The sequence below is a fragment of the Hibiscus syriacus genome, unplaced genomic scaffold (genome assembly GCF_006381635.1).
Source record: "Hibiscus syriacus cultivar Baekdansim isolate YM2019G1 unplaced genomic scaffold, ASM638163v2 tig00004035_pilon, whole genome shotgun sequence".
In the NCBI taxonomy this organism is placed as follows: Eukaryota; Viridiplantae; Streptophyta; class Magnoliopsida; order Malvales; family Malvaceae; genus Hibiscus; species Hibiscus syriacus.
The window spans coordinates 824403-885350 of NW_024061993.1; the positions used below are offsets into that span (position 1 = coordinate 824403).

General features: G+C 34.0%; 1 protein-coding gene and 1 pseudogene across 1 annotated transcript; both read left to right on the forward strand.

Annotated features, from left to right (window-relative positions):
* Positions 1-1119: 1119 nt before the first annotated feature.
* LOC120187219 (elongation factor Ts, mitochondrial-like) lies at positions 1120-4957 on the forward strand. The gene is made up of 8 exons (XM_039190990.1): positions 1120-1435; positions 1548-1720; positions 1911-2000; positions 2563-2737; positions 2922-3106; positions 4148-4273; positions 4662-4750; positions 4923-4957. Exons 1-8 carry the CDS (start codon positions 1141-1143, stop codon positions 4924-4926), a joined length of 1137 nt encoding a protein of 378 aa, XP_039046921.1. The 5' UTR covers positions 1120-1140; the 3' UTR covers positions 4927-4957.
* A 42385-nt stretch (positions 4958-47342) lies between these two features.
* Positions 47343-58723, forward strand: LOC120187079 (annotated as a pseudogene).
* The last annotated feature ends 2225 nt before the right edge of the window (positions 58724-60948 follow it).

A 60948-nucleotide genomic window follows, 5' to 3' on the forward strand; every position in this document is an offset into this window, starting at 1 on the left:
TTTCAAATCAATTTTAAAACTACGTTCGTGTGGGAAATAATCCGGTTTCCCCAATAGGGTGTGCTTGAACACTGATGCCACAATGGATGTAAACACTTGACTTAGTTGTGCAGGAGGAATTATCCGTAATAGGGAAGGTGATTAGCTAACCGGTTTCAATAAACAAATTGGCATTGCCTCACCCGTTCATGCTGAGCTTTGGGCAATCTATTATGGACTGTAAGTAGCCTGGAACCATGGGTTCCGAATTTCTTCAGATTCAGTTGGACAACCTTCAAGCAACTCGTCTCCTAAATAGTCCCGCTGCTGCAAATGCTGTTCTACCGTTCGTCCGAGCCATCTCTTCTATGTGAAACCGTTGTTGGATGACCGAGTTTATCTGGACTCTCTGTGAAGGCAACATGGTTGCTGACAGTATAGCCAATGAAACCGTTCGTCTCCTAAATACATGTGCATGCATGCTTTATAATTCTTTGTCGGTTCTCACAAATGATGTCAATTTTTCTAACACGTTGTTTGTGTTCTATTCCCGCTATCATACGAGTTTAGTATGTTTGTCGTGCTATTGCATATGTTTTAGAATAGTGCACTTTCGTTACACTTCGTTATTGTATTTTATCTATAATGGTCTTAACTTTATCTCGAACATTGTTCTTACTGAAATCATTATCGGTAATATAAGTTATTTAATTAAAAAAAGACTACGATAATAAGAGAGTAGTAGCTGAAATATTTAAAGAACAAAAGAAGCAAGGGCCAACATCCAATTCAGTTGGGTTTTAAGCCCATTTGGTGGAGTCTTTTCGCACCCACCCTTTTCAATTTGCTGAAACGGAGGTTAATACCTCATAGCTCAAAATTTTAGTGTTCTCCTGCATCTTTGCGACTGCACTCGTTTCATTATTCTTAGGTTCCTCTCTCTCCCTCTCTTCACTTCTTTTCTTTTCTATCTTAGCTATTTAGAAAACAGAATTGATTATTTTTTTCAATCATGTGCTTGACTTTCGATTATTCTCTCTAAAACCCTTAAATCTTGATTTTAACTGGAACTCTGGGTTTTTCTGTTCGCCTCTTTCTTTTTCTTGTTTGGGTTTCTTTTAAAATATCGTTATTTTGCAGCAAAAATATTAGATACAGAAAATGGCTTTCTTCAAAAATGCAAAGCAACCACTTGGGATCATATTATACAAGACCAGATTGAGTACTTATAGTCGGCATGGATACTCTACTTGGGTAACCAAAGAGGCCTCTCATGCTCGGTCTAAAGATGCCGAAGCCTCAAAAACTGCTTATTTGTATTGGATTTCGAGAAGATTCAATTCTAAGGCAGCTTCTTCTGCTGAGCAAATGGGCCTTATAAAGCAACTAAGGGAAAGAACAAGTGCTCCCATAAAGGATGTCAAGGCTACCCTTGTTGGTTGCAATTGGGATATTGGTAAACAATGGGCATCTGTTTTTCTTCTGACGTGGTTTTTTATATATATGTTTGCCTATTGGATTGGATTTATATTAAAATTGTTTTGGATTATTGTTTTGATTGAATCCAGAGGCTGCACAGAATGAATTGAGGAAAAGAGGAAAAGTTTTGGCCATGAAAAAGTCGTCAAGGACTGCTACTGAGGGTCTGCTTGCTCTGGCTCAAAATGAGGGCAAGGCTGCTGTGATTGAACTTAATTGCGAGACTGATTTTGTTGCAAGGAATGAAATTTTTGAGTACCTGGTTAGTATGGGGGTTAATAATTCCTTGTTAAATATAAATCTCTGTTGAAGTCTATTCTTGGAAGATTTTTCTTTTATTCGTTTAATGTGAATATTTGTGCTCTCTGGTGTTTCCTTTTTGTATTTATTGTTGTTAATATTATGGGTACATCATTATTGCTTGTAATTTACTGATATTGTCTTGCATTCAGGCTTTGGCGTTGGCAAAGCAAGCTTTGCTGGTTGAAAACTCTTCCCAACAGGTTCCTGGGGTTTTCTCATTTGGACCTGAGTCTTTAGAGGTGAGAAATTTCTATACAAAAGCTTGTTATTTTTTCCAGTTTTCCTATTGAACCAGCATGAGATATGTTGTTCATTCTTACCCTGGTCCATATTTGTAGGTCAGAATATTCTTTTACTGTTTCACTCTATCTTCAATCTTTGTGATTAATAAAAATCATCTTTATAGGACCTCATCTAAGCCTTCTGATGATACATGTCTGATATTCTTTTGGGGTATGAAAAATGAACTGTATTTATTCATAAATAGTTATTTTATTGTTTCTTCAATTTTTAAGAAATGACTGGTTTTGATTTCTATGTGCAATATCTTTTTATTGTTGTAAAATGTAATGATTTGTATTTTGAATTTTTATTATCAACTAGTTTTTGTTTACATATTTCATGAAGCACTAATTTCTTTCCCACCAAACCATTGAGTGAAAGATTTGGTAGGTTAGCACAAGTTATGTTGGTACTTAACTCGGAGCATATATCAAATACTTGTTCCAGTCTTGCACTCTTTTGCAACTATAATTCGAATTTCTATGTCTTGAAGTTCCTTGATTATTAAATTGCTACCAGGACTTAAACATAAATCTTGACCATCCAAAAATTAGTGGGGAAACAACCATTCAAAATGCAGTGACAGAAGTGGCTGCAATGATGGGAGAGAATATAAAACTCAGGAGGAGTTTTGTGATGTCAGCATCTTCACACAGAGTTGTTTCTGCTTACCTCCATAGATGTCCTCAACCAGGTTTGTTTTTGTGCTGTTATTGTATTGCTTGGTGGACAGCATGCTTGCATCCCTTCCGGCATCAACATAAAGTGCAGTTATTCCCTTTCTTTCAACATGTTATTTTAGTTTTGATGTTAATGCCTTGCAGGAAAAATAGGATTTGGCACGAAAAAAGATATAATAATTTTTTATGTGGATTTAGGTTTGGGTCGAATAGCTGGAATTTTATCTCTTGAAGTTGAGGATGAGATTTCTCAAGTGGATGCCCTCCAAAAGGTTGGCTCTGAACTGGCAATGCATATTGTGGCAGCAAAGCCATTATTCTTGACGAAGGAATTTGTGACCTCTGATGTGCTTATCAATGAACGTGAGATTCTAAAGTCTCAGGTATGTGTAATTCCATTCTTGGCTTCTACTATTGTTTGCAAATTTGAATCCCATTATTTCATGGATGCTGAAGCTTTGTTTTTCTTTTCTGAAAACAACCTTTGAGGCATTCTTTAGACACTAGCAAGGAGATGACAAGAAACTCATTGTTATTATGGTTGTTAAACTTGGACTAGCCACTGTGATTGGGCCACTGTTCTTAAGTCCCTGTCTGGAAAGGGTCTATACTTGATTGAAGTTTTTCTCAAAGATTTATAGGAAATCAGTTGACTCCTTTGCTAATTTGTGTCAAGTGAAGTCACATAAAGTGGGAATTGAATCTTGGTCATGTGTAATATAGGTTGAGACCCTTTAAGTCTAGGTCTTGTTATTGTAGTTTACAAGTTAAAAAATGGATATTTTATATCTAATTATGTTTTTAGTTGGTATCTATATATGGGAACATATATTCATTTATTGAAAGGTTTCACTTTCACCTATTGACCTATTGAGATGGTGTCTCACTCAACCCCACTAAAATCTTTTACTGGGTCAATAAAGGGAGCAGGTTACAATGACTGATTTCTATGCTATTGTTCATTCGATGATGTAAGTAATCCCAACTCTTGGCTGTAAATGAGCCACAAAGAAAGAAATAGATCTAAAATTTTCATCTATCTAGTTGTTTGGTTTAGTTCCAGAATTGTTTTGCAGTTGATGGACTATTGTATTGTGATCTGATTGTTGAGTTTACATATGTAAAATTATCTATTTCCCATTTCCTAGCGTGATTACTGTCATTTGGAATTAATAGCAACTTACATATATAAAACCTTAGAAAGAAAAAAATCAAAATACATGTCAATATGCAGTCTCTTGCAAAAGATTTGAATGTGTTTCTATCAGTTTAGTCCCTGGGTTTTATCTGATGATGAGCTTTCTACCAATAGAAAGATAAATTCTTCGGAAGTAGTTTTATTTTGATGAATCATGTACAATGTAATGCTGTGGCTAACCAATCTTAAACTTCTTTTGAAATGGATAACAATTTATTTATGTCAGGCTGAAAGTACTGGAAAGTCTCAGATGGCCATAGAGAAAATGGTTGAAGGTCGTCTGCGTAAATACTTTGAGGAGGTGGTTTTTATGGAGCAAAAGTATTTCTTAAATGATTCTTTAAGTATCAAGGTATCCATTCTGATGTATTTTAAACTTAAAAGTTGCTTTTACTGAGAAATTAAACTGATTGCTCTAGCTTATTTGCGTACGGGTTTGGGAGTTCAAAGGGCTAAAGAGGGATAAATTTAGAAGGCTGCGACTTTCAAAGTAGTCTGTTGGAAGGTAGTACTCATTAGTTGTTGGTCCACTCGGTTCAAGGCAGTGCCACTTTTACCGTCCTATGGAGTAGTGATGTTTCTTGCTTGGAACGTTCTGTTCAGATGGTCGCAGTTACGTTCATAGGCGTAAAATTTAAGTGCTTTAAAACACTTATGGACTAGAAGTCTAGAAATTCATGTGATACTGAATGTGCATATGATTTATAAAGTATAATAGTTTATTAAATACCTTGCACCAGACAATTTTGGACAATCTAACAAAGGAAGTTGGCTCACCGGTGAAGATTGGCAACTTTTTCAGAATGGAAGTTGGAGAAGGAATTCAAAGGTACATCGTTCCTTTAAAAATACTTTTATTACCCTCTTGTGAGAATCTTGTTTAATATTAAGGTTGTTTAGGCTGAGCCGCTCTTACTTGATGACACCTGCTATAACTCTTACTAATTCGGGTCATTTGGTTTATGCTTTCGTTATTTTCATGCTCGAATTGTCAAGTACAGATGAACCAGTTGCTCAAGCCGTTTTGCTCTAGACATAGTTCCAAGGTTGCTTGCCAAAACTGAGGGCAGTCATCATAGAGTTGAGATTCCAATTTATTCTATAATGATTATGGAGGCCTTTTCGTATATTATTTTATGCGTGACACAGAATGCTGTTTTGTTTTCCTTTTTGTCCCTTCCAATATATCTGGATCTGACTGTATAATTACCACTTTTGCTCCAAATGAATGGCAGAATAATCAGGGAAGTATCCTGTTTTCAGTACGCAAATAGGAAATGTTAACGTACGTTCTCATCTGCATGTTGAAAGTTTTACCTGATCTCCCAATCATAAAAATGTTGGCAAAAATGCTCAATCATGCATTGAATTTTTTTTCATTTTTATTTTTCCAATTAGGGTGATATCTGCAGTTCTTGGACATGGCGTGTTTCTAGAAGACGGCTGGATGATACGAATCTTCTAATCTTTGTGCTTTGTGCATTACATGTGTTATTTTTTGGTTTTAATTGATCGAACTGAATTACTTAGGTTAAAATGCTCTGTCACCGAATTAGTTCGGTTGAGGAATATTATTTTTTTTCAATATTTAGTTGATGGTTAGTTTTGTTCAGAATCGGCTAATTAATTGAATTAATAAAAAATATTAAATATGTTAAATAATTTTTTTAAGTTCAAATTTACTAAGAATTAAGATCCACAATAGACATATGGCTTAATACCAAAATAAGTGTTCAAATTATACTTAAATTCTTGAATAGGTGCCTAAACTACTTTTTTACTTATTCATGTGTCTAATGTTACAAACGTTATCTAATTAAGTGTTCGGATTGTTAACAGTGTTAATTTCCTCCATTAAGTAACATGTGTTACAATATGGTGATTTTGAAATTTAGTTTTTTAAGAAATATTATTATATTTATAAAAAAAAACCTTAATTTTTCTTAAACTATAGACAAGTCTCAAAATATCTAAAATCTTCAAATCCTATCATTAACCCGCTGTCGCCCCCTTTTGTGGCCAGAACCATCGTCGTCGACGTAGTCCTGACAATCCTCCTTGTTATACAACGTTGTAAATGTTGTCAATCAACCATTTAGATTGCGTGGGATCGCGATTTTCATCTCAGCGTTCGTGAGGTATAAAACGTTTAATAGCCGTCGATCAATCACAATTTCATGGGGGTTTTGGTCGCTACGGGGAGACAAAGTCGGGTGCAACTTCATCGACGGCAAAAGGTGATGACTGACATGGATTTAGGAGTTGAAATGAAGGTTTTCAAAGTTTTTTGGATTATTTCAAAATGTTTATGTTTTTCTTTAGAAATATATATAATTTTTATTTTTTTTAATTTTAAATAAATTTTTAAAATATCATATTGTGACATGTGTCATTTAACGGGGAAATTAACACTGTTGACGGTCGGGCTCCTAAATGGGTAACGTTTGTAACGTTAGGCACCTGAATGGGTCAAAAAATAGGTTAGGCACCTATTCGAGAATTTAGGTATAATTTGGGCACTTATTTTGGTATTAAGCCTATATATATTAAATTAGCAAGAGCTAATTAAATTTTAATAAAAAAATACTTATGTTAATTTTGAATTAATTTAATTACAAATTATATAAAAGAATTTTATTAATTCAATCACTAACTGAATTAATTAAACTTTGTTCGATTCCATGAATATTTAAAAATAGTTTGATTAACAATTAAAGAAAATTAAATTTAATTAGTATTGTTATTAAAATTTTGATTTGATCAGTAATTAAATTAACCGTTTGAACATCTCTACTGTGCATGACCCAACAAAAGCGTGAATAGAAATTATTAAAAGTTAGCTCGAGAACATATCATTGCGTAGAAGATACATGTCTTTTGATTGTCTTTCTCAAAGGCTCCGGACAATTTTGGTGTCTTTCATGATGTTTTTATTTAAAAAAAACTGTAAAAATTCATTTATTTGGAAAATAATCTCAAACAACATTAATTAAAAAAATACCCTCAATCTGTCAATGTAGGACTATCTCGTGTTATATAGAATGCATATAAAGATCTCGTGTTTTATAGGTCACGAGGCCCGTCCGACCTAGAAGCACTTTTCAAATAACCTTATTTAATTTTAGGTTAAAGGATCTCGCAGTCTGCAGAACGCAAGGTTCACGAGAAATTAAAATGTCTTAGCAACTTATCGTGGTCTTCAAAATTAAATTTAAAAATTCAAACTCGCGCCTTATGTAACGTGAGGTCCTATAAATCTCATTTCATTAGGGGTGTGAGGACTCCTATAAATAGGGAACCCGTCCACCCAAGTCCACCGAATTCACTCTCTGTTTCTTCCTTTAAGCTTTAAAATTTTGATTATCTGGTATTATGGTAGGATTACTAAGGTTTGATTAAAGGCATGTGTTCGATTATTGACGGATAAATTCAGAGGTAATTTTTTATTTTTTTATTTTTATTTGAAGAGGTATGAATGTGCATTTACGTGTTATATCAACCGTTTCACACAACCTCAAGACAATATACTTTCGTATTTGAATGACCGGTTTTGGCTACGTTAGCAGTATAATTGGTGGTACCAAGTTGCATCCTCCACTGATAAACGTATTGCTAGAAAGGTGGAGGCCGGAGACGCACACGTTTCATTTTACTTGTGGGGAAGCGACTATTCTCTTCAAGATGTTGTATTCCATCTTGGGTTGCTTATTGATGGAAATGCTATTATCAGTGTAACCCCCTCAAACCGATGCGGGTAACCCGATCCGATCCGAGGTGTCACATTAGGGCCATCGGAGCGACCCACCGAAAAATTACAGAAATTTAAAACTTTTATTAAAACATGTAAACTCATAAAATGATTTATCAGTATTCAGAAATAAAATAGATTTTCAGACTCATATATAAAATAAAATACAATTACATGCCCCCTAATCACATGTATCATACTCATCAAACAATGCCAGAATAACTCCCTTACTGAAATTGATAGTTGCACTGGTACAATTCTTTTAACCTGCAATGGTGAGTAATAGAGTGAGCTTTGGAAAGCTCAGTAATACAGAACTACCAGATGATACTGAAGAACGTGCAGATACAGATAAACATATATTTCCTTATCGGTTCAGACATCTACAAATCTTTATGTTGAGCAGAGATCCTACTGATATTTCAGGTAGTAACAGACAATGAGCTTTCAGTTTAGAGAAATATTTCGGATGACTGAGTTCAGGAGGTCAGAATAGGTTATCTAGTGTGTTCCCGCCAAAACCAGTAAAAAGATACAAATCTTTTTAAAATATATTTTTAAAAACATAACACTACCCCCATCTTTTCACAATCTGTTTGTGTAGGTTCCCCAGAACCATACACCCAACCCACACAACCTGTAAGACCCTGAGCAAAAAGCCGAGGAACCTGCGGAAATACTTCCTCCAACAATACCCCCCCCAAATAAAACATTTTTCCATCAGTAAACGAAGATATCATAAATCAAAACAGAATTCAGATCATATATCAGAATAGAATCCAGATCAGAAATCAGAATAAATTCAGATAAGAAATCAGAACAGAATTCAAATCGGAAATCACATAAAACATTCATGTAATTAGGGAACACACTAGTGTTTACAGATATTATTCAGAGATACTGGATAATCTTATCGGGCAGAGAAACACGGATCTTCAGTATGCCGATAGAATGTTAGAAGTTAGAATCACTATTAGAATAGTTCATTAACTGACGGAATCATCAGTTATTCAGAATATGATTTATCGGGATCATATCTTATTCGGACATTTTTATGAAACTCTACATAATCAGAAGGGTATTAAAAATCCTTTACATCCGAGTTACTTGTGTTTTCAAATATGACCATAATGATTTGAGCTGATAAGGGAGAACGAAGATTCAATCTATGTCGATTGATCATATTATCGAACAACTCTAGATGAATAGTTCCCAGAACTAATGCTTGTCGACTGGTCAATTCATTGTCCTTCCAGGGTATTTACTCTTTAATACCACAAATTCTTGTCCATAAATCATCTTCGGAATCATCGCTGAATAGATCTTCCAATGGTCTTTATTTCATTTTCACGCTTTCACAATATCATGAAATGCTGACGAGCTTGATTTGTAGTTCCTGACCCATAAGGACAGTACATCATGTAAGTTCATTTGCATTCCCAGACTCATCCAACTTACTTATTTAATCCTCAGTCATTGAGCTTACTTAGTTCACTTAGTAGTCAAGTCTATCCCGGTTACTTTAGAGTTTTTCAAAGTAATTCGGACGTTTATGAATTTCGATACATAATGTACTTTCGTTCAATTCAATTTGGTTTTCGTGGTTGATTTCCACTTCTTAGTACCGAATGTGATCTAGAGTTGAGATGAGCTGAGTACTTACAGAATTATCATCGGTCTAAACTTGAGAAGTTGAACACACATTCAAGTGATATCTATGTCATTCAGGTACTGACATATTATTAAGGTTGATTGACTTACTTAAGTTGTGTTCCATAACTTTTAATGGTAATACAACACTCTTGTTTATTTGGATTCCTTAATTAATCCAAAACATCTACTTAGTCTAGGCCATAAGGGTAATTTGGTCATTCTGGTGCTTAGTTTTATTCCATTAATTTCAGAGCTCAATGATATCTAATCATTCATGAGTTTGGTGATATTCTTGGTTATTTCTATTCCATGGATATTTTGGTCATTTTACAGATCTAATGTATTACAATAATTCATTTCGTCCGATCTTATTATTAAAATCAAACTTATCATTATGCCAGTCCCTCCGAACTATTCTAACAAAACTCACCCTCGATAAATTATTATTCATAACTCAGAGATTTTCGGGTCAAGTTCCTTCTTAGATGTTAACAGGTTACCAGGAATTTCTATACAAAGACAGGATCTTAATAATGAAATATGTAATTTATCGAGTTAAGTACGAATCCTCAAAGTACTTTCTTGTTCATGGTCAACTCGGACTATTTTTACCTCTCAAGGGCATTTTCATAATTTTCTAACCAGATAATTTCATTATTAAAACTCTTAACAAGGATAATTGTAATTTAGAGATTATAGGGTTAATTGCTTTCCCGAATCATCTCTAAACTTTAAATTATTCCTTAACAAAACTTCTATTATCTTGTACAAGCCATCTTGGATTTAGAAATCGGTTATCCAGATTTCCTAAGCAAAACCAATATTTTCTGTACACATTAGTAGTTTAATCATATCAATATGTCTTTAAAAATTCTTATCCAACTTCCAGAGTCAATTCTTATTCTTATTACAATATAAGGGTATTTTTGTAATTTTACCTAATCGAAGTGTTTTCATAATTTATCATCCAAGTACCTTTAATGAGATAAATTATAATCTACATATTCATGACTGATTCCTTTATCACTTAATAACAAGACCTGTAATTCAATAGAATCTTAACTAATTTATCACTTAAACCGTATTCGGTTCGAATCCATCCATAATCAAACAGACATAATAGACCAATCATATACATTCATGCATTTATCCATTATCAAGATGTTCCATAAAGCATAAAGAGGTAGTAATGTATTACCTCGATTTCTATGCCATACTGATCGACCATTTAAACTTTATTCAAACGCCCTTGATCTTGAAATCAACTTCCAATAATTCCTCGGATATATATCTACAAAATATCAACTTCCAATAATTCCTCGGATACATATCCTCAGAGCTTAATTATGAAAAATGGATCAAATCGGGTGATAAATCAGGGAAAAATAGCTTACCGGGTTTGAATTTGGCGAAACGGACTTCGGATTCGGATTCAGGATGTCGAAAAACATAAAATATTACTTTTCGAAAATTTTAACTTTTTGGTCAAAGTCAACGGTTTGACTGAAATTTTCGAGGCTTTCAGGTTCGAATTTTGAAAAACGGACTTCGGAATCGGACTCAGGACATTGAAAAACATAAAATATGACTTTTCAAAAATTATGACTTTTTCGGTCAAAGTGAACGGTCAACGGCAACGGCGGTCAACGTCAACAGTCAAAAGTCAACGGGTCAGGTCAACGGGTTTTGTCAACGGGTCGGGTTAAAACTGGGTCAAACTGCCCGAACAGTTTCTGAAGCTCCACCACTCGCAGGGGCAGAGCGTGGGGTGCATGAATAGTGCTATGGTGTCCGAAAAATTCCCGAAAAATTTCTAAAAATTATTTTAAGACATTTTGAGACACTAACCAAGCTCGATTCACAATTTTGAATGGTGGAGAGCTCGATTCTAAAATGTCAAAAACTTTAACTTTCTCACCCCTCCACGCGCCGGCGATGACGGAGACACAAAGGACACCAGTGGACTCGGAACAATGAAAGGAACAAGATGGTGCAGGAGTTGTCGAAAACGGGTGGCCGGATCGACGTGAATCGATCGAAAACCAACGGAAATTGAGTTAAAACCGACGATACTTTCGACTGAAATTAACAACAAACGACGCCAATTCACGACGAGAGGTTTGAGGGGTTTTGTTCATCGTTTGACAACGAACACGATGGTGGTTTCGATTCGTCGAACGGTGGCCGGAAGATGCATAGATCGGAGTTCAAAGAAAGGTTGAGGGGAAGAGGAAATGGGAACATTTTCTGGAAACTGATGGTGGGAGAGAGTTTATAATTCTCTCCTAAGGAAAAATGGTTAAACTATGAGTTTGGTCACTGAATTTCCTGCACTTCTTAAAATGGTATGCCAACTTTGAAATTTTCAATTTAATCCTCAATTTCTTCCAAAATACAATTAAATTCACCACTTTATAATTTCTAAAATTTAGCCCCTAAATTGGGGTGTTACATCGTTTTTGTCGAAGGTTACTGGAATGACTTTTGTGAGGAACTACTCGGAATTGCTCCAAACAATTTGGATGGAGGGAAGATCAAGACTAAATTTTTGGACGACAACTTTACGCAGCTTACCCCCAATGCAACTCGAGAAATTAAGGAGATAACTTTTGAAATTTACGATTATTTATTTTGATTTTTTATTTATAATTCTGAAATTTATTTTATGTTATTGTAATTTTTTTTGATAATTTTTTATTTATGATTATTTATTTTTTAATAATTTTTGAAGTAATTTGCTCGTGCTCATATTTTACAAGTTATTGGGAGATCTTGATACCAGACAAATTCCAAAACAAAGTGTATTTGATGTGGTTGTTTCATCTACGTTTTTTGCGGGATTTGAAAATTTTGAGTTGGGGATCGACAGTCTTAGCATTTTTGTTCGAGGAGTTTTGTAAAGCCGTCGATTCGAACTAACAAGTTATTGGAGGGTGTCTAATGTTGTTACAGTCGTAGATTTTGTTTCTGTACACACCATTTTTTACCTCGGGAATAAAAAATTAGGTTTCGTACTTAAAGAAATGTTGGGAGTCACCACCAATATATTTAAATGTGACAGGATCACCAAAAATGTTTAAGTATGCAAAAACCAAAGTTGAGTTCGAGAGCACAATTGCGTGTAAGGAAGGGTTAGCACCCTCACCAAGCCCGTAAAAACGATGCTCACTTGACCACGAATATTTTGTCTCGACTTATTAATACAGTTAATGTCTTTTTAGATTAATAAAGAATTTTTAATTTCTCAAGAATAATTTTGGATTCCCTAACTACTAAGAGAATCAAAATTATAATCGAAAACCCTAAAAATTCACAAATTAATCTATATAAAATATCAAGGGTGAAGTCTTTCATAGATAATTTCGTGCATTCTCCAACGTCTAGAAGAATACGGGACCCAATCCCATTCGAGAAGACACCTCGATTTTTATGAATCATGCTAAAACATTCGAGATTTTACAATTCTTTAGAACACCTCTAAATTTTCTAATATCTAAGAAAATTTTGAAATGTTCCAGTCGGAACTGTCCTTTATGCTTTTTAGGGCTATGGGGAGGAGCGATCCAACTTACTCTTAGGAAAAAGTTGGTTTTAAAATAAGGAACAAATAAATAGTTTCGAAGTCTCCATCGACCTTTGGGTTAAGTAGGTCGAATACCTAAAAATATCCTTTAAAATCCTTTAAAATAATTTTAAGAAAAATAATTTTAAAAGATAATAAAATGGTATGCGTTTAACCAAAAATTTGTTTTGAAAAGGGTTTGGGAGTCGATTACGTGTGGGGAAGGATTAACACCCCCACAACGCCTGAAATCTGTACCTGAATTATTATACGTCATCTAAGTATTGAAATTAGTAAATTCGAATATACATTTAAATTATGAACCTTTTAATATATATATATATATATAAAAGGGATATCATTTTTGTACGAACAATCCTCGAAAATACCTTCCTAATCAATTAAGGAGGCATTTCCATGGATTCATCATACAAAATAATATATCACTAATTTTTAGATAAAATGCATATATTAATTACATGAAAAAAAACAAATTCATTAAGATATAAAATATACTATTTTGTTCGAACAATTTTTGGAAGCACACTCATTGTCAGTTAAGACATGTTTTTATTATTCCTCGAGTAAAATAACATTTAAAAATATTACAAATACCAACAAGAAATAATAAAGATAGTGACTTTAGGGATTAAACTATACAACCAACAAGAAATAAAGGTAACCATTGTAAATATATTAAAACTGCAGTGTCTACATACATTTAAACTAAAGCATTATTTAATATCGTTCAAGTGTCTATATATATATATATTAACATAAATTAACATAGAAAAAAATGATAATAAATGGTAGGAGACACTTATATATTCTAAAGAGCACACACGAGACATAAAATGATTATATACATATATATTAAATATCCATTGGACTTATACAAACGAATAAATAACACAAATAGAAACCTCCTAAAAATGTAGTAAATGAGCATATGTACATAAATGAGAAAGAACTTTTCTTTTGCACAATGATCAAAATGAAAAGACAAGCAAATCCAATCTTATAATAGTAAATCTAAGGACTTAATCGACTGATTAAACAAACATGATTCATCCAGCATAAAAATTATATATTCCAGGGACCAAACTCGAAGCAAACCCATAAGATGCGTGGGATTAAAATAAAAGATTCAAAAATAGCATGTTAAATGTGCAAACAAGTAAGAAATTCAAAATAACTAAGCCTAGGGACTAAAATGAAAGAGCGCAAAATTTGTGACCAAAACAGAAAACCAAAAGTAACGAATCATGGACCAAAATGCAATAAAAATAAAAACAACAAGCAAATTATGACTAAAATAGTGACTTAAATAAGAATAATAAAAACCAGCAGAACAATTCGAAATAAATAAATAAATCACATTACAAGTGACCAAAATAAAATAAAATAAAACATGTAGCTTAAATCAAAACAAACGAATAAATGATGAAATTAGTTACCTAAATGTAAAAACACGACAATGATAGGAGGACCTAAACAGAGTTTCCCCTGAATTGACGGCTAAAACATAAAACATAAAAGGAACGAGAACTAAAAAGGAATAAAACCCTAATTTAATACCTAGGACTTAAAATACTACCTAAAGTCTAGGGACCTATGGGTAACTAACCCACGAGATGGTGACTGAAATGCAAAAACAAGCTAAAGGTCTAGGGACCTTAGCTTGATTTGCCCAAAAATAAGGGGATACATCGCTTCTCATTCAACCGAAAAAAATAGAAAACCAAACCTAAAAACTCAACTCAACTCCCCTCTCCCTCTTCTTCAACACATGAGGCAGTCGACCCTCCCCCAAAGAGCCAACTTCCGACGCCTCGGCCACCTTATATAGGTGGCCATTCCACCCCCGTCGGCATCATACAAGGCACGGGAAGCCCCTCACTAGCAGACCTGATAAAACAAAGCCCAAATCTCCTCTTACCCTTTTTGGACGAGAAAGCAACCCCCATGGTCGACCACCACAAATGGTGGTGCCACGAGCCAACACCAACCTAACACCCCTTAACCTCACTCCCCTATGACTCCCTTGTCCCGACGAAGCCCGACAATAGCAAGGTAAACTCTAAATCCCTATTTTTTGTTATATTTGAATGATAATACGCATGCCAAGAACGAAAAAAGAGAAAAAAATAATAGTTGAATACTCTAAACCCCCATGTTAGATTATTTTTCTTGGGTTATATACCCATTACAAATGTTAAAAATTGAAATTTTTTTTCTACTGATTTGGTGGATAGCCACTACTGTTGGTGGCAGGGTATGCTCGGTATGAGGTTGCTGGCAGCAGCTGGTGTGGAGGCATGGTCATGGGATGGATTCTACAGGCAATGGTAGGGCATGGGCTATGATCAAATTCTGGATTTGGGCTTGGTGTTGGGCCCATTGAGTCATTTATAATTGGGCTTCGATTTGGGTTTGTCGTAATTTCAAGCGGTCTCCAGACGAAAACGGGTGTCGACAGCTGCCCCTCTTTGCCCAGTCTTGGGTTAACAAGAATAGGGAAAAAATGAAGAACAATAAGTTTTCGTCTGGTCAACTCCATGCTTTGAAATCTGATAAGAGATATGCTCAACTGTTTCTCCAGGGTAGATCAGATCAAGAAACGTCGATTCATTCCACTGTTCCTCAGGGAAGCTTGAATCGAGTAGACTTGTTCCACTGTTACCCAAGGAATATCAAATCTTGAAAAAGAGGGATCTGTTCTGCTTCTTCTTAAGGGAAAATCAGATCTGGGGACTTTGATTCAACACACTGTTTGTTAGGGAGGATTGAACCGAATTCGATTTTCTTCTCTTGTCTTCAAGAATATCAAATCTGAAAATTAAACATTAACTCTTATTAGTATGTGTTTGAGAACTCGAAAACATCATACTTGAAAGTCTTGGGATGATAATCTTTGGAAAGTGATTTCTCTTGTGGGAGCTTGTCTTGCCACCACTAAACATGGAAATCTAAATTGATTATTTTTCAAAAGTTTCATTTTTCAAGAGAGACTTGAATGAGAAACTTTGGGAATTATTTTCTCATCATTTTTTTTGAAAAATTTCTATTTTCATATTTAAGTGAGAAACTTTTCTCATTTTTCGAAGGGAAAAAATATGTGAAAACATCCTACCTATAGGTCTTATAGATGACCCGAAAGATTTACGAAGGACTTATCATCTTGCTTGAAATACTTACAGATGACCCGAAAGATTTACTCATCATGCTCGAAAGACTTATTGTTGGCCCAAAGGACTTACCAATTTTGAAAATAGTTTACTGGGTTAGAAACATTGGAAATCTCTTTCTTACTTCTCAAAAATTTCATTTTCTGAAAAGATTTAAATGAGAAACTTTGGAAATTGCTTTCTCATTTTTCGAAAATCACGTGGAAACATCCTGGCCAGAGATCTTATAGATGGCCCAAAGGACTTATCATCTTGCTCGAAAGACTAGCAGATTACCCGAAGGATTTAATCATCATGCTTGAAAAACTTACTGATGGTCCGAAAGAGTTACTAATTTTGGAAATAATTTACTGGTAAGAAACTTTGGAAATCGTTTTCTTACTTTTCAAAATTTTGATTTTCAGAAAAGTTTTAAATAGGAAACTTTGGAAATCACTTTCTCATTTTTTGAAAATCATGTGAAAACATCCTACTCGAAGGTCTTACGGATGGCCTGAATGACTTATCATCTTGCTCGAAAGACTTACAAATAACCCTCAAGATTTAATCATCATGCTCGAAAGACTTACTGATGGCCTAAAAGACTTATCAATTTGGGAAATAGTTTACTGGGTAAAAAGCTTTGGAAATCATTTTTTCACTTTTCAAAAATTTCATTTTTAGAAAAGATTTAAATGAGAAACTTTGGAAATCGCTTTCTTATTTTTTGAAAATCATGGGAAAACATCCTGCCCAAAGGTCTTATAGATGACCCGAATGACTTATCTTATTTCTCGAAAGACTTACAGATAACCCGAAGGATTTAAACATCGTGCTCAAAAGACTTACTTATGGCCCGAAAGACTTACTAATTTTGGAAATAATTTACTGGGTAAGAAACTTTGGAAATCGTTTTCTTACTTTTCAAAATTTTGATTTTCAGAAAAGATTTAAATGAAAAACTTTGGAAATCGCTTTCTCATTTTTTCAAAATAACTTAATGGTTGGTTAACATGCCCTACTTCAAAGAAATGCTTTTTATGTGGATTAGCCCCTTGTTCTTCAGGTTTTTCCTCTCTAAACATGATTCCTTGTATTTAAGGTTTGAATTCTACCTTTCACTTGATAGGATTTTGACATCATGAATATTCATTTTTCACATGAAGATCTGTAACAACCATGAGTTTATGTGTGAAATACGAATGCAATTAAATGTATCAATGTAATGCCTTTTATTTTATGCAACTGATGTTCTCATGAATGCATAAATTTTGATTCAAAGTTCATTTGACTCCAAAGTGGAGAACTCGGTCTTCCTCCTCTTGATCACTCCTTTCCAGGTTTACTCAAATATTAGTGTAGCAACTTAAAATTTCAGGCTTGCATCTTTGAAGAGCCATCTGATCAATTTATATCTTTGTTTCTTCTTTTCCTCTCGTTTGCATTAAAGTCTCAGAAGAGATGTTTCATTTCTTGAATTCTTGCTGCAGTCAGAATTATGACCATGATGCCCTTTCTGTCCCTAACTCAATTATGCTATCAAAGTTATTTTTCCAGGACCTTACAGTTAATTGATGCTCGAATGGTTTTCTCTGCAAGGTATGATCTTCTCTAATTCATACTCTGCAGTCTAGACTTTTGGTCATTCCCCAATGGAGGTACTTTCATGACTCATCCCTATTTGTGTGCCAAAATTTTATCCTTGACTAGTCTCACTCTTACATCACTAAACAACAATGTTATGATGCCACAGACACTTAGGAAGTGATCAATTATGGTAACAAAAATGTCTTGCATTTTTGCTGTGAGTTGGGATATGTGCCCATTTTGAATAAAACGATCATCTGCTTCTTGACGGGTTACTGTCAACGTCACAAGGAAGTGTTGCAAGTTCTATTCTTCAATTCTTCTGATCTCTCGGACTAATAGTTTTGGATTGTGGAATGCTTCATTATTCTGGCATCGTTTTATTGTTTTTATCCAATAGAGGCAGAATGAGCCTTACATGCTTCAAGGACCTTTCACATTTGAGATTGTCTAATTTGAAAATGTTTTTTTGCTTTCTTTTATTTTAGAAATCAAAGAATGAAAGAATTTTGTAAAGTATTACTCCTTTATTCAAGCTCGCAATTGAAGCAAATCATGAACATAAGTTCACAGAATATCAAAAGAATCAACAACTCTTTTAATATTTTTAAAGTTATAGCTCTTTAACAAGTGTCAAAATTGATGGGTTGGCTTCATGTTGGCTTATTCTTTTCTAAGGTTTTAGTCATCGAAGATGTCTTTTCTTTCTCGGTCCTTGTGAACATTATAACATGCCCATTTTTTCTTGGCTTGGTATTTTATCTGGATGTGGACAAAATGACGCAACTAGCATATTCAATTACTAGACTTTGTAGGACACTTCGATTTGTGTTATTTAAGATCTTCCATTTGTTCAATCTTCGCCGACTTCCTTAGAAGAGGTAGTGCAGAGACATCAATCTTAATAAAAGATTCCTGAGTGTTTGTGTGAGGTTGACTATAACAGGTGTTCCTCAACTCCCTTAGTCCATTTTACTGAAACTCGTTATTAGATAAATTTAATTTAATTTTCCATTATTTGGCTAGCTGAATTTAGCTTTATTGTAATTGCCTTTATTGGGCTAGCTGAAGGGTTCATCTCATCACAAAGTCTTCAACTTGACAATCGTAGTGGAGCAAACACCGAACTGTCGAGTACCCAAACAATGTCATGGTTTGAATACAATCTATTCATAAACATGTGGCTTTTGAGTTTCCTCTGTAACCAATTGCTTTAGTGGAATAGCTCAACTTTATTGTATAATAATAATTTATTAACCTTTTGAGTATTTAGATTAGAATTTCTTAAGATCGTTGAGAAGAACATGTTATTGTCTATATGTCTTTAATGGTTAGAGAATATCATATTTAGAGTTCAGTTTCCAAACAATTGACCTATACTAAATTCATCCACTCCACCATTCCATTTGTGAAGATTAGGATCATCACTGAACGTCCTCTCTAGAAGTGTAGTCTAGTCAATTTTGCAATATCATACACAAGAGATGCTCCATTTTGTCCGCTCCTATGCATACCTGAATACCAAGCCTCTTGTTCATTTACTTATGAAAGGAGAAGGCTATATTGGTCCCTGCAAAGGAAATATATGGTGCTCGAGTGCATCTTCTAGGGTATGGTCAAGGGTCCTTGTTTTATTAGTTTTCAATCTTGTCACTTTGTCAAAGATTTATAACTCTAATCACTTAAAGAGTTTTAAATTCAATTGATATTCAAAGAACTGTAAGATTGCAAATTTGATTCAATGATCACCATCTTTAAAGTAGCATAAGTTCCTTTAAAATATCCTTACAAAAACTGAGAAATGACAAAAAAACAAGTTCAAACAAGAAGCTGCAAATAGAATAAAGCTCCATAATGAATGAAATGATCTTTTTCTAATTAGAATGCCCAATTACTCTTCAGAAATGTGGGTGTTTGGCTGGATATTTAGGGTTATTACAATCTAATACCCCACTTGAGTTCGTCATCCACTGTTCCACCAATTCTTGTGTCAACGTCCCATTTTTAACAAGCATCTCTATCTCCTTTAACAGTGGCCTACAATTCCCCATAGAATTCTCAAATGCCCCCAAGTGGAAATCATATACACTATCTTGATCATAGCTGTGGGAAGAAGGGATTGGTGGCACTTTTGTTGGCCTCGGTGTGAGGTACTAACCTTTAATCAAATGAGGGTACATATCTAAAATAGAAGTTTGGAACACCTCCAAAGTATTTCTCGTTCGTGAGACTTTCTTTGATCGGTCTTAACGACTAGCTGCCCCTTTTCTTTTACGACTGTAGGGCCTCTGGACAAGACATTCATTACATCATCCACTTTTGCTTTTTGATCGGTTCAGCTTTTGGAAGTGACTTTTAAGTTTCCTTTGTTGTTTTCATTTTCAATTAATTCCCCTAATGTCACGAGATTCTTGAAGTCCCCTGTTGAGTTTGTCAGCATTAACTTGAAGAACGGCTCTGGGAGAGAATTATGAAACATATATGATATCTCTTTTTCTAACATGGGAGGCTGAACTTATGTTGTCACCCCTTTCCATCTTAGGGCATATTCTTTAAAGCTTTTATTAGCTTACATCCTTATTCCTTGAAGATACTGACGCTTTGGTGTTAAGCCTTTAACATATCGATATTGCCTCATAAAGGCGTCAGCCAGAACAACCCATCTCTTGATCCGTTCTCTGTTTAAACGATTATACCATACTATAGCTGGCCCAGCAAGACTATCATGAAAGTAGTGAATCAGCAAATTATAATCATTTAAATACACTTCTATCTTTCTGCAAAACATTCTCAGATGAATTAGGGGACAATTGGGGGCATCATATATCTCAAAATTAGGCACCCTAATTCATGTGGGATGACCAAATCCAGGACCAAACTAAGCTCTCTCGCTTCTAGTTCTTTGTGGGAGGCATTAACATTTTTCATAGCTCCAATTGCTTTATTTAATCGCTTGAATTTATCTTTGAATTGCTCTTGAATAATGAGGCTCTTCCCTAGGTCTGAGTGGGATGCTCTAGGGTAGGTTATTATCTCGATGCATTAGTATGATAAAACTGATATTCTTTATCAACTGTCTTCTCTCTATTATCAACCTTAGTTGCTTTCACCTGGATCATCTGATTCGATACATCTTGTAGAGAACTCGATGCTTGATTCCTCATATCTTATTGTAACCCAGCCAACTACTCTTGCAACTGATCTTATGATCCCTCATGAGATTGCTCCATTGTTTCCATTTGTTTGCTCATAATGAAGACGAATTAGTATGAAAGATTAATCTTGGTATTACTGTCACATAACCCTCTGTATATTATTTTTATGTTTTTATAAATAATGCATTTAAAATGCATAAATAAACGAATGTGATTCGAATACGTATATGCAAAAGACATCATTCTAGAGTGATCATCTTAAAACAAATTTCATTGAACATAAAGGTTTCGGTACATCAAACCAACTTTATATATAAGGGATAGCTTTCACTCCTAACTTCTTTATCTCCCTCAAAAGCCAAATTAACTTCCATTCATGCTCGGGTGTTGAGTTGTCAATCAGCTTCAATTCTCTTCCAAAGCCAGCTAAATCAACCAATTTGTGAGCCGCATCGCTTGCTTGGGCAACATTTTCTTTTATGACATCGTCTTTTTCCTTCATCTTCTGATTCAACTCTTGGATCTGTAGACAATGTTGTTCATTCTTTCTTGTAAGAAAGTCTTTGTGGTTACGAAGTTCTCGTGCAATATCTCTATAATCATCTACAATCTTCATCAATGTCTTATTCTTGGCTATAGTGGCTTCTAGCTCAACATCAGTCTCACGCTTGTGGAGCTGATATGAAGCTTCCCTGTTGGCTATAGACATATTCAACATCTGATTTTTGGATTGACATCTTCCAAAATCAATAATGGTTGTATTGTGTGCTTCTTATGAAATCCATAAATCATAAGAGAACTTATTGGCTCAACCTTCATGCATCTTGCAATTCTTTCTCCATTGTTCAACATTGTTTTTCAGTTTAGTGACCCCTGTTGTCCACTCTTCTGGGGTATTTCCTATACCAGCATTTTTAAAGGTTTGACTGATCCTTTAAAAACCATCACGCATGGCTTCCATCTCTCTATTTAGTTTATCACTTTCACTCCTCAAATGATGAACTTGAGCTTCATACTTTAACAAATCTTCTTCCTCCTGGATGTCCCCACTGATACCCTTACCTTTGAACACTTTTGGCTCCACCTTAACAGGACAATCTACTACCAAATTAGGTTGACCTTTCATCTCGAACTCTAATATTTCATGATCCAAAAGATTATGGACTCTATGCTTGAAGGCGATACAATTCTCAATGGAATATCCTTGAGCTCCGGTATGATATTCACAACGAACATTTCATACCAATTTGGATTCGGAGGTTGCCAAGGTTTCACATAATGCGAGGACATCTCATTAGCTTCTAAAAACTTATCATACAACTCCTTATATGATATAGGGATAGAATCAAGATGAGAGCCACCTCTCAGCTTGGATTGGAATGGAGTCTTCAGGTTTATTTCTCCCGACGTTGTAAGTAAACTCTCAAATGCCCATGTGTCTGATTACATGGCTTCTTTTCATCTTTCTGAACTTCTACAGTTGTCACCATTTCCTTAGCGTCTCTAGATAACTTGTTGATACGAATGATGATTGTGTGTGATTTCTTAGATCAGTGGTCCCTCGTGTATTTGACATCGCAGGATTATTTTCATCGAGCTTTTTCCTTTCTTTTGCAGAAGTTTCATTTTCTTTGGCTAAAGTAGCTATTCTATCCATTATCTTGGACATTTTCTTTCTCATATCTCTTATCTCCTCTTGCTCTTCTATCCTCGGAGTTTCCTCAAGATGCCATTCCCCAACTATGTTATAGTCTACTTGATTGTGAAACCCTTTGTCCATCATGAAAACCTTTTACTCTTATGACCACTCACAAATCAACACCTTGATTATGTCATGATCTTGCGATGTAAGAAGAAAGAAAAGTAACATAAAAAACAAGTTAGTACAAACAATATAACAAAATGGCAAGAATTATTCTGAAGGTAACAAATAGAAAAATAAGCTAATGCAAAACAAGAGTGCCAATGCAAATGCATAAGTTGTTAGTTCCAAAAGCGACCACCATAGAACAACCTTCATTAGACCATAAGTTATCCTTACACTAGACAGACAAGCTTCATTTTCTTCATTTATTTGATCTAGGCTTTTCTCACATTTTGTTATTGTCTTCGTAATCGTTGTTGGACTTCTCAAAGTGTTGATCCATCCATCTTCGTTTTAATTCACCTATTGTAATTGTTGGATCTTTAGAACTCCATTTTCGTGGGATTCTCCAAGAGAAAGATGACCTTGATATCTCATGAAGGATCTTCTTATTCTCGACTCAACTAACATTTGACTATTTGGTACCATCTCGATCTGGGTTCATTTAACAGGAATCTTTGATCGACTTTGAGCTATTCTATCTTCGATCAACTTTGTTTGTAAGTCATTTCCCTTATGGATTTGACTACCTAGTTATGGAACTCTTATGTCGATATGAAAACCTTCTAATTTGGTCAATCACTTGTGAACTAACACCTTGTTTGATTATGATGTGAAAATGCAAATGCAAACAAAAGATAGAGAAAAATAAAATAAAACAAAAGGAATTGTAATGTCACTCAACCAAAAAAAGCAGAAATATATTTACGAAAAGAAAAGATCCTACCCAACATGGTGTCTACCCTGACATGCTTTTATAACAGTTCTACCAGCCGTTTTTTTCTACCCCCATAAATCCTAACCTCATGCCATCTAGTTCGCATGTTTTCTTGGAAAAAAAATGAACCTAGTCGCATGCTCTTATAATTCTCATGTTTTTGCAAAATAAATAAATAAATTCAAGAAGAATGTTAGAGTGAGTTTCCCCTTTGTGACTTTTGAAAAATAGCAGACATAAATTCAGTATAAAACGAGCAGAGTTTCGTTATTACTAATAGGGTCCTCGAATTGTCCTTCGTTAGTGCCCCATTGGGCCTGCCAAACCCTCGATCCTCACCCATTGTAGGCTTAAACGGATCGAGTTCAATTCGAGAGGATGCATTTCCCTATGACCATGCGAGGAAACTCAATGTTTCACTTGTAAACACAAGGCATATGTACCTCAGAGGTTACTTGCTAAAGCTCATGCGAAGAAAAATAATTTTCTCATGTAAGCGTAGCGTTAATCCATACCTATCGGGATAGAGCACAATTAGAAGGCTCTAAATAATCAAATTGTTATAGTGCGAGTGAGAGGAAACTCACAATCCTTTTCCTCAATCCAAAAACAAACAAACTTAAACAATGTCAAAAATCTGAAACATGCAAATTACACTTTAGTACAACTAATAAATAAAAGATGTACAATGCGATGCAACCATAACAAGAGGATCAAAATTTAAATATCATTCGAATTTACCGTTTTCGACTAAATAGATGACGTATAATCTATTATGGTCTAACTCTCTAAATGTCCCCAGCGAAATCGCCAAGTTATCGAAATTGTCCTTTAAGCTTTTTAGGGTTATGGGAAGGAGCGATCTAACTTACTCTTGGGAAAATGTTGGTTTTAAAATAAGGAACAAATAAATTGTTTCGGAGTCGCCATCGCCTTTGGGTTAGGTAGGTCGAATACCTAAAAATATCTTTTAAAATAATTTTAAGAAAAATAATTTAAAAGATAAAAATGGTCCTTTTAACCAGAAATTCGTTTTGAAAAAGGTTCGAGAGTCGATTACGTGTGGGGAAAGATTAGCACCCCCACAATGCCCAAAATCAGCACCTAAACGATAATACGTCATCTAAATATTAAAATTGACAAATTTGAATATACATTTAAATTATAAACCTTTTAATATATATATATATATATATATATATATATATATATATATATATATATATATATATATATATATAAGGGATGTTATTTTTGTACGAACAATCCTCGAAAATACATTCCTAGTTAGTTAAGGAGACATTTCCATGTATTCCTCAAACAAAAATATATCCCTAATTTTTTAAAAAAATGCATATATTAATTACATGAAAAAAAAAATTCAGATATAAAATATACTATTTTTCGAACAATTTTTGAAACACACTCATTGTCAGTTAAGGCATGTTTTTATTAATTCTCGAGTAAAATAATATTTAAAAATATTACAAATACTAAGAAATTAACAAATATGTAAATGATGGATCAAAATAATAAAGATAATGGCTATAGGGATTAAACTATACAACCAACAAGAAATAAAGGCAACCATTGTAAATATATTAAAAATAAAGTGTCTACATACATTTAAACTAAAGCATTGATTATATATAACATAAATTAACATAGAAACAATGATAATAAATGGTAGGAGACACTTATATATATTCTAAAGCATACACACGAGACATAAAATGATTATATATATATATTAAATATACATTGGACTTATACAATTGAATAAATAACACAAACAGTAAACCTCCTAAAAATGTGGTAAATGAGCATATGTATATAAATGAGAGAGAAAAATAAATTGCATAGTGATCAAAATGAAAAGACAAGCAAATCCAATCTTATAATAGCAAATCGAAGGACTTAATCATCTGATTAAATAAACATGAGTCATCCAGCATAAAAATTATAAATTCTAGGGACCAAAATCGAAGCAAACCAATAAACATGTGTGGGATTAAAATAAAAGATTCAAAAAATACATGTTAAATGTGCAAACAAGTAAGAAATTTAAAATAACTTAGAATATAGACTAAAATGAAAAGCGCGCAAAATCTGGTGACTAAATCAGAAAAACAAAAGTAACGAATCATGGACCAAAATGCAATAAAATAGAAACAGCAAGAAAATTATGACTAAAATAGTGACCTAAATAAGAATAATAAAAACCAGCAGAACAATTTGAAATAAATAAATAAATCACATGACAAGTGACCAAAATAAATTAAAATAAAACACGTAGCTTAAATCAAAACAAATGAATAAAAGATGAAATTAGTGACCTAAATGTAAAAATATGGCAAAGATAAGGGAACCTAAAGAGAGTTTTGCTTGAATAGACGGCTAAAACGTAAAACACTAAAAGGAATGAGGACTAAAACCCTAATTTAATACCTAGACTTGAAAGGCTACCTAAAGTCTGGGGACCTATTGGTAATTAACCCACGATATGATGACTGAAATGCAAAAACACACTAAAGGTCTAGGAATCTTAGCGTGATTTCCCCAAAAATAAGGGGATACATCCCTTCTCTTTCAGCCGAAAAAAACTGAAAACCAAACCTAAAAACTAAACTCAACTCCCCTCTCCCTCTTCTTCGACACATACGGCAGTTGACCTTCCCCCAAAGAGCCAACATCCAACGCCTCGGCCACCCTATATGGGTGGCCATTCCACCCCGTCGGCACTTTACAAGGCACGGGAAGCCCCTCACCAGCTGACCTCGACGAAATAAAGTCCAAATCTCTTCTTTCCCTCCTTGGCCGAGAAAGCAACCCCCATGATCGACCACCACGAATGGTGGCGCTACGGCCCAACACCAACTTAATACTCTTTAACCTCACTCCCTGATGACTCCCCTGTCCCGACGAAGCCCGACATCAACAAGGTAAACTCTAAATCCCTATTTTTTTAATATATTCAAATGATAATACGCATGCGAAGAACGAAAAGAGAGAGAGAGAGAGAAAAAAACAATGGTTGAATACCTTTTTTTAAACTCTTTCAGTTCTTTCTTTTATTCCAGATTTTTTTTTTTCTTCCCCCCTGTTACATTGTTTTTCTCGAGCTATATACCCGTTACAAATGTTAAAAATTGAAATTATTTTTCTGCTGATTTATTGGATGACCGCTACTGTTGTTGGCAGGGTAAGCTCGGTATGGGGCTTCTGGCAGCAGTTGGTGTGGAGTCATAGTGACGAGATGGCTGCTACAGGCGATGACAGGGCATGGGTTGTGATCAATTTCCGGGTTTGGGCCAGATTTGGGCTTGGTATTGGGCCCATTGAGTCATTTATAATTGGTCTTCGGTTTGGTCTTGTCGTAATTTCGAGCGGTCTCCGGACAAAAATGAGTGTCGACAGTTCCTCAAAGTCAGAAAAGTCTTATCATCGTATTATTATTTATGAAAAATCAAATATATAGTATCTTATTAAATAACCTTGAAAACCTCCAACATTTAGAAAGATATCGTACATCCAATTGATTGGAGAACAGACCCCGTTTGAAATAATGTGATGAAGGTATTGAAAATGTATGGCATGTTTCTTTAATCTATGTGCAAGAATATAAACACAAGCGTTCACTAACATTTTTAGATTCTAAAACTAATCATTCTAGATTAAAAAAACTAATATTTATAATCCTAATTCCTAACATCAAGTGTTAAATTCTCTAACAATATCTCTAATACCTCAAATAAGATAAACAAGGAGATTCTAACTAAACTAAATAAATATAACGGCTTTAACTCGTTTAACATCTAGGACAAGAAAGACTCTCATTCAAACCAAAAAAAAAACTTAATAATAAATGAGCTTTAATGAAAATAGAAAATAAATTCGAAAGACTTTGGTTTGCCTAACGTCTGAGACAAATCGAATTCTCCTCGAATCTATTTATTTAATAATAAAATGATGATTAATACTCTATGAAGCAAAACGAAATCGAAAAAATTTGGCTTGCCTAACGTCTAAGACAAGAAAAATTCTTCTCGGTTCATTCTCATTTCACATAAAAAGGAAACACATGAGTATCTTTATTTAATTTGGGAATGTAATAGTAATTAAAAGAAAACTTAATAATGGGCAAATCTAATGAGAAAATAAAAATTAAATTAAAAGGAAAAATAATATATATAATATTACAAATATATATATATATATATACACGTAACTTAAACATATATAACATATTGTGAGTAATATAATAATATTATTAACGTATTACTTAAAATAAGCATCATATATTACATAATATAAAATATATGATACACGTCACACATATAATATACACATAAATACTCTTAATAAGATATCATGTACATATAAATATAATATGATGTATTCTTATAATATAAAGAAGATACACACATATAATAAATATAATTTAAATAATAGATACATACCTACTATAGGGTTAATAATATATGGTAGATAAAAAAACTATGAAAATCAAGATAAAAATACAGTATCACGCACTAGTATATTATAAATAATATATAAATATATAATGGCAATACACGAATGGACATGAAATTGGTGCAAAGTGGTAGGACTAAAACGCACGAGCTATTAGATCATAAATCGAAAGAGATAAACATTAAAGGACTTTGATAAACGTTAAATAAAATATGCCAACAGGGATTCAAGAAACTGAACATAAAGATGCTAAAAAATCTAAATAAAATAACTATGCAAGAACTGACATATAAGCAAGATAAAAATTAAAGGGCAATAATAAAAAATAGAAGGAAACCTAAAGACAAATAATTAACTAGATTTCTGAAATTAAATGCTAAATTTTAAACAAAGCAGTAAACCAATATCAACTGGAAACAAGGACCAAAACGGAATTCGATGAAGTTGGAGAGTCAGAATGCAAAGTAAGGAAAATTGATAGGACTCAGGAATCGATTAGACATCCCCCATTTGACAAACACAGGTTGGTTGCTGGGTGATTTAAAAAAATAAAAAATAAATAAAACACAATTCATTTTATAAACCAAAACTTTTTGGATCAAAATCTCCTCAAATTCTCTCATTTGTTCTTCGTGTTCTTGAAAATATCAGAAATCAGTGACCTTTGTCGTGCCGACCGTCGTGGATCAGTTTCGACCACCTCTCACCGATGACAAAAGAAAAGGATTTTATCCCTTTTTAATATCCTTCCATTCCTCTTTTCAAAATCACCATTAAAACACCCAAGAATGCATAGATCTAATGAAGAAAATTCGAATGAAACAAATAGGTACCTTTTTCCTTTGATTTCTTTTGATAAAAAAATTACAAAGCCATATGGATCTATTACAACCCTCTTTTCATCTTTTATCTCTTTTTTTTTTTTTGATTTTTTTATTGCTTCCCTTTTTCTTCTCTATGAAGGGGATATTTTTAGGATTCCTCGTAAGATAGTATTACCCTAAATTTTTGATACAATAAATCTTAAAAAATATATATAAAAATAAATTCATTTAAAACATAAAAATATTATTTATTCGAGTAATCCTTAGAAACACACTCCTTGTTAGTTAAGGTGCATTTCATTAAATTACTCGTATAATAATTATGAAAAAATATAAATTTAAAAAAAGGTAAATTATAAATATAGTAATTTTAGGGATTAAATTATAAAAATATAAATGTCAAGTAGCAATTGCAAATAATTAATATGTTAGGCACTACAATTGTAAATAAACCAATAATATTATGTAAAATTAAAAATATTAAATTTGAGGATTAATTATAATATAATCAAAATTTATGGCCATAATAAAAATAACACGAAATCTAGGTACTAACAGTTTAATTTAACCATAATTATATTTTCAGGATCAAATAAAATCTATTAAAATATAAGGACTAATCGAATATTTTACACAAAATACATCATACGTTTAGTGACAAAAATGGAACAAAATAAAATTCAAAACCGAATTAAAATACATGGAATCTTCATCCATGACCAAATGTAAGATACAACATTTTAGGGACATCGAGTATGATTTACCTACAGGCAAAATGTAGAAACCTCCTCAAAACGTCGTTTGGGAGGGGTATATACCCCAAAATCAACCTCTCTAGGTCTTCATCCTCATTTCTTTCTTTCTTTCCTTTCTCTTCAAAGAGAGAATTCCATTTCATCTCGCCTCTCTCTAAAACTTATCGTTGGAGGGAAGACCGGCAGCCATCGACCATCGTCCACCGGTGATTCCGACCACCGTCGACGACTAAGAAAATTCCTCAAATCATAGATCTTCAAAGCCTCAACCCGAATTGAATCTTCTTTCTTACTAAAAATCTTTAGATCGCCCTAGATCTAATAAAACCAAAGGTTTTACCTCGATTTAAATAATGGTCTCTGGCGACGTTCGGCTTCTACGGTGACAACGAGGTAAGTTTTTTTCCTCCTTGATTTCTTGGTTGATGAATTTTGATGACTTTGTTATGTCGAATGGTTGTTGCCTTCTTTTTTCATTTTCTATTGTTTTTTTATAGTTTTTTTTCAAATCGTTCCTTTTAGGTTCATCTCTCTTTTAGGTTTAGCGTTCCTTATATAGGAACTCGTGGGGAAACTTTTGACCAATCGGAGGATGAAACCCTCTGAGTCAGGAGCTATGATGATGACTAGGGGCAACTACGACTAGTTGGGTGCATTTAATTTACCCAGATCTTTCAATCAACAACAGAGCATCAGACATTGATGTCACCACCTACATTCACCAACTTAACTTAGTTAACATTTTACCTCATGGGGAGTCAAGCATCATTTCAACATATGTCGCCACCAACAGAAGATTTTTTCACTGATGCGTTTCCTCCCTATACGTCAGGTGTCCCTTCATATTGTCTTTCTATTAGGGGTGTTCAAATTTGGTACCCGATTTTCGGGTACCTGAAGTTCCGGGTACCCGGTGTCTAAACAGTCCCCATAATTTTTTAGGGTTTTTTCGGGGATCGATCCAACTTAATTTTGGGAACATGTTGAGTTTTAAAATAAATACATAAATAGAGAAATTTGCAATCACCATCGACTTTTGGGTTTAGGTAAGTCAAATGTCTAAAAATATTTTTTAAAATAATTTTAAGAAAAATAATTTTAAAATATAGAAATTTGATATGCGTTTTACCAGGGATTCTTTTTGAAAAGGGTTCGGGAGTCGGTTACGTGAAAAGAGTAGCATCACACAACCCCCAAAATTGGTACTTAAGCGATTATACGTCATCTCAATATTAAAATTGGCAAATTTGAATGACATTTAAATTATGGTACATTTTTTAGAAAATTAAAAAGGATATTATTTTATATGAATAATCCTAAAAAATACCTCCCTAATCAATTAAGTGGATATTTTTATGGATTCCTCGTATAAAATAGTATTACCCTAAATTTTAGATACAATAAATCTTATAAATATATATATAAAAAATAAATTCATTTAAAACATAAAAATATTATTTTATTCGAGCAATCCTTAGAAACACACTCCTTGTTAGTTAAGGTGCATTTCATTAAATTACTCGTATAATAATATATGAAAAAAATTGTATTCTATTAAAAAATTTATAAATATTTAAAAAAGGTAAATTATAAATATAGTAATTTTAGGGATTAAATTATAAAAATAATAAAATGTCAAAGTAGCAATTGCAAATAATTAATATGTTAGGCACTACAATTGTAAATAAACCAATAATATTATGTAGAATTAAAAATATTAAATTTTGAGGATTAAATTATAATATAATCAAAATTTATGGCCATAAATAAAAATAACACGAAATCTAGGTACTAACAGTGTAATTTAACCATAATTATATTTCAGGATCAAAATAAAAACTATTAAAATCTAAGGACTAAATCGAATATTTTACACAAAACAAACATCAATACGTTTAGTGACAAAAATGGAAACAAAATAAAATTCAAAAACCGAATTAAAATACATGGAATATTCATTCAGTGACCAAAATGTAAAGATACAATATTTTAGGGACATCGAGTATGATTTACCCACAGACAAAAATGTAGAAACCTCCTCAAAACGACGTCGTTTGGGAGGGGTATATATACCCCAAAATCAACCTCTCAAGGTCTTCATCCTCATTTCTTCCTTTCCACTCTCTCTTTCAAAGAGAGAATTCCATTTCATCTCGCCTCTCTCTAAAACTTATCGTTGGAGGGAAGACCGACAGCCATCGACCACCATCCACCGGTGATTCCGACCACCGTCGACGACTAAGAAAATTCCTCAAATCATAGTTCTTCAAGGCCTCAACCCGAATTGAATCTTCTTTCTTACTAAAAATCTTTAGATCGCCCTAGATCTAAATAAAACCAAAGGTTTTACCTCGATTTAAATAATGGTCTCTGGCGACGTTCGGCTTCTACGGTGATAGCGAGGTAAGTTTTTTTCCTCCTTGATTTCTTGGTTGATGAATTTTGATGACTTTGTTATGTCGAATGGTTGTTGCCTTCTTTTTTCATTTTCTATTGTTTTTTTATCTGTTTGATTTTTTTCAAATCGATCCTTTTAGGTTCATCTTTCTTTTAGGTTTAGCGTTCCTTATATAGGAACTCGTGGGGAAACCTTTTGACCAATCGGAGGGATGAAACCCTCTGAGTCACGAGCTATAATGATGACTAGGGGAAACTACGACTAGTTGGGTGCATTTAATTTACCCAGATCTTTTGGATCCGATCGTTGATCTTCAACGACGACGGCTCACGTGGGGAAGGCTGAAAGGAGCATATAGCGGTGACATCTTATCCTTGGGCTAGGCGACGACTGTAATAGCCCTAGGGTTATGATGAAACCCTAGGGTTTCCTGAATATCATCTAGATCAATCTAGACTGTTGGATCTCTCACAGATCCAACAATTGAGGTAGAGCAGCGACTGGACTTGAGATGAAATCCTAACTGCCTTGGGCTTCTCAGGTCTAAATTCTGGGCATGGGTCAGGTTCTCGGCTTGGACCGGGTTCTGCTTTGTATTTGGATTGTTTGTATTTTTTGGGCCTAGTTGGGCTTTGTTTGTTCTTTTGTAATTAGTAATTAATAATAATAATAATAATAATAAAGGACAAAAATCATTATCTACAACTACCCCTCTTTGCTCATTCTTGTGTCAACAAGAATAGGGCAAAGACAAAAAGACAAGAGTTTTCGTCCAGTCGACTTCATGCTTTGATGGGAAATTTGCTCCACTCTTATTTCAGGGGAGACTTGATCTGTTCCTCTTTTTCGGGTAGTCAGATCAATTTTGGAAAACGGGTATGCACCACTCTTCTTTCAGGGAGATAAAATTTGATAAGTTCCTCCTTTTCGGGTAGTCAGATCTATTTTGGAAGACGGGTTTGCTCCACTCTTCTTTTAGTGGAGATCATACTTGATTTGTTCCTTATTTTTGGGGTAGTCAGATCAATTTTGGAAGACGTGTCTACTCCACTATTCTATCAGGGGAGATTAAACTTGATTTGTTCATCTTTTTCAGTAGTCAGATCAATTTTGGAAGACGGGTCTACTCCACTCTTCTTTCAGTGGAGATCAAACTTGAGATTGATTTGCTTTTCTACTTTTTTCAGGAAGACCAAATCTGACATAAGAAGAATCAGACTACTCTTCTAGGGAGATCATACTCGAGATTGATTTGATTCGCTACTTTTTCAGGAAGACCAAATATGACATAAGAAGAATCTACTCCACTACTCTTCCAGGGAGATCAGACTCGAAATTGATTTGCTTCGCTACTCTTTTGGGAAAACCAAATCTGAAATAAGAAAACTCTGCTCCTCTACTCTTCCAGGGAGATCAGACTCGAGATTGATTTGCTTCTCTACTATGTCGGGAATACTAAATCTAGGATAAGAAGAATATGGTCCTATACTTTTCCATGGAGATCAGACCCGAGATTGATTTTGTTCGTTACGCTTTCGGCAAGACCAAATCTGGGATATGAAGAATCTGCTCCTCTACTCTTCCGGGGAGATCAGACTCGAGATTGATTTGTTTCGTTATTCTTTAGGGAAGACCAAATTTGTGATAAGAAGAATCTGCTCCACTACCCTTAAGGGGAGATTAGACTCAAGATTTATTTGATTCGCTGCTTTTTCAGGAAGACCAAACTTGACATAAGAAGAATCTGCTCCACTACTCTTTCGGGGAGATCAGACTCGAGATTAATTTACTTCTCTACTCTTTCAGGAATACCAAATCTGAGATAAGATTGAATTATCTTCACGGGGAAGTCAATGATTGACTCTACTGGGGAGTCAAGAATAACTAAAGTTGACATCTCTTTACGAGTAAGTCAAGGATTATCTCCTCTTTGTGAGGGATTCAAATTAAAATTTCAAGTGAAAAGGATTTTTAGTAAGACAAGATTGAGTTTCTTAGGAAAAATGTTCTAAGAAAGCCATGATTAAAATTTCCAAGGAAACCATCTTAAGAGAAACAAAAAATTTCTCAAAACATTTTTTGCATATATTATTATGAGGAAGATGTATGTATGAAATGATGTATGATACAATGACACGAATTTATTATCATGCATGAATGCATATTTTCTTGATCCGTGAAAAGGATGACTGCAAAAACAATCTTCATTCTCTTTCACTTTTGTTTGCACTAACGTGTACCCTTGCAAGTCTTGAATTGTATCAATTTCTTCTTGCCCCCAGCAAATTATCGAATAAAGATCTTATCTTTGAGGATCTACCATCCTGGGAGAGAAACATATGTTGTAATTTAACTCTTGAAACACATAAAAGGGAGGATTTATCTTAATTCCTTTCATGTCTCCACATCTAATCGAATCTCGAACCAGGATATTTTTACCACATTATTTTATTTAACAACAACCCATCGTTCAATTTTAGTTGGCTCTACTAGTTTCTTGCTGTTAAAATTCCAGCTCCCTTTACGTGGAAAGAAATCTTCACAATTTCTCACTTTTATCACTGGGGTTGTAGAAGACAACCTTCATCTTGGGTCAACAAATGGAAACACCATATGATAGCAACATTGGTTCAGCACCATAGTTACTGGTTCATAAAAAATTTGACAACACATTCATCATTTCCTGTGGCTTTTGCCTAGATTTTTCAACCAGAGAAGTTCTTTTGCATTGTGTTCAGAGCTTTTTTATGGTATTATAAGGATACCAAAGGACAAAGCTCAATAGGAGTACAAGTGGGACGCTTTAGTTTGCCAGTATTAATGTATGGGAAATCACTAGAATGACACAATTGTATGTTATGATGACATATCACATAATCATATATAGTAAGCCCCCTTGTCCCTATTTCACCATTTTCATTCTTCATACCCTTATATCCCAATCAATGTCTGCTCAAATCAATGATCTTATATTCCTGAATGATATGGGACTTCAAAAATGTCCCAACATTTATTCTTTTGGATGATACGGACCTTAAAAAGTGCCCACCATTCATCATTTCTTGCTCATACGGTCCTTCAAAATGCCCCAACATTTATTTCTTGTTGATAAAGACCTTAAAAAGTGCCCCACATTTATTACTTCTGGATGATCCAACAATAATTCCAAACATGAGCTCTGTGTATGTCAACTACCAAGATCTACTCCAGAGAGATTGTCTTGTTCAAATTTTTTTTTCTCATTTCTTTTACTTTATAAATCAAAGAATGAAAGAATTTTGTAAAGTATTACTCTTTAATTCAGGCTCATAATTGAATAAAATCATAAACATGAGTTCAAAGAATATTAAAAGAATCAACATCTCTTTTAATATTTTCAAAGTTCTCTTTGACAAGTGTCAAAATTAATAGATTGGCTTCAGGGTGTCTTTCTTATTTTCTAAGGTTTTAGTCACCAAAGATGTCATTTCTTTCTCGGCCCTTGTGAACATTACAACATGCCCCTCTTTCTTGGCTTGGTATTTTAACCGAATGCGGACAAAATGACGCAACTAAATCTTCTTTTTGTTCAAGCTTTGCAGACTTCTTTAGCAGAGGTAGTGCAGAGACATCAATCTAAATATAAAATTCCTGAGAGCTTGTGTGAGGATGACTATAATAGGTGTTCTTCAACTCCCTTAGTCCATTTTGCTGAAACTCATTATTAGGAAAATTTGATTTAATTTTCCATTGTTTGGCTAGTTGAATTAAGCTTTATTTTAATTTGTCCTTTATTGGGTTAGTTGAAGGGTTCATCTCATCAAAAAGTCTTCGACATGATAATAATAGTGGAGTGAACATTGAACTGACGACTACCCGAGCAATGTCATGTTTTAAATATAATATATTCATAAAGTTAGGCCTTTTGAGTTTCCTCTATAACCAATTGCTTTAGTGGAATAGCTCAGCTTTATTGTATAATGTATAATAATAATAATAAATCTATCAACCTTTTGAGTCGAGAAGAACCTATTATAGTCTATGTGTCTTTTTTGATGGTCAGACAATCCCATATTTAGAATTCAGTTCTTAAACAATTGGCCTATATTAAATCCATATACTACACCATTCCATTTGTGAAGATGAGGATCATCATTGAACGTCCTCAATAGAAGTGCAGTCTAGTCTTTTTGTAATGTTATACACAAGAGATGCCCCATGTTGCCCGCTCCTATGCATACCTAAATACCAAACCTCTTACACTTCCTTATAAAAGGAGAAGGCTATATTGGTCATGGTAAGATAATGGTATGGTGTTCAAGTGTATTTTCTTGGGTAAAGTCGAGGGTCCTTGTTTTATCAGTTTTCAACCTTGTCACTTTCTCAAAGATTTATAACTTTAACTATTTAAAGAGTTTTTAGTACATGGTGATATTCAAAGAACTACAAGATGGAAAATTTGATTCAATGTTCACCATCTTTAAAGTAACACAAATTTATTTAAACAACCTTACAAAAAGGTGAGAAATGACAAAAAACAAATTCAAACAAGATGCTTTCAATGTAAGGTACAACTGTGGTAGATAACGATCTCCATTTGTTCATCTATAATGCCCCATTATTCCTAGAATTTTGGGCATGTAATCAGACTAGGGTCTTTGTCCTCATTTTCTCTCAATCTCTCAATCATTTCATGTGTCAAGACTCCCTTGTTGACTAGTTTCTCTATTTCTTCCATCAATGGTGTGCACTTATCAGTGGGATTGCCCAATACCCCTAGATGAAAATCACAAGCACTATTCAGGTTATAGCCATAAGCAGATGGGCTAGTCTTCACTTTTAAAGACCTTAGGGTGAGGTACTGACTCTTGATTAAAGGGGATAGTAAGTCAAAAATTGGCACTTGAAAAACCTTGAGGGTCTTATTTTTCCAAAACATCTTTTGTGGCCAGTCTCAAATTACCTTTCCTTTCACTTCTTTCTCATCATTTTCCAACTCTTTATCAGTTTTTAGCATCATAGAGGTATCGATTGTTGAATATTTTATCTCAGCCTTACATACCTCGCTTTCCTTGATTTTGTTATTTTCCCTTTTTTATGTCCTATTCCATATACACTTCATTCATTTTAACCCCATCAACCCCATTATAGGGGTTAACTCCCAATTTTTTGACTGAAACAGACTGATTGTTATCATCCACCTCTATAACTCCATGAGCCAAAATATCTTGGACTCATCATTTGAAGTTGTTGCACTTCTCAATGGTGTGTCCTCGGGTTCCCAAGTGATATTCACAAGTAAATTTCTCATCATACCAACTCGGATAAGGGGGTAGAAAAGCAAACGTGGAGCAATCAGTTGGGCTTGGAGAAACTTGGGATATAACTGGTTGTACGAAAATGAAGGAAAATTGGGTAGAAACTCTTTTGACCTCATTTTCTCCTTGCCATTATCATGATCATCTTGAAGACCTTGGGACTGATCACCGAGATTTTTAACCTTCTTCAATGGCACTTGAATCTCTTATCTTCTTCTATTTTTTAATTTAGGCTCAGCTTTCGTGTTAGAAGTTTCACCCTCAATATTTGCTTTTTCCAGCATGATCTCTATCACATTCTCTGGAAGCATACTCAATTTTTGGAGTTGAATTAGATTACTACACTCCCTAACAAGTTCTTGGTCCTTTGTTATCATTGCATTGGTTGCACCACTACTATTCAGATTCTCACTTGAAGTTTTCATCTTTTCTTGCATAATAGGGTCCTCTAATATTTTCTCCCCGTATATTATTGTAACCATCTTACTCATCAGCTTAGACATCTGTTCCTTGGACTCAACTTGAAACTTTTTTGCTTCTTCAAACATTTCTTGTTGGGTCTTTACGAGTTGCTCTTTAATTCTCTCGATTCTACTAACACATGCTAATATTTCATTCATTGTTTTGGATCTTTTTACGCCCCAGATGACTTTAATTTGCTTTCAGAACTTCTTTCATAATATCCTTCACGAATTACTTTCACGTTTTCATGATTGACGCATGTTAATATGTTATGCAATATATGATTTATAGATGTGAATATAAAGATGCAAAAAATGAAAATGTGAAAATGCATAAATGGGAATGTAAATTGTGTAATACAGATGCATGTATGCAAAATGTGTTATTCAAGAGTGACCATCTTAAAACAATTTTCATTGAACACAAAAAGTTTCGGTACATCAAACAAACTTTACATATAAGGGATAACTTTCACTCCTAATTTTTCTCTTAAAAGCCATGCTAGTTTCCAGTCATATTCAGGTGTTAAGTTATCAATCTACTTTAATTCTCTCGTAAAACAAGCTAAATCAACTAGTTTATGAGCCACATTATTTGCTTGGGTAGTAGTTTTCTTCATGACATTGTCTTTTTCCTACATCTATTGTGTTAATTCTCGGAGTTGTAGACAATGTTATTCATTTTTCCATGTAAGAAAATCTTTTTGGCTACGAATTCCCCATACAATATCTCCATAATCATCTACAAACTTCATCAATATCTTGTTTTTGGCCCTAGTGGCTTCTAGTTCGGCATCATTCTCACGCTTGTGGCGCTGATATGAAACTTCCATATTGGTTATAGCCCTATTCAACATCTGATTTTTGGCTTGACATATTCCTAAGTTGATGACGGTTGTGTTGTACCTTTATTTCACAATCCGTAAATCAGAAGAGAACTTCATGGCTCGACCTCCATGCGTCTCGCAATTATTCTTCCAATGTTCGGCATCATTTTTCAGTTTAATGACCCCTGTTGTCCATTCATCTAGAGTATTTCCTATACCACCATTTTTAAAGGATTGACTGATCCTTTGAAAATTATTACGCATGGCTTCCATTTCTGTGCTCAGTTTATCATTTTCAATTTTCAAATGGCATATTTGAGGCTCATACTTCAACAAACATTCTTTCTTCAGGATGCCCCCACTGATACCCTTAGCTTTGAACACTTTTGGTATCATTCTAACAGTGGATCTTTTATCTTGAACTCTAAGATTCCATGATCTAAAAGATGTTGGACTCAATGCTTGAAAATGATGTTGTTCTCAATAGAATGCCCTTGAGCTTCAGTATGATATTCACAACGAACATTGATATCATACCAATTTGGATACGGAGGTTGCCAAGTTTTTACATAACGCAACCACCTCTCGGGCTTCTAGTAGTTTCTAAGGATAAAATCAAAATTAGAGTCACCTCTTGGCTTGGATTGAACTTGAGTCTCCGACGTTGGGAGCAGACTCTTAAATATCAGCGAGTTTTGATTGCATAACTTCTTTTTTATCTCTGGATACTTTATGGTTGTCATTATTTCCTTGGTATCTCCTGATAACTTGTTGATAATAATAGTGATCGCGCATAATTTCTCAGATTGGCTATGATCAGTAGTCCCTTGTATATATGATATTGCAAGATTATGTTCATTGAACTCTTTCTCTTATTGTACAAAAGTCTCTTTTCCTTTGGCCAAAGAAGATACTATATCCATCATCTTAGACATTTGCCCTCTTATATTTCGTATCTCCTTTTGCTCTTCATCGAATATATGATCTTTGGGTGCATAGTTCTCCACTAATTTCAGATTTTCCTCACGATGCCATTCCCTAACTATGTTATAGCTTACTTGATCATGAAACCCCTTGTCCATTATGAAAACCTTTTACTATGATGTCCACTCACATATCAACACCTTTTGATTATGTCATGATCATGCAATGCAAGAAAAAAAAAGCAACATAAAAACAAGTTAGTATAAATACAAAATAAATAAGCTAATGCAAAACAAAAATGCAAATATAAATAAGAGATAGAGAAAAATAAGTCAAGAGGAATGGTTAGTATCAATCAATGGAAATAAAAGATCCTACCTATCATGGTATCTACCCTAAGCAATCCTATTCATACATGTTTTATTATTTACAAGAAAACAATCATAACCTCATGCTTTCTAGTTTGCATGCTTCACATAAAGACCTAACATGATAGTTTTCTAGTTTTCATGCTTCTTGCAAAAATAAATAAGTATATTCAAGGAAAAGGTTAAAATGAGTTTCCCCTATTGATAGAAATTCAATATAAAATGGAAAAGAATTCAGTACTACTAACAGGGTACTCGAATTGTCCTTTGCTAGTGCTCCCTTGAGCTTGTCAGACCCTCGATCCTCACCCATTATAGCTTTAAATGGATTGAGTTCAATTCGAGAGGATTCGTTTCCCGATGTCCATGCAAGAAAACTCGATGTTTCACTCGTAAACATGAGGCATATGTATCCTAGAGTTACTTGCTAAATCCCACGCGGAGAAAATAATTTTCTCACGTAAGTGTAGCGTTTACCCCTACCAAACGGGACATAACACAAAAACTAACAACATTAGTAATTTTGGGAACTCACAATCTTTTACCTCAATCGTAGAACAATCAAACCAAAAAAGGGTTAGAAATCTAAAACACAAAAACTAATAACATTAGTATACTAAAAATGTGAAGTTATGCAAACAAAAAATATCATTCATATTTGCCATTTTCAACTTAAAAAGATGATGTATAATCGATTACAACTTGACTCTCTAGAAAAAAAGGTCCCCAATGGAGTCCCCAAGCCGTCGAAACGGTCATCGCTGGCTTTTAAGGGCTTTTTCGGGGATCGATCCAACTTAATTTTGGGAACATGTTGAGTTTTAAAATAAATACATAAATAGACAAATTTTGAGTCACCATCGACTTTTGGATAAGGTAAGTCGAATACCTAAAAATATCTTTTAAAATAATTTAAGGAAAATAATTTTAAAAGATAAAAATTTGATATACGTTTGACCATGGATTCATTTTTAAAACGGTTTCGGAGTCGGTTACGTGTGGGGAAGGATTAACACCCCCACAACGTCCAAAGTTGGTACTTAAGAGATTATACGTCATCTCATTAAAAATTGTCAATTTGAATAACATTTAAATGATACACTTTTTAGAAAATTAAAAAAGGATATTATTTTATACGAATAATCCTCGAAAATACCTCCCTAGACAATTAAGGGGATATTTTTATGAATTCCTCGCCTAAAATAGTATTACCCTAAATTTTACATACAATAAATATTATAAAAATATATATAAAAATAAATTCACTTAAAACATAAAAAATATTATTTTATTCGAGCAATCCTTAGAAACACACTCCTTGTTAGTTAAGGTGCATTTCATTAAATTACTCGTATGATAATATATGAAAAAAAATTATTCTATTAACAAATTTATAAATATTTTAAAAAAAAGATAAAATTAAAAAATATAGTAATTTTAGGGATTAAATTATAAAACTAATAAAAGATCAAAGTAACAATTGTAAATAATTAATATGTTAGGTACTACAATTGTAAATAAACCAATAATATTATGTAGAATTAAAAATATTAAAATTTGAGGATTAAATTATAATATAATCAAAATTTATGGCCATAAATAAAAACAACAAGAAATCTAGCTACTCGTAGTGTAATTTAACCATAATTATATTTCAGGATCAAAATAAAAACTATTAAAATCTAAGGACTAAATTGGATATTTTACACAAAATACATATCAATACGTTTAGTGACTAAAATGGAAACAAAACAAAATTCGAAAACCAAATTAAAATAAATGGAAAATTCATTCAGTGACTAAAATGTAAAGATACAAAATTTTAAGGACTGCGAGAATGATTTTCCCACAGGCTAAAACGATTAAAACTATCTCAAAACAACGTCGTTTGGGGAGGGGTATATATACCCCCAAAACCATCCTCTAAAGGCCTTCATCCCCATTTCTTCTTTTCCACACAATCTCTAAAAGAGATAATTTCATATTCTCGTGCCTCTCTCTAAAACTTCTCGCTGGGGGATAGACCAGCAGCCATTGGCCACCGTCTGCCGGTGATTTCTGTTGTCGCCGATGGCGGCCGACAACTAAGAAAATACCCCAAATCATAGATCTTCAAACCCTCAACCCAAATCAAACCTTATTTCTTCCTAAAATCCTTAGATCACCCTAGATCTAAATAAAATCGAAGGTTTTACCTCAGTTTAAACAATGGTCTCTGATGACACTCGCCTTCTACGGTGACAGCGAGGTAAGTTTTTTCTCATTGATTTCTTGGTTGTTGTATTTATGGTGATTTTGCTGTGTCAAATGGTTGTTGCCTCCTTTTGTCATTTTCTGTTATGTTTTTCTTTGTTTGCTTTTTTTCGAAACTAGGGCGGTCTTTTGACCGGTTAGAGGGATGAAACCCTCTCAGTCACCAGCTATGGCGATAACTAGGGGCGACTACGACTAGCTATGTGCATTTAATGCACCAAAATCTTATGGATCCGGCCGGTGATCTTCATTGACGGTGGCTCACGTGGCGATGGCTGAGAGGTGCATCTGGCGACAACAACTTATCCTCAGGCTAGGCGGCAGCTAGCATAGCCCTAAGGTTATGATGAAACCCTAGGGTTTCTAGAATATCATCTGAATCAATATGGACCGTTGGATCTCTCACGGATTCAACGACTGAGGTAGAGCGGCGGTTGGAGCTGAGATGAAACCTTTGCTGCCTTGGGCTTCTCGGGTGTAAATTCTGGGCCTGGACCGGGTTCTCCTTTGTATTTGGAACGTTTGTATTTTTTGGGCCCAGTTGGGCTTTGTTTTTTATTTTGTAATTATTATTTAATGATAATAATAATAATAATAGTAGTAGTAGTAGTAATAATAATAATAATAATAAAGGATACCCATATTTTGTAGGTACTTGTTTTTTTTTTAATTTTTAAATTATTAATTTTCAAAAAAATACACAAATCCAAGAATTTCAAACCTTGAATAACTTCAACACAAGATCACATACAGACAACACATATATATCCACTTAAATAAACAAAAGAATCATAAAATTTGAAGATAAACTTGTATTGGTGTCTAATGGTGTGAGCGTTAATGAAAATATCTTTACCGTAGTGATCCCAAATCCACCAAGTTCAATGGTTTCAATCCTACCCAAAACCTTAAAATCTAACAAATACTTTCCCAAATTGAATACGAAACCGCCCCCTCCCCAACCTATAAATTGAAAGAAAAAAAGAAACAAGTCATTGTCGTATGCCAGTTCAACCATATTATTTATCATTGTCATATGCATATGTTCCACCACCGATATTTCAATTTCCACCATTGACAGCAGACTTCGCATCTGGTAGTGTTGAGTAGATGCAACAGAGCATATTCTACACCGATCTCGATCCCAATGTCATTAGTGGTATTGCACATGCAGATGGCGATGGCGATGACGATGATGATGGTGGTTGTGATGATGGTGGTGGTGGTGATACTGATGAAGATAAAATGATTCGCAGAAATCTGCGTCAGGCTCATCGTCCACCATGGTGCGGTATGGGTGGACATAGACATCATTAGTTATTATTTCTTAAATCTGAGAAAATTATTGAATGTTTTAAAAACTTTATTATAATGTTTTTAGTTAATCGAACGTTAGTTTTATATTTAATTAATCGAACTTGTAAAAATATTTAGTTAATCGAACCAATAAATACAAAAATACAATATTTCACTTCAATTCATGTCAGGAATCTCTACGGACCTCGTGTTATACAACACGCGAGGTCCCTACCAAGTCAGGAATCTCAATGGAAGTTACGTTTTGTTGATCGTGTGATTCGTGCCTATAAGCATTGTCATCCAGTGAATTGAGCCATTGTCATCTCAATTTTCAACATGAGTTAAACTCGTTTATAAAATACATCCTCATCTAGTGGCATTCTAATGTTAAACACTAGGTCTCTACTTATAAGGAGCTCATCTTTTGGTGGTACATCTTGGCATTAAACTTAGAGATCTTTATGCCAATATAGGTGCTATAAGTTATGCCACCAGAAGTGGTTGCCTTTTATAAGGACATCGCAAAAGAATGTCTTTTGCAAGGTCATTGGTAAACCTTCTTCAACACGAGTAAACTGGCCTTCTTGAGAAACTTTTTGTTTTTAAAAAGACATCCTCTTCTGGTTGTATTAATCATGACCGTTAATCCGAACAAAAAAGTCATTTAAGGTTGTCTACTAGTGTTGCATTCGTGTGTATGGCTCCAAATTCTGTTTTTATGGCCAGTTATTCTTCCATCAAACCTACATTTCTAATGTTGAACGTTCTTCTTCTTTGAAACATGACCTTCTCGAGAAACTTATCATTTCTAAAAAGACATCTTGTTCTGGTGGCATCCTCTTCTTATCTCTTATGATGTTGTTATGACAAATGGCACACTACCACTCGAGAACCTACAGCTTCCCTTGTACTTGGAATATTCTCATTCCATCAAAATCTGGCCTTTTTAGGAACCTTCCCATTCCCTCAAACTTGGAAGATTTAAGAAACTTATGTAATTGTATTTTCTGGTATTGAAATTTATGTTATTTTAATTGTTCCTTTTCATTGTACTACTTTTGTAATTAACAAAATACATTCGTTATTTTTCAATTTCTTTTGGTTTCGAATCATTTTCAAAGCAGTTTTTACACTACTTAGAATGTCTCCTATGTGTCGATACTAGTCTCAATTGAAACATAAGTACCAATACTATACCTGTAATTTTATAAATTACGAAAATTTTTATATGAACTTCCCGAAAATACTCCCCAAACATGCCTATCAAGCCATTTTAGCTTCTTTTTCATGCACAAAACCAAACTTTGGAACCATTTTGAATGCAAAATTTACCCTGCTTACAAAGTCTCTTATGTGCCGATATTACTCTCAATTAAAAGATAAGTTACAACACTACACCTCTAATCTTATAAATTACAAAAATTTCACATTGACTACCCGAGAAAACCCCTCAAATATGCTTATCAAACCATTTTAGCTTTTTCTTCATGAACAAAACAAGCTTTGGAACCTTTTTTCAATGCGATTTTTAACCCGTTTGCAATATCTCGTATGTGTCGATATTTGCCTCAACTGAAAGATAAATTCCAATATCAAGCCTCTAATCTTATAAATTACGAAAATGTTTAGACTAACTACCCAAAAATACCCATCGAACATACCTATAAGCACCTGCATTGTAAGCTGGAATTGCATGTATCTCGTGTAGGAAGCGAGGTTTGTTAAATATTACCCTCAATAAATTCAATTTTTGGTGGACCTCGCGGTTGGCCTAATATTAAATAGGGTTATCTGGAAAGTGATTCCAGGTCTGATGGGTCTCGCACTACGTAAAAAACGAGCTCCTTATACGTGTTTTGTTGTACACAAGATAGTCCTATGTGAATAGTTTGGGGATTTTTTTTAATTAATGATGTTTAGAGCTATTTTCCTAATAAATGAACTTTTGAGTTTTTTTAAATAAAAACGCGGTCTATCCTGATGTACTGTAGAAACCACCTTAAAAAATAACATTTGATGGTCATCATTTAGAGATCCCCCCCCCCCCCCTATTTGGCTGATGTTGCCAGAAAAAAAGTATTTATTCCCAATACTGATTATTTCATTGAAAAAGAATATGAATATTTTGGAAGGCAATGTTAAACCCAAATACGCTTCCATAACGGAAGCGGCAACAAGCCACGTTAAATATCATACTTTTTTTTTGATAAAATGTTAGATTTAATTAATATTATTTAAATGTTAACAATAGATTATTTAATTTATATTATTTATATAGATTGATAAATCTAGTCTTTTATATCCTCTTAATAATTAAAGTTAGATTTAATGTGTTATTGTTAATATATGATTGAAGTAAAATGCTTAATTTTACTTGAAGTTAAGTATAATTTACTTAGAATTTAATTTTATATTTTTCAATATAATTTTAAAATAATTATTTTTATTATTATTTTAATTAAAAATAAAAGTGAAAAATGTACAGAGTAATGATATGATATAGTTGTCTTTGAATTTAAATTGAATGGCATTAATGTACTTTTCATTAAATAAAAGGGAGATATGTGTACTTTTCCTAATTAATATTATTATGATACTATTTTTATATTTTAAATATATTTTTATTATAAATAAAATAAATGATATTTCATATTTAAGAATCAAATACAAGACTAATGACTTCGATATATAAATCTTTTTTTATTTTAACTATAATAATTTATTATTTAATATTTTTAAGTATAATATTTTTAAAAAAAATAATATCTCATTAATAGTTTTCAAAATACACTTATTTAAATATCATAAAGAAGTATTAAAGGCACGAATCAATTTATTTCAATGAGTGGTTAAAAGAATCGTTATTTTTTTAGAGATCACGAGTTCGAGAACTAACGACTGCAACAAAGGGGACTGAGTGTTTATTGTCAAATGATTGAGAGTATTTACAACAGATATTATTTTATAATCACCTTAGTTTAATAAAAAAATATGAAAGGGTAAAAATATACTACTACTACTACTAATAATAACAATAATAATAAAAGTTAATTATATCACATGTCTCCAATTTATGACATTCTTTTGAATTTGATCATTAAACTTTTAAATATTTTAATATTATCCCTAAATTATGAATTTCACTCCAAATTAGTCATCAAACTTCTAAACATTTAAATTTCATCCCTAAATTCTAACACTCATTCTAAAATAGTCCCCTAAATGTTTTAATATTCCAATTTCATCTTTAAATTCATCCAAATATGTAATTAGTCTCAACCATATTTTTAACCTTAATTTTATTTTTTGTCAAATATATAATAATATGACTTGGCCCACTAGTTTTATTAACAAGGATATGATTAGCATACACTGATAGTTTGTGATGAAATTAAAACATTCCAAAAATAGGGTACTAACTTAAAATGAGTCAAAATCTAAGATAAAATGGGAACATTAAAAATTTTAAAGATACCATTTTTTTTTAATTTTTCGAAACCCCACCTAAAGTTTAGTTTTTGTTTCATTTTAGTACCCGCTCAAAATTTAATGTTAAGTTTTGAAAAAAGTAAAAGTTAAAGGTACTAAAACGAACAAAAACTGATAGTTTAGGCACTAAACGCGTTTAGTTTTTAACGACAGAATATTAAAATGAAATAAAAACTAAACATTAGATATGATTTTGAAATAAATGAAAGTTTAGGTACTAAACAGACTAAAACTAATAATTTAGACACTAAATGTGTAGTTTACCCTAATTTTAAATTGAACTAATTTATGATACCAAATTACCAAACTTAGTTATATTTTAATATATATATATATATATGTGGTAACAATTACTAATATATATTTTAATTATTAGTATAATTATTATTGAAATAAAAGAATCACAGTGTTTTAGCCGGAAAGAGATTATTAATCCGTCTACTATTATTCATGTATTAAGTTTTCTTTATAAATCGCTTTCTAAGAAATAGCAGTTGGTAAATTTGTTCTTTAGGGGGGAAAATTCTCCTTTTAATTTTTGGTTTTAGTGATAAAAAACGATTTTTTGTTGTTCGTAAGATCTGACCATTCAATTTATAATTTTGGGTATTTGAGCAGAACAGATGTCGTACGCTTACCTTTTCAAGTACATTATCATTGGAGATACTGGTAAGATTTCTTTCTACTAATTTGATATCTGGGTCGTTGCTTATACATTTTTTCCCTTTTCCTCTCTTCATTTAATGTTTCTTTGTATCTTTGATTTGATTTTTCGGCTTTCGACTCTTTCTCAACTTCTATTTGTTGGGTTTTTATTTTTTTTTCTTCTAAAGGCTTATGAATTTGATTCTGTTAAGCAACATCAAGTTCTGAATCTTCGAGTTTAAAGCTATACGGAAGGGTTTTATGTTGACACAGTTAATTTCTCTGACAATTTGTAAAATTTGATGAAGCCGTTGAATTCTATGACCTTTCCTAAGCTAAACAGAGTCTAACATGTAATGGCTTTATTTAGGATGATAATGTGATAGCATTTTGAATGTTGAGACCATAAACACTGAAATTGCATTAGCGTTATACTTTATCAGCAAATCATTCTCAGTTTTGCCATTTTTGCAATATTGTTTTGCTAAGGATATATTGTAGTGTTCCTGCTATGTGCTGTTTTATCATAAGTATGTTCATATTGATTTTGCAGGAGTTGGAAAATCATGTCTTCTTTTGCAATTCACTGACAAACGGTTTCAACCTGTTCATGATTTAACCATTGGTGTTGAATTTGGAGCCAGAATGATCACTATTGAGAACAAGCCAATAAAGCTTCAGATATGGGATACGGTTGGTTTTTCCCCTTTTTTTTTCTTAAGCTTTGATGTGTTTTTGTATGAAGTTACATTCCAATGTAATGTGCCTGTAGATTGAATGTGTTCTTTTACACTTGTTTTGTAACACCCCCAACCCGTAACCGACCCGGATACGAGTCTGAAATGTCACATTACCTTTTAAAAGCATTATTCTTAACAAAATAACAAAACATTTGAATTATATTAAGAAAATACAATAATATATATATATATAGGTTTATACAAGGTTCACAAAATATTCAGAGCATACACAACTTAACCTTCTATTACATGCTGACACTGATTTACATAACAAAATGACATACTATTAAGTTGCTTCTGATATGATAGTTGCAGGAGTAATGTTGTCCAGCTGCTTAACCTCGATCGTCTACTTTATCGAAATCCTACGTGTGCAACACTCACACGCTAAGTCATCGACTTAGTGAGGCAATATAATAATAACCATAAAATATAAAGAAATTGCCAAAATGAGATGGGTTGCAATGATAATATGAATGTAATCAATGCAATAACTATAAACATATTCTTACACATAGACTTATCAAATTTCACATTCATAAGTTAACATTATTAAGTTCATTAGCCCATGATACCATATTGAGAACCTAAGGTATGTGAGTATTGTGAGGTTGTGCACTATGTTGTCACCACAGCTCGTATAATTGCACCGAAGTGCCACGTAGAATTGCACCGGAGTGTCGCGTAGAATTGCACCGTAGTGCCATATAATAATGTCCATAAGGACCACATATCATTCCTTAAGAATCATATACATATACTAGGGATCAAGTATGTGTCATACAAGACTTCACACAAGTTCCAAAGAATATATATATATCCCGAAGGACCACGTAGACCCTCTACCCTTGGCATGCCAACTATACCTATAGTTCTCATCTACATAACATGGGCTCTCACAATTCACATAATTTGTATCACGTAGACATAGTATTTTCATACCTTTATCACATAGACATATCATTTCCTGCATATTCATGTCACATAATGCATATGGTATAAACTCATATCATGTTTCATAATATGGAATGTAATCATGTATCAAAATATTGAATCTAGACTTATCATAAGTCTAGAACTGATTATAATACTATATTCATGCTATGCATATGCACTGACCTAGATTTCTTTGTCTTTCCCTCGATCGATCCTACTTGTCGATTGTTCAAGAACTCGATTAGGCTCAATATCTACATAAGCAAAATTTTCAAGATGATTATCAGATGCCTAAGTCTTGAAATTAACCTCTAATAGCCTAATAATTTAAGGAATTGATAGTTTAGTTTCTCTCTTTTTTTTATGGGGGAATAGGTTCCCCCTCTGGGGGTATCGATTCCCCTCTAGCATTCTGGAAATTCATATTCGTTTGAGGGGAGATCGATTCGCCTTGAATGGGTACCGATTCCCCTAGCCCAGAAATCCCATTTTGAGCTCGAGAATCACCTTATTTCAACTCAAACATTCATATTTTACTCTCTTTCATATTCCTAACTTTAATACACATACTTAAACTCATTTCTACTCCATAATCACTTCTTTAAACTCCAAATCTAGTCATTCCTATGAAATTGCAAAAATTATACTAGTTTTGCAACATGTTCAAATTCCTATTCTAACACTTCCTATCCCTTAATTAACTTGATGACAAGTTAAATCTCATTTCCAATTCTTATTATGAACTCTAATCCAATATTTCACTTTTCTACTTCCTTTCTTTAATTCTTCATATACTTCTCATCTTGAAGTTTTAAAGCAAATTAAACTTCCTTTAAGCTTAACTATTGCCTAATGGTCATAACTCAACCATAAATTCATCAAAAAATTCACTAACAAGAGATCTTACCTTAGCTTGGGTCTCACGTATAAAGAAGAAGAAATAAGAAGAGGACTCTGGAAGCTTCTTTTGATTTCCTTTACTTCTACGTGGTTAATATAATACTAACCCCAAATTATTATCTTACTATGAAAAGATCATTTTGTCATTCTAATTCTCCTTCTTTATAATTCAATCCTACACAAAATAACTCAAATAAGTCATTGAACTTTTCCATCATTCTACTTAAATAACCAAATTCTGAAACTGTACAATTTAATCACTAACCCGGTATGGAGGATGTTACAAATCTCCCCCTTAAGAAAATTTGTCCTCGAATTTTCAATAAAAAAAGAGATGGGGATACTGATTCCTCATATCCTCCTCACGCTCCCATGTTGTTTCCTCTACTTTGTGATTCTTCCATAAAACTTTAACCAATGGGATAGTCTTGTTCCTCAATTGCTTAACCTCATGAGCTAAAATTTGAATCGATTCTTCCTCATAAGTCAAATCCGATTGTACCTCGATCTCTTCTGGGTTACGATATGGGAGGGATCCGATCGATATCTCCGAAGCATTGAGACATGGAATACATTGTGAATCTTTTCCATTTCTGGTGGTAAAGTCAATTGGTATGCTACGGGTCCCACTCTTTTTACAATCTCATATGGTCCAATAAACTGGGGACATAACTTTCCTTTCCGACCAAACCTCAACACATTATTCCATGGAGATACCTTTAAAAGCACTTTATCCCCAACTTCAAATTCAATCTCTTTTCTTTTAAGGTCAGAATAGGACTTTTGCCGATCAAATGCCACTTTTAAGTTATGCTAAATTTCCTAAACTTTCTCTTTCACATCTTGAATCAGATCTGGACCAAGAACACTTCGATCTTTGAGCTCATACCAGTTTAATGGCGTACGACATTTCCTCCCATATAACGCCTCATAAGGTGCCATTTTGATACTAGACTGGTAACTATTGTTATAAGAAAACTCTGCCAGTGATAAATATTTCTCCCATGATCCTTTAAACTCAATGACACATGCTCGCAACATATCTTCCAATATTTGAATATTTCTTTATGATTGTCTGTCTGTTTAGGGATGGAAGGCAGTACTAAAGTTTAAGCGAGTCCCCAACGCACCATGCAAGGATTTCCAGAATCTTGAAGTAAATCGAGGGTCTCGATCAGAAACTATAGAAACAGGTACCCCATGAAGTCTAATAATTTCTCTAATATACAATTCCGTATATTTTTCCATAGAGAAATATGTTCTGACAGGAAGGAAATGTGCTGACTTGGTCAATCGATCAACAATTACCCAAATTGAGTCTCTTTTGTTTGGAGTCAGGGGTAACCCCGAAACAAAATCCATCGTTACATTTTCCCACTTCCATTGTGGAATGGAAAGTGGTTGCAATAATCCAGACGAAACTTGATGTTCGACTTTAACTTGCTGACATTTTAAGCACTTGGACACAAATTCAGTAATGCTTCGTTTCATCCCTGGCCACCAATACCGATCCTTTAAATCCATATACATCTTGGTTCCACCCGGGTGCATCATCAATGGACTGCAATGAGCCTCTGCCAATAAATCTTTCTTCAACTCTTCATCGTCTGGTATCACAATTCTTTCTTTATAATACAATTTCCCATCAAACTTCACCTCAAAATCCTTAATCTCTTTATTCTTTACTTGCTCTATTCTTTTCAAACATATTTCATCTTGGCTTTGAAATTCTCCTATTCGATCCAACCATGCTGGTTTAAGTTTTAACTCTGCACATAGACCACCGTCTCCAGTTAAAGATAATCTTGCATCCATAGCTCGTAAGGCTGCAAACGTTTTCCTGCTCAAGGCATCTGCTACTACGTTAGCCTTTCCGGGATGATAGTCAATTATCACATCATAATCTTTTAAGAACTCTACCAATCTACGTTGCCTCAAATTCAGCTCTTTTTGAGTCATCAGATACTTCAGGCTCTTATGATCCATATACAAGTAACAACGCTCCCCATAAAGATAATGACACCAAATCTTGAGAGCGAATACTACAGCAGCCATTTCTAAATCATGAGTGGGGTAATTCTTTTCATGTGGTTTCAACTGTCTCGATGCATACGCTACCACCTTCCCTTCTTGCATTAATACACAACCCAAACCATTATGAGATGCGTCACTGAATACTACAAAATTCTTTCCAGATTCCGTTTGAACCAAAACAGGAGCTTCTGTCAAAATTTTCTTTAAAGCTTCAAAGCTATCTTGACATTCAGGAGTCCAAACAAACGATACGTTCTTTCTCATCAACTTTGTTAAAGGAAACACTATCATCAAAAAATTCTTAACGAATCTTCGATAATAACCGACAAGTCCAAGGAAACTCCAAACTATAGATACATTCTTTGGAACTTCCCATTCCATTATAGCTTTTATCTTTTGAGGGTCCACCCGAATCCCATTAACAGAGATCACATGCCCTAAGAAAATTACTTCCCTTAGCCAGAATTCACATTTGGACAGTTTGGTATAAAGCTTCTTATCTCTAAGAATTTGCAAAACTGTTTGTAAATGTGCGCTATGCTCTTTCATGGACTTCGAGTAAACCAGTATGTCATCAATAAAGACAACAACAAACTGGTCCAAATAGGGCTGAAAAATCCTGTTCATGAGATCCATGAAAGTAGCAGGTGCATTCGTTACTCCAAATAGCACTACGATGAATTCATAATGACCATATCTCGTTCAAAAAGCCATCTTTGGATTGTCCTTCTCTTGAATCTTTACTTGGTGATAACCCGAACGTAGATCAATCTTAGAAAATACCGAAGCTTCTTTTAACTGATCAAACAAATCATCAATGCGTGGGAGGGGATACTTATTTTTTATTGTCGCCTTATTAAGCTGTCGATAATCAATGCAGAGACACATTGACCCATCTTTCTTCTTAACAAACAACACCGGAGCTCCCCAAGGCGACACACTTGGTCGAATAAATTCCTTATCTAACAGCTCTTGCAATTGATTCTTTAACTCTTGCAATTCTTTCGGAGTCATTTGATAAGGTGTCATTGCAATTGGAGCGGTTCCCGACATTACTTCAATTTGAAATTCTACCTCTCTATCTGGAGGTAATCCTGGCAACTCAGCAGGGAAAACATCAGAGAATTCCCGAACTATTGGAATCTCATTTAATCCTTTCTCTTTAGTTCTGACATCTATCACATTAGCAAGAAAACCTTGACATCCTTGCAACAGTAGCTTCTTGGCAGACATCACTGATATTACATTTGCAAAAGGATTAAGCCTTTCACTGATCACACTTACTTCTGTTCCTCTTGGACTCTTCAGGGTTACCTTTTTCAATCTACAATTAACATCTCCATAGTAACGGAACAACCAATCCATTCCTAAAATTACTTCAAACTCGTCAAAGGGTAATTCCATCAGATTAGCAGGGAATTCAATTCCCTGAATCTTTATGGGACACCCCTTACAGACTTTGTTCACCCGAGCACTATGGCCTAAAGGATTAGTTACTATAATCTCATTACTCGTAACATCTAAGGGGATCCTCAATTCCTTTACTAACTTACTTGTAATGTAAGAATAATTAGAACCCGGATCAATCAGTATCAATACTAATTTATCATACAGCTGAAAAGTACCTGCTATAATATCAGGATCATCCCGATCTTCACTTGTCTTCAAACTGTATACCCGAGCGGTTGAACGAATTTCATGTTGTGCAGAGGATTCAGACTGGTTCCTTCCTCTGCCTCTTCCTCGTCCTCTCTGCGAGGTAGAGCCAACTCTCTTAGATGTTGCAGGCTCACCGACCATTAATGGACAATCCCGGATAAAATGTTCGGCATCTCCGCATCGAAAACAGGTTCCAGAAGCCATCCGACATAACCCACAATGTTGGCATTGTCTCACTTAACTCTGAGTGGATCTCCCAGCACCAGATCCCACTGATTGTGTCTATCTAGGTTTCATCTGACTTGCTCCTCTAGCAGATGATGCAACTGATTCTGATCTAGCTTGTGTTCGAAATCCCGAATCTCTTCCTCTTTTTGATGGTGCTGAGCTGGAAGAAACACCTGTCCTCTTTGATGTTTGAACTCTTGAATCCCTGAATCTCTCATTTTGAGCTCTCTCTAGAGCTTTTGCACGATTGATCACCTCCTGGAACGAGGACAAATTCAATACTATCAGCATCTCTTTCAATCTAGGGCGTAAGCCCTCCACAAACCATTCACAAGCATCTTTTTCAGTAGGCACAAGCTCGGCTACGAACCGACTCAGCTTGTTGAACTCGCACTCATACTCATATACAGAGCGGTTCATCTGTTTCAAATTCAAAAACTCCTGCTTCATCTGCCGAATGAACTGATCTCCAATGTACTTATTTTTAAATTCATCTAAGAACAAAGACCAATTCAACTGGTCATTGGACATCCTCATGGTGATGTTCGTCCACCATATCCTCGCCTGACCCCTCAGCAACAAGACAGCTCCATCTAACTTCTCCACTTCAGAACAGTGAAAACCATCCAACATGATTTTCAAATCATTTAGCCAAAGATCCGCCGCAACCGGACCTTCCTCGGCTTCTACCTTAAATTCGGGAGCTCCTAAACCTCTCAACTCTTTTGCTACATTCATTCTTTGAGTTGGTGAAGTAAGAGGTTGAAGACGCATCAGAATAGCATCCAACGTCCTGAAGAAAGTATCTTGGTCTTGTACAGGCACTCCCTGAGATGCCTGTCCTTTACCTTGCCTGGCCAGGGCAGGTGAATTACTGCTTTCAGTAGGCCTATCTTCTCCCGCTTCACTTTGGGAGCTATTATGTCCTGACATCTAATAAGAATAAACACATTGTTCTATTAGCAAAACAACATACTCATACTATACCAGATCAGAAGTTCTCACTATATGTTGGCATGTATTCTATTTAAAGACTCTATAGACTCTGGTTTATGCCTAGAATCGGTTAAACCATGGCTCTAATACCATTAAATGTAACACCCCCAACCCGTACCCGACCCGGATACGAGTCTGAGATATCACATTACCTTTTAAAAGCATTATTCTTAACAAAATAACAAAACATTTGAATTATATTTAAGAAAATACAATAATCTACATATATATATATAGGTTTATACAAGATTCACAAAATATTCAGAGCATACACAACTTAACCTTCTATTACATGCCGACACTGATTTACATAACAAAATGACATATTATTAAGTTGCTTCTGATCTGATAGTTGCAGGAGTAATGTTGTCCAGCTGCTTAACCTCGATCGTCTACTTTATCGAATCATACATGTGCAACACTCACACACTAAGTCATCGACTTAGTGAGGCAATATAATAATAACCATAAAATATAAAGAAATTGCCAAAAATGAGATAGGTTGCAATGATAATATGGATGTAATCAATGCAATAACTATAACCATATTCTTATACATAGACTTATCAAATTTCACATTCATAAGTTCACATTATTAAGTTCATTAGCCCATGATACCATACTAAGAACCTAAGGTATGTGAGTATTGTGAGGTTGTGCAGTATGCTGTCACCACAGCTCGTATAATTGCACCGAAGTGCCACGCAGAATTGTACCAGAGTGCCGCGTAGAATTGCACCGTAGTGCCATATAATAATGTCCATAAGGACCACATATCATTCCTTAAGAATCATATACATATACTAGGGATCAAGTATGTGTCACACAAGACTTCACACATGTTCCAAAGAATATATATATATCCCGAAGGACCAAGTAGACCCTCTACCATTGGCATGCCAACTATACCTATAGTTCTCATCTACATAACATGGGCTCTCACAATTCACATAATTTGTATCACGTAAACATAGTATTTTCATACATTTATCACATAGACATATCATTTCCTGCATATTCATGTCACATAATGCATATGGTATAAACTCATATCATGTTTCATAATATGGAATGTAATCATGTATCAAAATATTGAATCTAGACTTATCATAAGTCTAGAACTGATTATAATACTATATTCATGCTATGCATATGCACTCACCTAGATTTCTTTATCTTTCCCTCGATCGATCCTACTTGTCGATTGTTCCAGAACTCGATTAGGCTCAATATCTACATAAGAAAAATTTTCAAGATGATTATCAGATGCCTAAGTCTTGAAATTAACCTCTAATAGCCTAACAATTTAAGGAATTGATAGTTTAGTTTCTCTCTTTTTTTTATGGAGGAATCGATTCCCCCCTGGGGGTATCGATTTCCCTTTAGCATTTTGGAAATTCATATTCATTTGAGGGAGGATCGATTCCCCTTGAATGGGTACCGATTCCCCTTGAATGGGTACCGATTCCCCTAGCCCAGAAATCCCATTTTGAGCTTGAGAATCACCTTATTTCAGCTCAAACATTCATATTTTACTCCCTTTCATATTCCTAACTTTAATACACATACTTAAACTCATTTATACTCCATAATCACTTCTTTAAACTCCAAATCTAGTCATTCCTATGAAATTGCAAAAAGTATACTAGTTTTGCAACATGATCAAATTCCTATTCTAACACTTCCTATCCCTTAATTAACTTGATGACAAGTCAAATCTCACTTCCAATTCTTATTATGAACTCTAATCCAAGATTTCACTTTTCTACTTCCTTTCTTTAATTCTTCATATACTTCTCATCTTGAAGTTTTAAAACAAATTAAACTTCCTTTAAGCTTAAGTATTGCCTAATGGTCATAACTCAACCATAAATTCATCAAGAAATTCACTAACAAGAGATCTTACCTTAGCTTGGGTCTCACGTATTAAGAATAAGAAAGAAGAAGAGGACTCTGGAAGCTTGTTTTGATTTCCTATACTTCCACGTGGTTAATATAATACTAACCCCAAATAATTATCTTGCTATAAAAAGACCATTTTGTCCTTCTAATTCTCTTTTTTTTAATTCAATCCTACACAAAATAACTCAAATAAGTCATTGAACTTTTCCATCATTCTACTTAAATCACCAAATTCTGAAACTGTACAATTTAATCACTAACCGGTATGGAGGATGTTACATGTTTCTCGCAATTTAACTTGTTATCTTTCACAGTAATCCTCAAACAAATTAGCAGAAAACTATGGGGACTGCTCAAAATTTCTTATTCTATAAAACTTATGCTATTTATGGCTTGCCCGAGGATGACCGTGTCTGTCAACTTGAATATTTGAATGAGAGAAGTTGATAGTCGATAGTGGTGTTCATTGGAACGGTTAATTGTTGCTGTGGAAAATTTTCATTATAATGCTCTTAAGTAGGATAACATCATCCCTTGATTAACCAGAAGTTTTGTATGGCATTTGATCTTAGTGGTTATTATGCTCATTGCAACTAGATTTCTCACTTCGTCCCAGCCTAAGATATATAAAATATAAAGTTTCTGGTTTCTCTTTCAGTCATGGTTATGAATTTACTTTGTTTTTCCAGGCAAGCCAAGGATCATTCAGATCCATTACAAGGTCTTACTACCGTGGAGCTGCGGGTGCGCTTCTAGTTTATGATATCACTAGGTATATATTTGTTATTTCCAGAACTTGGAGTTCGGTCAAGGAAGTTACTTAAGCTGCTTGGCTGCAATAATAACACTTCTATGCATGTATACAATTACCAGGAGGGAGACTTTCAATCACTTGACTAGCTGGTTGGAGGAAGCAAGGCAGCATGCAAATGCAAATATGACAGTCATGCTTTTTGGCAACAAGTGTGATTTGGCTCATAGAAGGGCAGTGAGCACAGAGGAAGGTGAGCAGTTTGCTCGGGAACACGGACTGATCTTCATGGAGGCCTCGGCTAAAACGACACAAAATAAGCATGAGTATAAATAAGCATTCATTCGCCTAAATTTTCGGTACAAAAATTATTTCAGGCATTTCTAAGCACAACTTCAAAAATCTACAAGAAAATTCAGGATGGAGTTATTGACATATCAAATGAGGATAGCTTTGTCTACTTATGTTTTCCCTACAATTTCTACCATCAACTATCAAACTTGTGAGTTCAACTCACAACAATTTCTGTTCATAGAATTTCTTAGGAATCGACATATATTTCATTTGTCAAATAAGATTGATAAAAGTATATGAATTAGATTGACCACTAGCATTTCAAGTTTCAGGATAGTTCATCATTGCTTCATAATAAATCTTTGGATGAATCTTCATATTCTTTGATTTGTGGGTAGTTTTGCTATGCGGCGGTCTAACCTAAGGATAATTTGTGGAGGATTTTAACCTAAAATATTATCATATCCAACCTAAAAGATTATATAAGTGGTGTAATTTTGGTTACAACCCAGAATGTTACATTGCGGCTAGTTTTAACCTAAAATGTTATCAGTCTACTCTAAAAAGTTACAGGTTGTAACTGCAACATTTTAGGTTGTAACTGGAATAATTGTGCAGTTTACATGATTTGTTACAGGGAATGTAATATTTTCGGTTTCAACCTAAAATGTTATACCAATTACTCTAAAGAGTTATGCTCTTGATAAAATTTTTGGTTACAATTGATTAATGTTGTTTTTTAGCTTTATATTAATCGGTTGTATTTTAGACTCATCCTTGATTTGTTTTTGCAGTCCTATGGAATTAAAATCGGACAAGTCAAGAATCTATCCATGGAGGTAGAGATGGCACTGCTTCTCCACAAGGTGGCTGTTGCAGCTGGAAATTTAGATGATTTTCCAAGCTAAGGCTTCCCTAAGTGCTTTTTTTTTGGGATTTCATAGGTTTTGTTGTACCTTCTATGTTGGTTACGTTGATCATATTATTTTTACAAATAATCTACAAGTTTTACTATTAGATTTAAACATTTAATGCATTTCTTTCTACCTTTGCTTTTTCCCCCTTCTCTGTTGTGTTGAGAACAACAATTGAGATTAACATTTATTGATAATGATTATTGTTTATGATTCAACTCCATCTTCTTATTTTCGGTAGAGGATAATGTTGTAGGATCGAGCTAGGATTTGTACCCGAACTTGTTGGATGACACCTCTTAATTGTTATTTTATGAATCAATTGGATTAAGTTGGAGATTTTGTACCTAATTTTAAGAAGAAGAAAACTTGAGGTAAATTTTGCAATAATATTTTTAGGACATGAATTTTGAAAAGAAAGACTCAGTAATCCTTTAAACAAAAGTTTTGTAAAGTTTTCATCTTTAAATATTCATTCAAGTTTAGTACTATAGGCATTAAGTGATGGACTTGTCCTTGTAAAAGATAACATCCTGAATATTGTTAAGGAAATTGATGCTACGGCTATTATAATCATGATTCTTAGTAACCATTTCACCAATCCACTAGAATAAATGGGGAGCGGGTTTTCAAATACCTCCAATTCGGATTCGTTAACTTGATGCAGCTCTTTTGTCTCTTTGCCAATAATCTCTTAATAGTGACACGCATGTCAAACAACATGACAGGAACATAAATCACCAGCATGTACCAGTGACTCTCATCTTTCAACGTGAATGAAGATCGCACACCAGCAACACAATCACATAAACACCATAAGATATATTCATACAAACCCTGGATGCTTTTTTTCACAAGATACACCGAGCATTTACGAGCCATCACGCCAACATTTCTAAAACCAAGTCCAAAGAAATCATAATTCAACACAGATGTATTATCTTATCTATCAACAGATTATTAACCATGGAACAAATTTTCATCAATTTGCAAAAGCCGCCATACAAAATAGACCTACCTGTCTCTAACACCAATAAAAAAAATTAAATGTAATTAGTTAAACCCTCAAAGGGAAAGTACAATGGGAAGTTGTAAACTATAAAAGAATGGTTAATTTGAAGCAATATTACAACCTTGGAACCCGTTAAATGCTACACTAGGTCAAATTGTCTAAATTTGCTTTAGCAACTATTGGCTCAGAGATTAAAACATTTTTTACAATAAAGAATTCAAGCAGGGGGTCACCTGGCTGGCAAGATGCAACTGATTAAAGCAGTGGGATTTTACTCCCCATCATGCCCCATAACTAAGGATAACAAAATCAACATCTTCACAATAAATGTTGCAAGAAAATTGCATGTCATGAATAAAACCTAGGTTTATCACTACACAAAAAAGGTGGAATAGTCAGTAAAAGTCAATTACTACCACAAAAAGAGGGATGATGTAAGGCTAACCAGGCTTTTTAAATAATGGAGAAGTTGGCAACCTTGTTGTTTCCCGATCTAGGAGAGACACCAAATGCCACAAAAGAAGAATAATTGGTTAAGTAAATGAATAATTAAGAAAGGAAATGGAAAGAATTGAAATGGATAGAATAGTTATCAAAGAAGGGCTGCGTAAGTGTTGTAGAATGATCCTTCAAGTGATGATGGATTCGGCCTCCAATGGTGGTAATTGATGAATGCCTTGTTGATGATGAAGGATGATTATATGGGTGTGAAGGGATATGGATAATGGTGATGGAAATAGTAATGGAATGTTGATGGAGTTGGCGTGAAAGTGATGATGGAAGGTGGTAATGAATAGATAGTATCTTATAAGACTAAGAAGGAACCAATGCTATAAAGGAGCAAAGACCCGTTTCTTATAAGTCGTTATAAGGGATGGTATTAAGGACTTTGACCCTTTATCTATAGGAGATAGAAACCAGAAATATCAAGGTGAAGGAATGACGCCATAAGCTTTAGAAAGGCTTGCTTAATCAATGTAGTTCTAAAAAGAACTTGAAGAGAGAATAATCTCACAAAGGATTTTTAATTGATCAAAGGGTTCTTTTACAAATGAAATATCTAAGCCTATTTATAGTTTTCAAAGGGTTTAGGCCGAATAGATACTTGATGGTTCGGCCAAGGTTGAAACCCCTTTGAAAATACATGATTTTTGATGAAAATACATGATTTAAATGAAGATACATGCTCTTGGC

What these genes read in the sequence shown, in the direction of transcription:
- LOC120187219 (XM_039190990.1), top strand. Translation starts at nt 1,141, where the DNA reads ATGGCTTTCTTCAAAAATGCAAAGCAACCACTTGGGATCATATTATAC. An exon ending in CCATAGATGTCCTCAACCAG is followed by an intron (nt 2,738 to 2,921) that starts GTTTGTTTTTGT and finishes ATGTGGATTTAG; the next exon opens with GTTTGGGTCGAATAGCTGGA. An exon ending in GTGAGATTCTAAAGTCTCAG is followed by an intron (nt 3,107 to 4,147) that starts GTATGTGTAATT and finishes TATTTATGTCAG; the next exon opens with GCTGAAAGTACTGGAAAGTC.